The sequence below is a fragment of the Cyprinodon tularosa genome, unplaced genomic scaffold, assembly GCF_016077235.1.
Source record: "Cyprinodon tularosa strain WSP-4 unplaced genomic scaffold, ASM1607723v1 ctg710, whole genome shotgun sequence".
Classification (NCBI taxonomy): Eukaryota; Metazoa; Chordata; class Actinopteri; order Cyprinodontiformes; family Cyprinodontidae; genus Cyprinodon; species Cyprinodon tularosa.
The window spans coordinates 286738-350492 of NW_024039464.1; the positions used below are offsets into that span (position 1 = coordinate 286738).

A 63755-nucleotide genomic window follows, 5' to 3' on the forward strand; every position below is an offset into this window, starting at 1 on the left:
TCTCTACATGATGTAAAGATCTTAGAAGTTGGGTAAAATATGAAAAGTTCCTAAAAGAAATGTGCTAAATGTGACAGAAATATGACAGTGACTCATAGGTGTCTGACATCAGCTGATTTCCGAATCTGCTGACTTTCTCAAGGCCTCGTTTTTCCTGTAATGAAAGTCTTTATACATCATCCATACTATATTTTTCTCACACTGAGCTCTTAGGTCACGTACAACAGGCCTTGGCTGGCATGTCTGCAATATAACAATAAAACAGCTTTAATTTTAAGACCAAAATAACTTTTTTATTTTCGCACCCTGAGGCAAAACAGCAGGCTTGTTTTTTTATACTATCAAGATTCTGTCTGACATTAGTTTATGGCAGGATGTGTAATGTTTCTTTATCACAGGGTTCTGGGCTATTTGAACACAAGAACTCAATGAACTCAAGTGTGATTTTTATGAACCTTGGACATGGTATAAGGACAAAGTTAAAAGAAGAGCCATGATATCTAACTGCAGACATATTTTGATTAATAATAATTTAGATACAAAGCTTATAACTTGAAAATCTTTTAAAATGTTTTTTTTTTTTTTTAATGGAAGTTACTTTTGCCTTCTGACTGACACACTTAGAGAACTGGAAATTTCAAACAAATAAATTATTTTTGTGATAGTTAATCTTTCTTAATCTTATGGAGGGATTTTCACCTGGTGGCTTTTTTTTTAAATGTCAGGGCTCAAGTTTAACTGTTAAATGTGTGACAAATATTTTGGGCTAGATGCATGTTTTAAAAAATCTGAGCTTTCTTTTAAATACTTTCTCTTTAGTCTAAACAGAAACTTGATGCAGACAACAAATTTTTGCTCTTAAAACTGCTATTGCATTTAAAAACTCAGTGATATTAAAAAACTTACAAATTCTGAGTTAGTTTTGTCCTGAAAAAGGTAGAAAAGTACTCTTTCCCCTATATAATTACATTTTCCAAATCAAAATAATTTGTCTAACCAATTTAAACAATGCAATGTTCCTCTTCAAGAAAATATTAATTCTATTAAAGCAAGTCAGATGAAAAACAATGTTAAATCATGTGAAGACAACATTGATATACATCCACATTTACTGTTTGGCTACTTACCTGAATTAGTGTCTGATTTATTATTTTTGATGGCTATAGCACAAGAATAGAATTAAATTTTTATGTTTTAAACTAAGCTGAAGGCTGCCCCTTTGAAAAAAACCTATGAATATTTTATTAATCCTCAGAAGGATCACTATTTAATGACATTAGCGTGAGCAGCACTTATCTTCATGTACTTCATATATAAGAAACAGTAATAATCAGTGAGCTCATAAATATGGACATTCAAAAGGCTGATCTGATCCTTGCATTATAACACTACATTTTAAAACATATGTAGCCTATATGTTAGTGAATGTGGAATAAACAACACACTGGACCTTCAAGGACATCAGCCCCATTAGCACCTGGCTAAGAACCGCTCCTGCCAGCTAATGACAGGGTTATAGTTTACACAAGTTATAGTTTACACAAGCTTACCAAATGAAAAAAATAAGTGACTTTAAAACAGACGTATCAACAGTTCCACAACTTCCAAGTCACTGCTAAAAGACATACCGGTAGATCTCAGTGAATATTGAGATGAGTCAGAGAATCCACTAGCAACACCTGGTAATATGATGGAATAAGGGCATCCTGTGAGTCGGCAAAATCCTTAGGGGTTTGGCCACGATGTGCCTTACAGGTTGAAACCAGTGTCCTAAGCTGGATACTGAAATAAACATGGAGTCCAAGTCCAACAAGTCCATCATGGCAAATATTGAAGTTATGGTTTCTTTCGTTAAATCCCTAATTATCACCAGCTTTCTGTGCTGTAAAAAAAATCAATATGGAAGATATAAGACAGACAATATTAAAGTTGTAAAGATTTTATACAGGATTAAATATTTGTAAATGTGTTTTTCACTAATGAATGAATTTTTACATTAGTACTATGACTTTGGCAACAATATAAAGTTTCACAACAGCTTTTTATCAGTAACCCAGTACTAATCTATTTAGATAAAGCTTTACCAAATTCAAGCTTTCAAGGGTTGCTGATGATTATGAATGGCCAGTTTTGTAGTTCAGGGTAACATTCAAATGTGCTAAAAGAACAAATGTTTTGTACTGTAAGATAACAAGTTATGAGCTAATCTCAGCCCCATTAGCACCTGGCTAAGAACCGCTCCTGCCAGCTAATGACAGGGTTATAGTTTACACAAGTTATAGTTTACACAAGCTTACCAAATGAAAAAAATAAGTGACTTTAAAACAGACGTATCAACAGTTCAATTCAGGCTTTTTTTTTATGTGCTGTTTTTATATACTGTGGCTCCTGAGTAAAAACTCAGCATCCTTTAAAAGGCAAAATCAGCCTTAGTGTTGATTCCAGCCATGTCTAGACCCTTCCAACCACAACCAATTTTCTGATGGACTGGTTTCCTAAGCATGACAAAGGACTCATCCCAATCCAATAGGACACATTTAGGATATGAAGGAAGAGGAGATCATATTATGAAAGTTAAAATCTGGGGAAACGCAGGGATAACTGATTCCTAAAGTTGGGGCTGTGGCACCACCTGGGGTATAGATCAACAAGTGTGGGGTCTTGAGGACCTCTACAGAAATTCAACTAAATTATAAACATGATAATGATTAAATATATTTATGTGTTAAAAATATGGAAACACCACTTAGAAGTAGACTAAATAAAAACATTGTTTTTTGACTGTGTTTTTATTACTGTTATACCAATGGTTAATAGATTTTTTGAAATAATTTGTAATCCAGCCGATGGTTTGGATAATGAGACCATTCTGGTACCATTTTATGAGTCAGAGACCAAAAAGTTTAGGAAACACTGTGTCAGATGCTGTATATATAAAAACCAAAAATCCATTCCTCTTTGGATCGGTATCATAACGAATGAAGGTTCCAGGAAAAGTGTTCCTCTTTAAGTGGCTGATGAGTGTAGTTTAACTATTGGCACATTTTAATTAAATTGCTGTTAATAGAACTCCCATTATTCATCAGCATACAACAATAAATGCATGGTAGATTGGAAAACTGAAGAAAAATAAGTCAGAAAAATAAAATATTAATAATCCCATGAAGGGGTGACACAATTAATTGGATGAATTGTGATTAATCAAATATTTAATAACTTATTTAATAACTTATTTAAAAAAATATTTTTTTAACTGGGGCATAGAGACTAAAACATGCTCTTTGCAACATATTTTACATTTAATAAAAAAAAAAAAAAAACTTCTTCAGGTATAAATGTGCTTTATCTATAACTTACCCATTGGCATTTCTGAGCATTTCCTTTTTTTCTTTTAAATCATGTTTTAGCCATGCATAATTTATTTAAAATGTGCTGTGATTGTTTTCTTTTTTTAAATCCAAACATTATTTTAAGTTTGTTAAATTGTTTAGAGTATTTCTTTGTATATTAATTGATTATTCAGACAGAAATGCTACATTAATAAAGCATTCATTAATCAATGCTACATTAATTCATTAATCAATTGAAATAATTAACATCAGCATTCAACACAGTAAAGGAAAGAATAGTCACCTCTTGTCACAGGTAAAGGGACTGCAGTAAAGCTCAATAAAGCCTTTTATTTTTTCGTACCAAAATAGGCAGTTAGAGCAGGGATAAATATTATAATATGTCAGATATAGATACATCTCTTTAATAGATTCTTTGCATCGGTGCTTTACTCTAACAAACAGTGGCATAGTCCCCTGGAAGAAACACACAGCCAGAGTCATACAGAGGTTTCCGTTCTCTCAGCTGATGAATAAAAATTATTTTCTGGGATTAATGGGAAAATGTAAATGAGAAATCATGAGTTCAGCAGAACATTCTTTGAGAAAGTGTTAAAATTTCAAAACATTTGGTCAAAATAATTTTTTTTACTATTTAAGGGCTCCTCTGCTGACAGAACGGCTCCATTGTACATCTCTGTCCTCCAGTCAGCTTGGAAGTGTTGCCCCAGGGGTTTACAGTGGAATGGGGGAGTGGGTGGCTGACGAGGTCCATACAAGCATACAAGGGCTGTGTCATCAAGAGCAAGAGAGTTTTTATACTCCACAACAAATTATCATCACATTTCAGGTGATTTTAATTCCTGACCTCAACACTCAGCAAAAGTGTTTCTCACACATTCTGTCACATGGACTCGAAAGTTTAGTTTCTGTGACAAGGAGAAACTAGTGAAGCCAAAGCTTTAGTTGGTATTTATGGAGGTGAAAAAAACCCCACAGCATATTGAGCTGAGTGCTGAGGTCACACATGGGACTAGCTCAGAGATTTTTATGGGCATAAGGACAACAAACTTAAAAAGAAAAATAAACTCTCAGCAGAAAAAATAAAACAAACATAAAAGATGCTGAGTATTAACTGAGTAACAAACTTTTACCTATAGGGCACATGTGATGTCTTTATATACTACAAATATGTAAAAACCTTCCCAAAAACTGCCCTTTTGCATCCTTCATAATCAATAAACAAAACAATTTAAAGCAAGATGCTTTTAGGAAATCAGCCCTCATTAGTGCAACTATCATTAGGAGGGGAAGCTGTTACAAAGACTGTGACGATGATAATGGATGGGATGACAATGGGGATGAAGAAGCCGATACACTGTTTAAGCTGGTGTTACGACGAGAAACACAGATATGAGAGTGGGACATCAAGTCAGAATAAGTAAAGAAAAGGAAAATTAAGTCTGGAAGACTTGGAAGGGAGCACATCCAAGTCCCTTAAATTAAATATAAAAATGACACTTTTCAATTAGATGAATGAAAAAAAACAACATATTTTCCTCTTTTAAAGTCAGATTGTGATATTTTATTAATTTACTTGAATTTGATTTATTAGCTTTAATATATTTCATACAAATCTTCTCTCAACTTTATATGGTTATTGAACAAGCACAAATCTCTCAACTCTGTATATTTAGTTAAGCAGAAAATATAAAAGTTTTTAACCTTTATTATTTTAATTATTTGGATAGACCAATTTCCCATTGCTTTATTCCTGTTTTTAAACCCCACAAATACGGAATATCTTTGGTTCTGATCTTTTTAGTGTACTTACTATCCATTAGAGATGCAAGACCAGTTTTCAAAATGTTTTCATGTTTTGTATAGTTAAAAACAGATTAGAGGGTAAATTAGTAAAAAAAAGGTTGGCCGTAAATCCTGTGCTGCGCTGGAAACACAAGAACTATGATTGTTTATGTTTTACAAAAAAAAAATTATTAGTGCTTTTGCTCATCTGGCCACTGCTTATATTGGGAGAGGCCTGACAAACGAAATAAATATGGGTCAGATTGAAGACATAAAGTCTTTTTTTTTGGTAGTTAGATGGTACAGTAATTGATTATAAAAAAACAAAACTAAAAGCTTCAGATAGCTTTTAAATGTTGATGTCATTCTCTAAATTCTATGTTGAAAAACTAATATGCTTACATAAGCTATGGTAACAGATGATACATATAAATTGAAGGTTATTAGTCCCCAAATCTCTAAAGTGATTAGACATTTTTTTTATACTTCAACCAGCAATGGTAGCTTTCAATGCCAGAATTACGGGGCAAGGTAGAATTACAATAGATATTATCATCTCATATATAATGGTATAAGAGTGTAAGGAGAGAAAAGGAGGGGACAAAGGGATGAGAAATGAACTAAAGAGAAAACAAAATCTAAAAATATTTGCAATGTCACCTGGAACAATAGACAGACAGAGAGACATACAGGGATCAGACCAAGATTTTTGTCCCAAAAACATGCTCGTAAAGCTACAGCGTGCAAAAGTCTGCCTCTTGGTGACAATATTATCATTACAAACCAATACATGAATGCATTACTCTTTGTTAATATGAAAACAACAACAACAACAACAATAAGAAGAACAGTAGTGAAATAAATCAGCTCATGGTACAGGCTGCCTTGATTTGAACCAACTCCTTAAACATTAAGGAACCAAGCTGAAGGAAGATCCACCAGAACGCTGCTGGACAGACCTGAGGTCCCCCACTTCAGGAAGGTGAAGTCCCAGATAGTCCCAGCCACTCCAATATTGTGTGCTTGTGTAAATACATGTGTGTGCAGTAATGCAAAACAGAGGAAGCAGGCTGATAATAGAAAAAAAAATTATGTTGATACAGTGATGTGTGCATGGATATTTCATATGTGTGTGTTTATTCAAAGTCGCTCCCTGGTGGTCACCCAGATGTAAGGACCAGACTGCTCCTCAATGATTTGCTTGACCTGGGAGTAAATTTCCTCTAAAGATGAGCCATGGACTATTGCTGCAAGAGGTACAAACATAAGGAAATCAGTGGTCTGCCAATTAAATACAACAGATGTTATAATTTAAGCTCTAAAGTGGAAGTTATTTTGTCTTGAACAGAAAGAGGCAGAAAATAAGTTTGTGAGACATTGATCCTTAGCTTTTTCTTTAACTTTCCAAATATCTTTTAAGTGCCTGCAGTGATTCTTAAACAGAGAACTCAAAAATTGCTCATGAATGTGCTTGCATTGACTAACCAGTGAAGTACTCTGCAAACTCATGCTCCAGTTTGATGCCTCTGTCGAAGGCTTTCCTCGCCTGATCCTCTGTCAAACGTTTGTTCATCTCTCTGTAGGGAGTAGAAGTGAAGGTTAAACAGAAATAATGAAAATATCTTTTCATTTTCTACTTAGTCTTAAGCTTAGGTGTAAAAACAGTTGTATTTGTTCTGGGGCTGCATTCCTATTTTCAGTGAGGTTGTATTGCATCTTAAATCACAAAATTAGACAGTTAAAATGGAAAGAGTATTTAAACTACATCTTGATAAACTTGAAATAATAAGGAACTTTATATGACTTGGTAGTGTTGGCCTAGTGATTAAATTACAGGTGCTGGTCATAAAATTAGAATATCATGAAAAAGTAGATTGATTTCAGTAATTCCATTTAAAAAGTGAAACTTGTATATTATATTCATACATTACATACAAACTCATATATTTCAGATGTTTATTTTGTTTAATTTTGATGATTACAAATGACAACAAATGAAAATCTCAAATTCATCATATCAGAAAATTAGAATATTACTGAAGACCAATAAAAACAAAGGATTTATAGAAATGTTGGCCAACTGAAAAGTATGAACATGAAAAGTATGAGCATGTACAGCACTCAGTATTTAGTTGGGCCTCCTTTGGCCTGTATTACTGCAGCAATGCGGCGTGGCATGGAGTCGATCAGTCTGTGGCACTGCTCAGGTGTTATGATAGCCCAGGTTGCTCTAATAGTGGCTTTTAGCTCTTCTGAATTGTTGGGTCTGGTGTATTGCATCTTCTTCTTCACAATACCCCATAGATTTTCTATGGGGTTAAGGTCAGGAGAGTTTGCTGGCCAATTAAGAACAGGGATACCATGGTCCTTCAACCAGGTACTGGTAGCTTTGACACTGTGTGCAGGTGCCAAGTCCTGTTGGAAAATGAAATCTGCATCTCCAAAAAGTTGGTCAGCTGCAGGAAGCATGAAGTGCTCTAAAACTTCCTGGTATGTGGCTGCGTTGACCCTGGACCTCAGAAAACACAATGGACCAACACCAGCAGATGACATGGCACCCCAAACCATCACTGACTGTGGAAACTTTACACTGGACTTCAAGCAACGTGGATGAAGTGCCTCTCTTCTTTTCCTCCAGACTCTGGGACCTTGATTTCCAAAGGAAATGCAAAATTTACTTTCATCAGAGAACATGACTTTGGACCACTCACCAGCAGTCCAGTCCTGTTTCTCTTTAGCCCAGGCAAGACGCTTCTGACGCTGTCTGTGGTTCAAGAGTGGCTTGACACAAGGAATGCGACAGCAGAAACCCATGTCTTTCATACGTCTGTGTGTGGTGGTTCTTGAAGCACTCACTCCAGCTGCAGTCCACTCTTTGTGAATCTCCCCCACATTTTTGAATGGGTTTTGTTTCACAATCCTCTCCAGGGTGCGGTTATCTCTCTTGCTTGTACACTTTTTTCGACCACATCTTTTCCTTCCCTTCGCCTCTCTATTAATGTGCTTGGACACTGAGCTCTGTGAACAGCCAGCCTCTTTAGCGATGACCTTTTGTGTCTTGCCCTCCTTGTGCAAGGTGTCGATGGTCGTCTTTTGGACAACTGTCAAGTCAGCAGTCTTCCCCATGATTGTGTAGCCTATAGAACTAGACTGAAAGACCATTTAAAGGCTTTTGCAGGTGGTTTGAGTTCATTAGCTGATTAGAGTGTGGCACCAGGGGCCATCAATTTTGAACCTTTTCACAATATTCTAATTTTCTGATATGATGAATTTGAGATTTTCATTTGTTGTCATTTGTAATCATCAAAATTAAACAAAATAAACATCTGAAATATATGAGTTTGTATGTAATGTATGAATATAATATACAAGTTTCACTTTTTAAATGGAATTACTGAAATCAATCTACTTTTTCATGATATTCTAATTTTATGACCAGCACCTGTAGTGCGCTTGTACTCTGAGAAGTTTGCATGTAACCGGTTTGATCCCCACAGCCTGCACTCTGGGTCTCTGAGCAAGACCCCATACTGCTCCCTGGGCACCGCACAGTGGCAGCCCGCTGCTCCCCAAGGGGATGGGTTAAATGCAGAGGTAAGTTTCTCCAATGTTAGATAAATACAGTTCAATTATTCTTATGCCAACTATTTTGATATCAGTCGTAGGATATTTGCTGTTGATGTTTTGGAGCCAATTCTGAAGAGGATATTCCTCTTTCTTCCTCCATTTGCATGATAAAATGACACATTGATAACAAATGTTACATATGTCACAATTGTAATTTTCCAAAAGCATTCTAGTTTAAATGCAGCATTTATCTTACTAACTTGTTCTTTGATTCTGTTACTTACAGGATGTTTTCAACATTACGTGGTCTAATGAGGATAGCGATGGGATAGAGGCCTGCCATCTGGAGACGCTTTATCGCATTCCCAGATACATCCAGGATGCAGTGCTTCCCCTGCAAGAGACATCAAATCTGACCATCACTCACAGACTGCACACAATATGCTAACCCTCTCAGCTGGTCAGCTGGGGTCTTACCTTATCGGCGACCTCTCTGACAGACTGTATGCTGGTTCCATAGAGGTGGTTATTATACTGTCCAGCCTCAATGAACTTGTGTTCCTGAATCTCTTGCTCCATCAGCTCTCTGGAGGACATGAAGTGATAATCTCTGCCATCCACCTCGTAGTCTCTTCGTGGCCGTGTTGTGTCTGAGAAGTAGAGGTTTCACACAGATTCAAATGATGGAAAAGAATATCTTCACATATATTTACATGTCAGATCGAAACCTGTTACAGATATTTAGGCGGTGTGAATTAGAGAATAAAAAAAATCTTAATAAGTTTTTAAAAGTGTATTACATTTGCATTAAGAAAAAATAGCTGAAATAATAGGAATCAATAGCAATAACCACATCTCACTATATTTTAATATTTTTTTCACAAAATTAACACAGGCGGTTATAGTAATTCTGCACTCCCTGCTTACACTCAAAGCTGTTTTTGATTTTGATTTTTTTAGATTTTTAAATAAGAAATCAGCTTTTAATAGCAAATTACAAAGAAACACATCACAATGAAAGAAAAAAACCCTGATGCATAAGAATTGTTTTTCTGTTAGATAGATTTTTCTGTTTTCTGAGTTGCCTCTGAAATTAATCATAAACTAGAAAAACTCACGTGGAACGCAGGATCCAAATTTTTCTGGAAACTCAGAGATCAGATCATCATTGACCCGGTCTTTCATTGGTCCAAGTACAATGACTGGCCGTGTGTAATTAACTTGGGAAAGATAAGCAGAAGTAGGTTTAAGAACTTGTTAAGACATTTGTTAAAATAAACGCAGCATAGATTTAAAATGCAAACTGCATTCTAATGTATTGACCAAGAAATAAATAAATAAAATGATTGAAAACAATGTAAGTGTGAAAATACAAAGAATTTTAGCATAAGGCACCCCTCTACACCCTAGTTTTACTGACATCCTCAAAGCAAATTCTCTTGAAAACAAGTCTATATTCAGGAAATACATTTAAATGTAGGACAGGGATAAAACTACCTTTCAAACAAGGCTCATCAACTTAATACTATTATTAAATGCTATTTCCTCAATGAAAGAATATGAGGAAAATGTCATTCAGTTTTGGATTACCAACCCCCACCCCGGACAAATGTCGAAGGCGGCCTAAACAATAGTGAGAAAAAAATCATCCCTGCTCAACATCGACAAAATCTAAAAACGATAATACTACCAGAGAAGTTAGGCTTAGAAATCTGAGAATCTCAAAGGTTTTCTTGTACAATTAGCCTTTATCACTTATAATGACTGAAATTTGTGGATTAAAAACGTAGGAATTAGGTACATACCTTCCTGCTGCACAACAGGCTGGTAAGTGAGGAGGACCTCTTCCTGGCCAGCTGTTCAAACAGAGATATATCATAAATCCTACACCACATTAGTCCTCTAACCATCTCTATTTTTGATAAAGAATTCTCCAGCAGCTCTGGAAAAGTAGTAAGATGTGTCTTACACTCAAAACCTGCATGCACATAATCACAGCACAAGAAAACACATGGGCATGTCACACAGCAGGCACACGCACAAAACACACACAAACAGATAAAATTAACAGAAGGAGAGGATGTAGACTGAGCTGCAATAGAGAAAAGGTAAAAGAGAGAAGAGACGGATTACAGAGGAGGGTCTACACTTACAGGAACTACTCTCACTATCACTGGTGCCAGAGGTTACCAGCGCTGGAAGGACAAGACAGGTCAGAGTCAACAAACACATCCACACACCGAACATACACACACAAAAACAGCTTTCACAAAATGTCCCACATTCAACCAGTCAACATTTTTTCTTCCGTTGACACATTTGTAAGGCCCAGAATTACAGATGGGATTAGATGACTTTCAGTGGGTGACCAGCAGATGCATAACATAAAATATATTTTTCTGATTAGTATATTTAGCACATTAAGGTACATAAGAGCAAGAGAAAATGGTCCTCCCAGCAAATAATAGGAAGGTTGGTAAAAAAAAAACCCTCAAAGCGTTCAGGTTCTGTTATAAAATATGCTGCAAAAGGTAGGTTTTGCATATTTTTGGAAGTGTCAGATACAATAAGAGATGGATCTACTTTTGTGAAGAGTAAGTAGTTTTAGTCATTCTTAACAGGTACAAATAGCTTATATATAACATCAAAAGTCATTTTAGAATGTTTACCTTGTGATTCATTCTCTCTAGTAAAAAAATTGCATTTAGTTTTTTCCTTAATTATTGCACTTATTCAAAAAAACAAATGAATCAGCAGATGTTTTAGGATTAACTGACAAATAAAATCTGGTTGGATGAAAAGTTTGCTATTTTTTGATGACTAAAAAACAAACCATAACATAAAAGGTTATAGTTTTTGTAAAGGTTTGATTAACTGCAATTGTTTCAGTTGTCATTATCAATTTCTCTCAATAGAATTGTATAAAAATTATATAACTGAATAATAAATATTAGATTAGAAAACCATCCAGACAAAGCTTCTGGAAAAGCAGTTACATTTAAAGACCAGCAGGTGTCAGCAATAGTTAGGTTACTCACCTTTATCTTCCTGATCCTGCAGGAGACAGAAAGAGAGGGGAGTATTAATCACCACCCACAACAATCAAAATCTGTGTGTATTTGTGTGTATGTTTGGAACTCTGTCATACTAACAAATGAGAGAACAAGTGTGTTCAAGAGTGTGATCAGTTTTAATTATCATTGCTTCATCACGTGGAGTTGCTTGTTCCCACAGTGTGAAGAAAACAGAAGGAGGGTGAGACCCAGCTGACAATGCAGTGATATCAATAGCATGTGTTAATCTTGTGTCAGTGCTCAGCATCATACTGATGTCATGTTGTTGCTTTAGATTTGTACAAGCTCCAACCTTGTAGTCTCTCAGTAGTAAAATGCTACTTGTCCTAAATAAATATTTTAACCATGAAAAGATGTTCTCACTGTAAAGTGTGCAACTGTCTATTTTCAAAATGGTGTGTATCTTTATATCATATTTAAAAACAAAAGTTAATATTAAACCAGATTCAATAATAAAACTCTTAAAGTTTCTATTTAAAATCTCACATTTTTCTCAAGTCCAATGCAAAGGAAAAGTGATCAGTCTTAACGAGCCTCAAAAGGGAACCTGTAGTTTGATTGGTTTAAAAATGTGGAAATAAGCTGATCTAAACTTCTTGCTAGAGCCACAGTGATAGCTGTATCACCTCTACATTTTAGTTAAGATCTTCCAGCATCAAAAAATTGAGTGTTTGGCCAGTTTACATCAGTACAATAACATAAAAGTCTATACAAAACTGTCAGGTTTTGATACACCCCATATTTTTTAGCAGCTTTAAAAAGCTGCTGTGTGCCTGCTAGGCATAATAGGATAAAGGAATGTTCAATAAAAATTAACTTAAAACTTCGTTACACAAGCACTGATAAAGCACAGAAAAACTTTCTAAAGCTTTTCTATTTAAAATTGGGCTATAAATTTGACTTACAATAGCTGGATTTATATCAGTACTAATGTATTTATCTAACTCAGGATAAATGTTCAGATGTATGGCCTGAATCCCCGCAGAGGCTTTATAATGAGGAGCTAAGGAGCCAAACATTGATGAAAATGACAAGAGCGATAAACTTGTAGTTTTATCATTCACTACCGCAACAACTGTTTTCTATAAATGTTTTCTGAAAATGTTGTGTTCATTCAATTAATAATTAGTTGGTAATAAATACTAATTAATTAGCAATAATTAGTGATGTGGTGTAACAGTGATGTGGTGTATGGCGTAACAGTTTTATTTTTTGTGCAATTTATGTTTGTGTTGTTTCCAAGAACCTTTAGACTAAGTTTAGGTTATGAGAAATGTGCAAAAAGTTTTTTTTGGGTAATTTGGTAGAAGCTTAAGCCCTAATGTTCCTCTGACGAGACTATAAAATTATTGTTTACTTAAATGTATCAAAAATAAATCAGCAAAATCTGCAAAACATAAACTGAAAAAAATGCTATCCCTACACAGGGTCAGTACTAAAGGGATGCATAAAGATCTAACAACTGTTGAGTTATTATGATTTATTTTGTTTTTTATTTTCAGATGGAAATTTGTGCTAAAATCATTTGGCCCTATCAATTCAACAGATCAACATCTCCTTCAAATCTCAGATGATCATTGCAAAGAAAGTTTTATACATTAATGAACTAAACCCATTAACATTATAAGGTTCCAGAGGTTTGGTGAGGGTGAAAACCTTTTCAGGAGAAAGTGTTACTTTTAAAAAATGAAATTAAAAGCTCTAGCAAATGCAACTTTGAGGGTAATCAAAAAAGGCATCTACTTACCGATCTGTCCTGAGACCTCGACACTCTGACCATCTTTAGCCTCGATCTCTCCTTCTTCTCTGCTCTGTTAAATGAAAAATAGAAAAAAAAGAGAGATTTTTATGCTCTTTGATAATTTATTAGGAAACAGATTCTAATAAAAAACAAAACACTGGAGACATTTTAAAATGAAATGCAAAATTACTTTGACTAATTAAAAGCAGTTTTCTAGATTAAGATTTCCTTAAACCTGTCAGTAGGTTGAAGGCAGTCAGTCTATGACAGCAGTTACTCAGTTAGCTCTAATGTAGCAACCAGAGCTTCTCCAGCAAACCTCTAGCTGACGTGTCCTCTGCTCCTTGTTACCTTTAATCCTCACTTCACTAGCCTGTAACACATCCTCCTTTTCCCCCTTCCAGTCCATAACACTTTACATCCTTGCCTCCCTGTCACCTCCCTATGTGTCACACTTGGATACGTCCCTTTTTTTAAAATGTCTTCTCACACCTCAGAGACCTGTCAGCATCTGTCTGTCACATACGACATGAGGAGGTGATGTTAGGAAAGAAAATATATATATATATATTTTTTATCAATCTTAATTAATAGTTCTTATTATAAACTGTAATGAAACTGAATGACGCATCAGAAAAGAAGCTTCAATTTATAAAAACCAAACGTATTTCAATTTTTTTGTGAAAGTACTGAAGTTAAACAGCAACACTAAACAGCTCAGCATTCAGTTTTAAGCACAGAGGCAGTCATGTGTGAGGAAGGTTATTTATTCAGTTAACCACAACAAAGCTGGTGTCTGCGTGACCAGATTATAAACGGACACACAAAAACCCTTCACTTGCATAAAAATATAATGCAACAAGAAGTACCTCTAGGAGCAGTAAGTTGTACCATCAGAAACTAAATTTGACTTTCCCTGACTAAGCGTGTATTCATGTTATTTGAAATTAAATGCATGACTTTGAAAGTGTATTTCACCATGCTGATAACTGAATGTTTTGAAACTGAATTAATTTGCTTTGAAAATGTATGTCTCTATGTATGTCCTCTGCATCTTTTTTCCTTTACACCATCTACCTTCAATCCCTCTTTAATTTCAATCAATAAATCTCATCCTTGCTTTTCCTCTAAGCATCCTGCCTGGCAGTTTCAGCCTCGACATCCTGCCAATGTACTCACTATCCCTCCTTTGTACGTGTCCACCCCATCTCAGTCTAGCCTCTCTGGCTTTATCTCTTAACTCATCAAACATGAGCTGACTCTCTGATGTACTTATTCCTAATCCCTCCTAAAGAGAACCTCAGCATCCTCATCTCTGCTACCTCCAGTTCTGCCTCCTGTATCTTCCTTAGTACCACTCTTTCTAAACCAACAAAACTGAGCTTGATTCTTTCAAACTATTGCATTTCGTTTTGAAATACAGGGTTAAAAATTCATTCAAGGAAATCTAAATTCAGTTTCTGATGCCAAGAGTATCAATAGCAGTCTGATAAATTATTTATCTAGAACAACATCAACAAAATAAAAGTAAAAGTAAAAAATTCCTAGTAAATAGCTTTAAGGCTGTAAAAACTGAATTTCTGGTATATTACTCAGGAACAGGTCCAAACTAAGCTGTTTTGCTGTTTTTTTTCTAATTAGCACGTTTAAGTAGTAAAATGATGTAGGAAAATGTAGTATGGCTGAATCTAATGAAAATCATTCATAATCATTCATAAAAAAATAAAAAACATAAGTTACATTAATGCAATTTTTTGCTGTTGAAAATTAAATGCAATAATTGAAACCATTTCAGTCCAGATGCTTTCTACAATAAGTGGTCATAGATAAATATGACTTTGCAATAGAGGTGGGATTTCTGTAGTCCAAAAGACCTCAATTACACGTTCCTTTCACTAAAAAACATGATTGAACAATTTTTTTTCTACAGTATATACTTTATCAGCCTTGTTGAATGCTTTTGGTTTCAACACACATCTTATTGCACTGCACCTGCTCCAAGTCTCAAAACTGAAGGGATGCAGTGATTCATTTTCATCCACATTTTGTAGCAACACATTTCTTCACATTTAAGGTACAAACTTCTTCATCATTGGTCCTTATTCAAATACTTTGGTCATAGCACTCATTTGAAGGGGTGGGAGTACTTTGCTTCTTTTATAGATCTCTTGCACTGCTCTGGTTATTTTCAACCGTCTTTTATGTATTATTTAAATTTCCCCTTTTACAGGTAAAAGCCTCTCTGGAACCAGGCATTTTGAGCTTTCACACATCTGCAAGTCCTACAGTTGAAAGGAGGGGGACATAAATTCTCCATAACTATCTCTTAGGTCTTTGGCCTTTTTATATCTTTGCCTTAAGAGGTAAGACTTATTTTTATATGGAATTTTATGCCAAAACACCTATGTAATATTTAGCTGCCTAATTCTACTGCTGCCCTGTATTTTTTCCAACCTTTTTCATCAGAAATGTTTTAAACTCTAAGCTTACAAAAACATAACATACATTTCTATCTAACCCTATATACATACAGAAACTTTTACAGTACTCCATGTTATTATCCAAAGGTCAATGTTAATAAGATAAAAAACATACATACAGAAACATGTACAGTACTCCATGTTATCATCCAAAGGTCAATGTTAATAAGATAAAAAGATGATACCTTCAGGTAATATGGATACCAGCAACTACGCAGAGAGAAAAGCAGTGAATTCCCCAAACCTATCTAAACCATGAGAGCTCTAACCTCCTTCGGCTGGGGATGAGTCCAACTTCAGGACAGTTTGGGGGTGGGGGGCTAAGGTGACGGGCGGGCCACCACTCCTCTTCACCAGCGCTGCTCACATGGAGGATGTCTCCAAAATTAAATGGCAGAGCCTGATTGGGTGCACTCAGATCTGCAGCACTTCCATCATAGTCGAACAAAGCCCTTTAAAAAAAAAAAAAAAAAAAATTCAGTGAGAACCATTATTATTTTATTGTGCATAATAAATAACAATCTTCCCTGAATTTCCAGGAAATCTGTCTTCATTCTGAACACCTCTTTATATAGATTTAAGTAATAATAATAAAAAAAAATCTACAATTGTTTTATAATTACATTTTATTAAATCTATGCTTGCCTACCTCTGAATATTAATAAGTGTCTGTGACCATAGCACTCTTCCAGAGGGAAGAGACCTGGGAAAATAGGCCAGCAATATGTTTGTGCAACTGTGTGAATGCAAAGCATCTAGAGCTGAAATAAACTGAACTCCCAACAGTCCTTCTTGGGTTCATCAATAAAACAAGACAGAGACACAGGAGCAAGTGAGAAGAAAAAAAAATAGATGTAGAAAACTGTGAGTAAAAGAACCTATAAATAGTCAAACTAAAGGTCAAAAACCCTTGACCCTAAGATCTAACAGGGCTGTAATAGTTGAATGAAAGCTGTTTAAACATGTTAGAAAAGGCTGTTTTTTCTACAGTCTTTCAAGGTTAATTACCCTGAGAATATATTGAATATAAAGTTTAAAATGACCATAATGAAAAGATAAAACAAGGGTGATCAAATGCTATCTTCTAAAACTAAGTGACGTGAAGAAAACAAATATTCTTTCTTTCAACTATAGTTACAAAATATAGGGGGAAAAAAACAAGAAACAGCTTTTTCTTTCCATTTACAGGGTCAAATAAAATCTCTGTTGTGAACAGATAAGACATCAGCTAAAAAAGAAATGCTAATTACTCAGGTTCATCCAGAGTATGTACATTGTCTGGCAAAAGTATTCACAACCCTCAGACAATTTTCAGTTATGAATCCGTAACATAAGACTTTTTCCTTGCAGGATAGAACAAACTGGTTCACAGTAGTACCGCACTGCAAAAAATATAAATCTCAATAAGTTATTTTTTCTTAAAATAAGTGTGTTTTTCCTTGATTTGAGGAGGTAAGTAAGACACTTTGCCAATGGAACAAGACAATTTCCTTTTAAAATAAGAAAAAACTATTTTATCGTCTTATTTCAAGTAAATATTATCTAACTATCTTATTTTAAGAGTGAAAATACTCATTCCATTGGCAAATCATCTTATTTACCTGCTCAAATTAAGGCTAAATATACTTAATTTAAGCCATTTTTTACTTATTTCTGGATTGTTTTTGCAGTGCAGGAGCCACAATTTTTAAATGAAATGTAAACCTTGGGCATCAGCTGATCCCTAAGTCAAATCCTAAAATTAAAGTGTGACAGCTTACACTCTACTATAATAAAAAATAGAATGATAGGATTCAATACATTTAAACATTTTCTTTCACTTCTTCTGTAGCTGAGACAAACAAGCATTGTAAATAGTGTGACATGCTCTATTATATTAAGTAGCATAATAGGCATTACTTTATAATGAGCTAAAGTAAAATATGTCAAATGTATGCAGATTCTATGATTGAGAATGTGATTTAGGTGCTTTCTTGTTGAAATATTAATGACAAAGGAAATAAGCTGTACATCATTAAAACTAATTTGACAACATGTCTTATTGGGGTTTTTTTCTTACCTACATTCACTTCAGCTATTTAATAAAATTATATTTTATTAAAACTGAAGTATTTCATGTGTTAAATTAAATACTTATTTTTTGTTACCTATAAAAAATATATATTTTTTAGATATTCAAGCCCAATTGGTTGGAAATGGGTATTTAATAACATATTTGAACATATGCCCTACAAAATATATTTAAAAAGTACAATATAAAAAAAATATATATTTTTTTAGTATATGCAGTAGACCACATTCAAAATATGGCAAGAGATGAAAATTTTTATTACTCTTTCATTTTATGGAATAAAAGTGTTTTACACATCAGTACAAGAATACAACTGGCAGGTTTTTGTCAGGTTGTGTGGAGGTTTGAAGAGGACCCAAATGCAGAAGTAGAAGTTGTTTCTAGCAGGTTTGATAAACCAAAAGGTGACAACAGAAGCAAAAATCCAAAATAACAAAATAAAGAAAACTAAAATCCAGGAGACATTAGGGAAATCACACATGAGGGTCAAAGAAACGACGAGGAACCATCAAACAGTAACTGAAGAGGAGGAGTATAAATGGGAGATTGTACAAAGACTGGGCTAATCAAATTAAACAGTTTAGAAAATTATTACGTTTTTTTTTTGTTTATTTATTTTTATTACTTTTATTTGTTTATTTTTTTTTGGGGGTGAGTCTTGTTTCCTGTTTGCTTGTTTAACTCCTTATCAGTTGGTGGTGGTAATGTACTTTAACTGGTTTGCCAACCGCGATAAAACCTTACAAGAAGAAGGGGAAGACTGGGGCAAATCAACAGAAGAGGAACAACGTGGATGGAAGCAGTTAGACGGGAGCTAGGAGAAGGACACTGACACAAGGGAGGGGACAGAGGGTAAACAACGAATACATAGGAACTCAAATACAACCAAAAACAAGTAGAATAAAAAACATGGAAATTAAACCAATGAAAATTCAAAAAGAAAACATAAACAGAACCAAAACCCTGTCAGTTTTAATAGACTTAGACATCTTATATTTTCATTTTGTATACACAGAGTGTATACAATAAGAAATTTTGCTTTGTACAACTTTCACGACATTTCCATCTTTTAAAGGGCAGATGCAGATACTAATAAATGATGGGGAAATTTTAGATGGTTACATTTAAAGTATTTAGATTTTCTTTCCTACATAGGCAGTAAATTCAGTTCTAATTCCTATGTTGAAACCAATTAAATTCCTAAATAAAGTAACATGGATTAATTACTGCTGTGTGTAATGGTGTGAACCAACAGGCAGTAGAAAATAGAGCTCTGCAAATATGTGCAAATGCTAAGTATGTACACCTCTATGAGTATGAGGAATCGTCTGTGGGCTGTACACAGCAAAAGAAAGGTTGGAAGGATGAAGTATAAATCTAAAATTCAGGGTTAGAGCTGTCAGTTGTATGAAGGAAAAACCTTTAAGGTTGTATGTCACCACCAGCAAAGAAAATATTAAATCAAGCAAAGCATTTGCAAACATCACCAGTGATTTTTAAGTAAGAAAGTATCGTTGAATGGTGTTTTGTAAATTTATTAAGGCTGCAGTTGAAAAACATATTTCTAATTCAATTACATGTTCTCATTTTAACATTAGCTTTAGTTGAAATCCCTGATGTATTCCTCTAGATGACAAGCCCACATTAATTACAATAATGTGTGACAAAACAGTTTTAAATAGGCTCTGTAACAGACCGACTAAATTTTCTGTGGAGCTAAAGATTACTCAAGTGCAGTTAAGCTTTCCAATGAATGCCCACAATAAATTTCTGCTTATTTAACTTTTTCAGTTTAGTAAATAAAAGGAAAAAGTAATATATAGCACTTCTGTGCCAGACTAAACAATAAAGCCATACAAAAAAATAAAATCATAGACCTTTGTCTCTTTAGTTTACCAATATTTGTTTAATAAATATTGTATGAAGAAATACAACCCCTGCTTTACAAATAAAAAAGAGAACAGTATTTCAGAGAAATGCCTCATTAAATGAACTCTAATTATGAATAATCTAATTCATTTCTACATCTATATTTTACATTAAACAGATACATATACAGAATTAGGAGTAGAAGTAAGGAAAACAAATTTAAGTGACCTCTACTATTACGTTTCAGAACATGAATAATTAATGATAACCAGAGAGGTTAGAATTACAATGTCACCCAGCCATTTATACAGAATAGCCATCACTAATATTAAATTGTGTATTTTAATTAGTCTTTAATGAACACATTTTAACTTTTTTTACAGGATGGTGTGACATAATAGTTTTTTTTTTTTTTTTAAAGAGGTCTATGTCTACTCACGTTAAAATAAAACAACCTATATTTATCCTCATAGTGTTTACTTAATCCTTTTTGAGCATCAAAACAATATTTGCGCTATTCACAATTGGTGGACATTAAAATTGTTGTAAGTGATTGCCAGCTGCCAGCAGTACAAATGAACAAACAAATGCAGACCAACCAAATTAAAACTTGTTTAAAAAAACATATAATAAGGTAAGGGAATCTATCCATCTTTTTTCTCCTGCTTAGTCCTTTTCAGGGTCGCGTGGGGCCAGTGCCTAATTTCTGCAGTGTATTGGTGGGGCACTCCCTGGAAAGGTCGCCAGTCTGTTGCAGGCCAACAGGGCACTATAATTTTAATCCTAAATCCTTTGCATGTAACCACAGCAAATTTCTGCCATGGAAATTCAAAAGGTCATAGTACATGACTAGGCACCTTCAAAACATTAATTTGGTCCAGATATTTAACTTTATTGTGGATATAAGGTACAGAGAAAAGCACACACTACTTTTTTTAGCCATAAAAAGGCAGAAGTATAATACTGTTTGAATATTTGACCATTATCCTTTGAATATTTGACCATTAGAGGAATATAAGTTTGCCTTATTTTCTGGTCAAGCTTCATGCATCTCAACCAAACTATCAGATAAAGGGGAATTGTTTAGGATGTATACCAGAAAGTAACCATGATACAGCAACTTTGTAGTGAATTGGAAATTGTTATTAGTGTCCAATGTCAAGCTGGTGTTACATCCTGATCCAAATTTCAGCTGCTCACAAGAAAACCATGCAAATGTTAAGCCATTTAGTCATGATGACTACAAAGATAAAAAAAAAGAACCAATTGCTAGAAATGTCCTTTTATCCTATGTTTCAATAGAATTGTCAGTCATCATAATGGGCTTTATGCTGGTGAAGATTTAAAGTCATCCAGATCACAATCATTCCAAAAAAGTAAAAAAAAAAAAAACACTGGACCTCCTTTCCAAGTTTGAAGATGTTTTGCTTCCCATCCAGGAAGTTTTTTCAATTCAAAATGTCAGGAATAGCGTTTAGTTCGAGGCATTATAGAGTTGAACAAAACAAAGCTTTGTTTTGGGTTAGAAAATGCAAATTGAACTGGACGAACGAGTCCACCCCTTAGGAATGGGCACTCATTTTGGTTCTTTGTTAGCCTGCAATACTCAATACTGGTCTATGTCTCTGAAAGGGGGTAATTAGGGATAATTGTTTTGCCTGGCTGAACAGACAAGATATGTTTGTCCCCTTTAGGGGGGGTGGGGGTTGCGATGAGAGTGGGAAGGAATCGCTTGTTTTTTTTTGAAAAGCTGAAAGTTTTTGAAAAGCTGAAACCTGAGTTTACACACTCTGTTAAGGGTTAGGTTTTCTTTCTTAACATAAATGGCTTCCTTAACATTGTTAGGGTTCCAGTTTGTGGGGGTTGTTTTTGTTCTTTTTCAGTGTCTCCATGCATCCACCAGATGGTGCCATTGTTCCTTCGTTGATCTGGAGGGCCTCTTCCTGCTCTCAACTATTCACATCTGCAGCTTGTTTGTCATCACCGTCTGAGGAGTATATGAGCAGCAGACTGTCACCATCGCCTCACCAGTATTGGGTACTCTAGCCCCTCTGAGTTTTGCTGAGTCAATACTTTGAGTTTTTGTTTTTTTCTGAGACCTCAAGTTTTTACCCAGTTATTCTCTGTGAATCTTTGGCAGCATATCTACAGTTCCACTGGAAAAAGCTGGTCCTTCAAGCCCTGGAAGGAATCCTCTCGTCTCGCTGAGAAAGAAACGTTTCACCTTGTCAGAACGGCACCCACTTCAGGAAAACTAGTGATATTCTGCTCCGCTGCTCCTCAGGACCACCATACAGTAAGTCTGCCTGTCTGTCCTCCAGCTAAGTAATCTCAAAAAAATATTAACCAATAATTATGCTGGGACCTTGATGATAACAGCACAGTTTATCTGCAGCCTGGTATTGGTCACTTAACCAAATACTGCAATACTGTATATTTGAGGTTGCATTTAAAAAAGAGCACTTTGAAGTTAAGCTGGAGACTGGAGTTGAATCAGTCATTTATACTCTTTGAGCCAATAATCTGATGCTGTCTAAATCCATGATGTTAGACAACATTTTCCCACTTCATTTCCCACGGATTTAATAATAATAATATGTTTGGCACTGTATATGACAATAAACCAACATCCAAAACTTTGCATTTATTTCTATAGGATGCACATATTCAGCATATATAAGCTTTGAACCTTGATTTAACAAAAATATAAAGATGTGAAATATTAAGTAAAAGTTAGTCTCATATATGTTTAATAACTGTTCAGGATATCTAAGAAATTTCTTAAATAAAATTTTATAAATTGCTTCTCTTCTGTCATTTTAAAGGGGTTTAAACTTAATATGTCTTGAGGGAATGGGTTCTGCCAATAAAAATGACTTTTTTTGAGTGTAAAGGGAGTCACAAAATATTCAACCATATCACAAACCCCAGTTTAAAATCTATGCATTATTAATTCCAAATTCATAGGTTCCTTAGGCCTTTGTAGGTTAGTATTGATTGTGAAACATTTCAGTCAAGACTTATAAATATCTATATTTTCTGCAGCCAAATACTGAAAAAACACTGAATTTTAAGTGTCCTGTTATTGTCACCAACGGTTGCCTCCTCAGGGTAGGGTATATTTGCACTATGAAACTAAGAAGCCCTACAGTATCTTTAAAATGGATCATAATGGTGTGAATTTAAGATGAGTCAGGGGAGAAGAGAGGAGTAACACAAATATACACCTTTCACTCAGAGGACAGCTCCACAGTATACACAGTATGTCACTCTGCGTCAGTGACATTTCCACTGAGGCAAGAGAAAAGGTTAAGCTGTCTTGTATACACAATGTACCAGTGTTTGCTGCAAATACCCCATCTGTTCAGAGTTTAACTACATCCATGAGCACACAAAAGCCAAAACACACACACATAGACATATAACACACACACATACATACATATATATATATATATATATATATATATATATATATATATATATATATATATATATATATATATATATATATATATATATATATATATATATATATATATATATATATATATATAAAAAGAAACGTATATGTATACTGGACAGTTAGCCAAAAATCTTTTTAAGGATAAACCCCAACATGTGACAGCTCAGCTAAGGTGACAAGCAAACCCAAACAAACTCTTCAAAAGCTCACTTGACTTTTCCACACCTTTACTGAATTTCTACAATAGCCAGAAGGAAAATTGAAAATAAAAATAATAAGATGTTTTTCAGAAAGCTTGCATTCATTCAGAATAACTCTCAGTGGCCTCTATTTTTCATAATAAGTCATCATAGGTAAATTCAAAATGAGAAAATTAAATGACTTTAATTTTTTCAACTAAAAAGCTTCTAAAATCTGTTAGGTTGACTTTTAAGTCTCCCAAGATCTGATTTTCTGTGTGATTTATCTTTGGTTCTGATGTGACATATTTGTTGACCTAGTAAAGTAGTTTGAAAAGAAAAAATCACATAGGTAATAGAGTGAAAAAAGGAACATAAAAGACTTTGTTTTAAATCTCACTTTGCATCTTAGACTACCCTGCAGAGCCACACAAGGGACAGAAGTGGTGATTCAGAGAAGGCTGAATAACGAGGAGAGGCAAGGATAAGATAGATACAGACAGAGGACACATACTGTAGGCAACTGGCAGCACATTAAACGTATTGGTGTGACACTGTATTCACCCAAAAATCTATTAGGGATTTTATAGGAGATAACCCTTTTCTCGACATTTCATGCTCAGTAACAAGTAGACAGCTGTGATAAGAATTTTCATTAGTGGTTGGGCCAAGAAGGGTTAGTTTTACTGTACCTGACGTAAAGTGTGCGTTTCTGTGTGGAGCGGAGAGAGGTTGAGCTGGAGCTGACACTGCTGGTCATCATTTGTTCCCTCAGGTCATGGATTTTGGCCTCAAAACAACTGTACTCTAAATAGAGAGGAAAAAATAAATAAAAAATAGAAAACAGGTTGTTTCAGAACAAACAACAACAGAAAAAACAAAAGCACACTATTTTGTGTCATTATTAATTACCAATTAATTACCTGCTGCACAATATTGAAAGCAGCAACTTATGCACTTCAATCATTTTTGCTCAGAACACGAGAAGGATGACAAAACAAAGCCTAAAGATAACTTCAAATGATAATCACTTTTTCATAAATGAGTTCAGTTCAACAAGTAGTTTAAAATCCATTAGAATTGCAAGACGATTTCTGCCCATTTTCAGAGGCACAAAAGATGCCATAATATTCACTTGCACAAATACTGATTATCTGCAGATATGATCAAAGCGAGGTATATTACATGGTGATGGACTTCTAAATTTAAATTGATTCTTAAATTACATAAAATGCATGAGGGCAATTTTAAGGCCACTAGGAGAATATGAAAAAAAGAATATGAAAAAAATACTATAACACAGATATTTGGTCCAACTGAAAGGTAAGTCAGCGTATTGTGAAGGACTCAATAACTGGTCTGGGCTCCCTTTGTATGAATCACTACACTGTGTGGCGGGGAGACAATCATTCCATACTCTATGTATGCCTTTGAAACACAAACTCCTTCTGAAGTTCATAGTATGTAAATATCATCCAAATATTAAATGGAATTTGCCTTAAAAACCATTCAAAGTTGCTACTATACCTGCACAAATATTAGCCCACTCCAATGATTTTCCTGACTAAAGTCCTCTGTAAACATCTTTTTGTTTTATTAATCTGAATGTTTATAGCTTGCCATTCCTACTGAGGGTGACAGTAAGCCTCTAAAAACATACAGTATCATATATGTTTTAGAACTCCTATTTCATAGATATTATGTAATATTTATTTATGATCTATAAACCTATATTTAGGATTTTTATCATCTGTAAGTCATAGTAATGAAAATTAATGAACAGGTTGTTATGATATATTACAGAAATTAGTTGCCGATACATTTTAACTGTTTGATTATATCCTACTATGCTGAGTTGCACCAGACAATCTTTAGTAAAATGTAAAGCAGTGGCTCACTAAGCATCACGTCTATTGTACAATAAACATGATCTATAGTTTCTAATGAGTAACTAATTTTGGTTTCCTGGCATATAATAATTTTTTTACCTAACAATAATTTCATAGTAACTTCTAAAAAGCTATGCAAAAAAACAAGTTCTAATTCTTTACCATTTTCTCATTCTGTAACTGTGATTAGCCATTGTATAATCAACCTGGGGTAACAGCTTGTACTGTAGGCATCTACAAGAGACTTTTGGGAATCAATGGCACTTCTGAGATGTGGTAAGTCTAGAACAAAGGCAATGTATGCTTCCTGCTATTTCATTCCTTTTTCAACATGCCCTCAACTACTTTATCCTACTGTATGGAAAAATTGGATTAAAGCTAACTAAATAAAATTTATAGAACTCCTTATTGCAAAAGAGTTCTGTCACAGAAGGTAGTTGATCGGGGTTGGAATGGTTTGATTATCTGACTTTATAAAAGAGGCAGGGTAACTGAAAGATCCTATAAAAAATGTGTGATGACTTCCCAAAGTGACATGAAAGTGGCTCAGCATTGGTCTGATGTAGCCTCACTGGTGCAGTGCTTGCACACTCATTAAGCTTTAATTTGCTCTTTGGCTGAAACATTGAAACATGAGAAGAAATAAAATCACATACTTGAAAAGATATTTAATTTTAAATGTTGGACTTGTATCTTTATTCATTCTTGATTATAACACATTTCAGCACTAATTCAATGTATTACCTAGGTTTAAGGATAGTTGGTGATTAAAAACGATATTCCAAAGCAGAGAGATCATGGAAGGTTTATAGGGTATCAATAGAAGCATTTTAAAATTTCTTCTTTATTCTTCAGATTCATAAACTAGTTTTCATATTTTAAAAATGTTTTAATGACGTTAATGATTAAAACTTCATGATTTAGCATTATTATTCTTTGATATGACCAGAACTGGATTTAGGAAGATCTGGGTCCCTGGAATGGGGATGTTTTTGATGTCCTACTCAGACCAAACTTTTTCTTTTTCTTTAGGTTACAGATCTATTTAAAATGCCTGGTTCTTTGCTGACGGAACAAGTATGTAGTCGTGTTTTGGGCTTTAAAAGAAACAAGAAAGTCTTTTCAAAACTGTTTATCAATTCCATGCAGAGAGAAACAATAATAGTTAGCCAATCAGTGCAAAGTGCAATCATTGGCTCAAGGTCTCCACCCAGCCTCCCTGTGTTTCAGTGCCCTTCTGCTGCGTGCTGCAAAAACACTCAGGTTTCTGACCCAATTTTTCTAGTGGCAATAAAAATGTCATTGTGCCTCTTCAATTATAAATGCACATCAATTATGGAAATGCTCAAGGTAGAAAGCCTAATTACATGAAATTTCTTAAGATAATGCAGAATGATTCCTGTTTTAATGCTGGGATTCTTTAGCAGAAAAAAAACAAGATCTGATGCAGTGGGCTCTGTTGTACTGAGTGCAGTATTAGCTTCTGAACAAAACACAGATATGTGTCATAAATCCATGCTGACTGTCTCCCATTCTGCTAAGCACCACACAGCTTCCTAGGATCCACACTGTGACATCCCTAGCAGTAATAAGCCCAAAAAAGCCCCCTTCTTAAGGATGTCCTTGTGTGAGTGTGTCTGACCTATTATTGTGAACTACACAATCTAATTAACCCAGAGTAATTCAATCACACTCAAGGTACAGGCGGTCATGCATTTGCACACTTGCTCACTGACATGCACACCGCTAGACTAATCTGGAAGCTGCAGATCTTGATAAAAAAATAAAAAATTCTATTCAGTTTCAATTGCATCTCAAGTAAATATGCTTTTTATCAGTTTTTTTTTTTTTTTAACAAAACTTATTTTGATTGTATGTAGTACAAAAAAACAGTATCATGAATGGGAAAAGGACAGTAATAGATCTCTATGAACAATAACATTCAGCCATTGATTTTTTTTTTTTTTTGCTGTTTTGCTTAAAAATGAGGTATAAAATACTCCAAATACTCCAAAATGACCCTGTGCAAATATTTTTTTGTCTTAAACATTTTATATTTGCACTGCAGACAAAGACAACTATTTTTTAAATTTATACCAGCAACTACTGTATTCAGTGTAAAAACTGATACATTTTTCCACTTTGGTTTTATAGGCTTTAAAATAAATCTCCATGTCAGAATAACTAAACCGAAAGACTGGAACTTTCATATCATCAGCATTTAACCGATAAAAAAACAACAGGAGAAAGGGATGCAGAAAAATGATGCAAAAAATGAGGAGAAAAAGTGGAAACAAGTACAATTTTGATGGAGAGCAGCTAGAGTATATCTGATTGACAAAAAAAAGTTAGAATATGAACAGAGTGAAAATCTGTTCTTTTATTTTTTGTTCGGGGAATAATTACAGAGCAGATTTTATTACTCAGGATTCCTTAGAAACAAAATGCACTGAAAAGGATGAACTCATGAGAGCAGAATTTGAGATGTTATGTATTTTTGTATCCATTTCTTTTGTTTTATGAATCCTTAAACAACAAGGCTCTGCTGATAGAGCTAAAGTTTATAGTCACTCATCAATTTTTTTTTCTTTTCCTTTAGCATATCTCGCATGTCACCAAACACCTAAAGTTGAAAAAGTCACATCCATCAAAACAGACATTACTAGAGGCAAGGCATCAAACTGTAAATCAGTCTAACTCTGTCTTGGCTGTACTCACACACCGGTGGGAGATAGACAACCTCAACGTCCACAAAGTGATGCCGGTACCGTAGCTTTCAGATCAGAGTTTGACTAAGCTAAAAAAAAGAGGTTTGATTCTCAGAATCCAGGGATGTGCATGAAGAAAAAGAGCGGCGATGCTGAAAAAAAACCAGCTCCACGTTGGAGAGAGAGTGCCAGAGTGCAGTATTCAGAGTGTGCATGAATAAAAGTGTGTGTGTGTGTGTGGGAGGGGGGATGGGGGGTGGGGGTGGTTGGGGTATGCAGTATTTGTCTACTACAGAGAGGAAATGAGGGAAAAAATATTTTTTGTGCATTAAAATGAGTCCAGTGCAGCTCAGCTGCCAGAAACAACAGATGCTAACTCCCTATTCTTACTCCTCTGCTCTTTCCCAATCGCTCGTTCACTAGCGTGTTTATTTTGCTCCTCCCCCTCTATGGTTGCTCTATGGTTGCTCTAGGGCGGGGAGACTCACACACACACAGACATACGCACACACACACAGACAAACAGACACACACAGTGTTTCCTCAGGTCACTCATGCAGGAAGCTGACTTGGTGCCAGGCTCTCCTGCCCTACTTTGACCTGGGGAATCGCTTGAAACACCATCACACAGCCACAAAAAAAAAAAAAATAACCTTGACCAAGGATATTAAATACTGATTTTGAAAACTAAAAATAGAATCAAATCCAACAAATTTGAAAAGATACAGCCTTCATCATATGCACCCTTCATCATATGAGGCTATGACTTTTAAATTTCAATTTCAACATAGCCCATGACAATACCAGATATCAAATTTCACATGATCAGCAATTAACTCTGATTGTCAACATGCATCACCATGATGCAGCCTCATCAGATTGAGAGCAACTGAGACACATGGAAAGGAGGGAGAAAACAAGACATTATGGAAAGAAAGAGTGATAGAGATGGGAAAAGTGAGGAGGAGGACACAGAGAAAAGGAGAAGCGGGAGGGGGTGGTGACAGAGACAAATGGCTCTGGTGCTCATGTTCCCTGCTTCCTACATCTACCTTTCCTCTCCTCTCCTCTCCCTTTTCCCAAGAGGAGCATTGTTTCTCTATTGAACAGCTGGCATTTTCTGCATTGTGTGCACCTTCAGCTCTATCAGGCAGGAAACCTCTAGAGATAGGCAAATCCTACATCAGGTTTATGAGCAATGCACCAATATTGCTGTTCTATGATGATTGTTTAAGCAGATTTAATTATGAGGAAAAACCTGTCTTGGGTACATATTTCAAAAACAGAAAAATCTAAATTGAAAACGGTTACATTTTTAAGTTTAAGCTTGCATATAGACACAATTAATCTAATTTATAACTATTAATCATTGAAAATAAAAGAAATGATGTGTTGCTTACTATTTTTTCAAAGAATTTAACCCTGCCCATTTTTCAGCTTATTTAAAAAAGTTTCTTAAATATAAAAATAAACAACTTATTCATGCAAAAAAGGATGGTGTTTCCCATCTGTGAGGTAGTAGTGGATGCACCAATGCTTTATATTATTATTAAGGGTGTAAAATGAACAATGTGTGATTCTGTAGGGGGGTGTAATCATATCTTCTATACTCATACACCTATGCATATGTTTTTATTTACAGTTGTCTCACTACCTGCCGTACATTGTCTGGGCAGAACTTTTTGTCTAACAGCATGCTCAAGAACAGCTTGGCGATTGGCCAGAATTAGGATGGCTTTTGTTAAATAGGAAAAATATTTTTCTCTGCAGACAGTGAACTGTTACTTAATAGTTTCAAAGATTTAGTTTTAAGACTGTGTTGTCTTTCTGTGGGTTTAATGTAAGGGAGAGAAAGGGATTTTTTATAAGTTGGGCAGGCCGAGTTTCTTGCAAAGTTTGAAAACATCCTATTCTAAACAATTTATCTTATTTTTTCCACAATGTGAACAATACCCATCTTTTAGTTCTTACTCACTATGTAACAAAGTCTAAGGCTATGGTTCGCTTGAAAGAATACACTGCCCTCTTTTGGGAATTAGTCCTTGCTTCAAGCAATGAGGATGGATGGATGGATGGATGGATGGATGGACTGGATGGATGGACTCGATGCAATCATCTGGGTTTCCTTGATCTATTTAACCTATGTCTCTGTATGATATAACCAAACTGTCTAAAAAGTGCCTGAGATGAGATATGCTGTGAATTGGCACAATAACAATAAACTGAAACTGAATACAATTGCTTGATGAATGTATCCCCATAGTGAGAGTTTCATAGTTTATCAAAATTATTACATACTGTAAACCTTTCAATTAAATTTTCTGAATATAGTTTCTATGTTGGCCTTTAAATGGTATTGTTATATGGTATTAAATGCAATTTAATGGTATTAAAAAAAGGAAAAAAAAAACTATCAAATGTTTCTCTACCTGGTAAATTTCTCCTGTGTATTCTAATATGCGTCTGGGACTATAAGGTCTTGGCTCTAAAAATACCAGTGCTGGCAAGTAGGCTCATCAATAATTAAAGAGTAAAGGACAGCATTCTATACAGCCATTGATCAGGATAATCAGGTTGTAAAGGAGATAAGAAAAGAACGAAAAAAAAAATGCAAAGACACAACCCTTATATATGTGCAGAGCTGAGTTTCAAAATCAAAGCTGTGAAATGAGGTTTAAAACTCATGATAACTGTTACACAGCGTCATACAGGAAATCTCAAGTCAGTCATCTACCCACTACAACTGAAGCTTGAAATCCCTGAGATCACATTTATGTAGGTGGTGAGTCAGACCATTACCACAGACAGCAGAAAACCTGGGAAGAGAACGCACTGACAGGTGGAGGGGTGGAACACATTGAAGAGAAGAGCGAAGAAAACAGGGAAACATGGGGGGCAGACATTTACTTCATGTATTTAGTTAACAGTTTTTCTATGACTTTAAATTTAAAAGCCACGACATGGAGCAGCTACTAATCCGCAGAATATCAACTAATGTACAACACACACATCACACTCTGGCACACATGCAAAGTTTAATAAGCAGGCTAACAGAAGAGAAAATAATCCCCTCTGCATCACCTCAGTATTACTGCTGACAGAAACTGCTTCTGTGTGTATCATTGGTGGGTGTGTGCCGTGTGTGTGCATAAAGTGTATGCCAGTGACAGCAGAGTGTAATCCCAATAAATAAAAACTTCTGTGCAACAGGAAGTATTATAGATCAACATCAGGAAACCTGATGTTGGAGAGTGTGAAATGTAAACGACTTTACACGTAAACATAAAAAGGTACCTTTGGAAAATCTATCCCTTAATTTGCAATCAAGATCAACAGCCAACAGAAACTAGATTGGTACCAGAAACCTTAAAATAGGGACATGAGGCAAGAAAAAAAAGTCATAAATAGTATTGTTTCGAAAATAAAATTGAGGCAGTAGCATTTTATTTGGTTGCATTCTTCTTTATCATTTCTCTTATTCAATAAGCTCTTACAAATCTCTCTGAGATAAATGAGAAGAAACATAAGACTATTGCAAAAGTGGAAAGAGTTTAAAAGATATTTTTTACAACAGCAAGATTTAGATGTTTTGTGTCTTAAAAGTAGAGACTTAAGCTCAGTACTAACACTCGGTTGTCTTTAGCCTTGCTGTGATGTACAGTATAATAGCAAAATTCCATTGTGCTGTCCATGGTGCTGATGTAGTTGGCAATATCCTCCTCTACCATACTGGATCTCTTATCATATATAGGGGCTTTTTTGGTCCTCAAAGTGTTTCATTAAAGAATGATGGGAATCCTGGCAGTATTCCTGACCTTTAGTTGATACTTATCTATAAAAAACTATATTAAGTTCATCGCTAATTCTTAAGGGCCATTGCATCATGCCAAACGGGCGCTGTTAATATTACAAGAAAAACGATGGTCAGAGCCTTAAACCATGGATAAAATGCTAAAATCTCAGACAAATCTAACAGCTTGGAGTTAAATATAAATGATACAAAGGATTCTTCAAGTAAACATGTCAGAAGCTACATTCAATAAATGTTGTATTTGACACAATCCCATTTATGTATCTGTTAGGCATATATTTAGTGAAAACTGCAGTCATGAAAAAAAGAAACACTTAACTTTAAGTAATTGGGCTTAATTAATAGCTACATTACAAACTGCTTTTCTCTACTGCATAGAGTGATAGGCTGACATGAGCATCATATTCAAACTCATAATTGTAGCAACAAGATGAGGTGCACTTAATATTTTATACTTTAAATTTAAGTTTTAGCTAATAAAAATTGTTTTTTTTTTTTTCTTTTAAGAGCAATGTTCAGTGAATGTTGTTAAATTAATTATGTGATGTTGTTCTTTTTTAATACATATTATGTACTTATAAGTGTCAGTATGCCTAAAAGAAGAGAAACAGCAATCTGTTTGTGAAAAGACATTATTTTAAATAAACATGCATTTAAATGTGCTAATTGCTGAACTACACAAAATCGAGAATGGCTGCAGTGCTAACTCAGTATGAAGGGATTTTACACACAAACTGCATTGGTTGTCTTTAAATCTGCATCTGCTGCACTAGCTGAAATAATTTCTCTCTCTCTCTCTCTCTCTCTCTCTCTCTCTCTCTCTCTATACAATACACACACACTATATACCACTTTCAGTGCAGTGTTGTGCTGTCTTGTGTTTGGCTACAGTTCCATATTTAAAACAAACAACAGGGGGAGACCAAAACCCACAGACACTTTTCCTCTCCTGCAGCTCAAGGTTGTTATGAGCTCCTCTCTCTTTGGCAACTGCTACTTGTGAAACAGAGGGAGAGCTGCATGGGACCACCATGGGAATGGGACAAACATGGAACAAATGCAAGTCAGGCACTGACCAAAGCCCAGCATGGACAGAAGGTTTGATGCAGAGTTCATTGGACAGTCACTAACAAAGTCTGTAGGAGTGTCACGACGCAGACATACTGTCGCTTAATATAAACATTGTTGCATGTCTTCTTATTTAATTCTTTGTAAATCTAATAAAATCCAACAACTTTATTTATCCCCGTAGGACAATTCAGTTTTAGACTACAAGCCATAATAAACAGGACAGAAGACAACAATCGATCAAGCATCCAGAAACACTGTCAACAACATCATATTACATTTGGGGACCAGGACAAAGAAGCATGCACAGAGACTGTGACACATGGAAAAAGGCAGGGGCAGAGGTTTACAGATAATTTAAATCACATGCAGATGACGAAGGTGGCTGCAGCGGGCAGTATACCCTCAGCTCCCTTGAGCATCCTATCGTGATTTACTGTGACTCATCGATTAGTAATGGTCATCAGTAGTGAATGAATTTTCAGAAATCCCTTTCAGAGATACAAAAGACATTTTTGGAGTGATTGTAGGCAAAAATATAGCCATGAAAAGCTAATATATTTGCTCTGTTTATCCGTTATGGCTTAATTTTTTTTAAATATATGGCTTCTGACAATCATTTGGCCACCTCAATTATATTTCACTGAATGGTTGAACCACATGCACTACAACAAGTCCAAAACAATGTAACTAATGTTATGACACCAGAACTATGCATCTTCTGATGCAAAATGGCTAGCAGTATATCCGGTGCTCGAAGCCAGAGTGGGTAATAAAGAATGTGTTATATGCATGCACAGGGTGACAGATTTAAAATCAGATCTAAGCCTTATGAATCCTGAATCAGTTTGCATAAGGAGTTTTACCCAATGTAGTTTCCTATTCCTACACAGATATACTGTATATTCATTTAATCATTTAGTAATTTAGTAGTTGCATAAATACTATAAATACTAAATGCATTTAGTATCACATAATAAAGAAATTTACATTTTATTGATTTTGATTCATGTTTTGGAATATGTTTTTGTCACTGATCAAACTGAAAGACTTTCAAGTTCCCTTGTGAGCACAGAACTCTGGGCAATTTGTATGTTTCGTAGAGGCTTTCTTTTTTACTGTTTAAGAGCTTAAAGCACTCTCCGTGGTGCTGATCCTCTTTAACACACCACAGCAGTTGCTAGTGACTCAGATGAAATTCTGAGGGTTGCACTTGTATTCCTTTCAAAAGCAATATTGCGTTGTTATAAAAGTCATGGTTACCATCATGTTCACCATTGCTGCCTTGTAACTGGGTTTAACGAACAACAGCTATGAACCAACTTTAAGATTTCTGGAGGGAGGGGAAGCATTATAATGAACAGTATGCCTATTGTAAATATCATCCAAGTTCTCCCTTTTAGATGTTATCCATCACAATTTTTTATAGGAAATCTCTACTCCTGTGCAGGATAAGGCTTAGAACCAGTGTTACAGTTTGTGACTATTCCTTTAATATGGAACATTTGGAGCAGATTTTACACTAAAAGCAAATAATATTCTCCCTGTAATCAGCAATTGAGCCATCTGTTTAGACTACTGTTCACATCTCTATTTTTACTCTACAGCTATGCAGAAATATAATGATTGCAGTGTCACTGACTATAAACTGCAAAACTCATACATAATATTAATGCAATTATCAGATATTTATAGATTCCATTTTTTCAATATATAACAAATTATCAAAGAAACTCACTGTGCCTTAACTAAGTCAAACAGCAGAAAACTACATATAATAAAGGGGGTTCAAAGTTAACATTAAGGTATTTTCAATAATGGGATTGTCTCCATTTATGTTTGATTTTATTTTGATACATTTTTTTGTTTGTTATTAACTTAAAACAGAAATGAAAGGCTTGTTTTGCTTATTTTTTGATACCAGATTTTGTACCTTCATAAGAGTACAGACTTTCACATCATGCCATTGCTGCTTTATTTCAGTGATACCTACACTCTGTCAAATATGGTGCTCACGTAAAATAAGAGACTGCATCTGGTCTTAGAAAAACAAAAAAGAACACCAAAACGAAAGAAAACTGTCCCCTGTTTGTATCTCTTTCAAACTAATTAAATTTTTCTGTTAATCGAAACAGAAAACAAAACTCAAATAATTTTTTTAATTTCACTTATTCCTTTTTGACTCTTAAAATAGAAATTCCTTTGTATTTCAATTTTAATTTTCATATTTTAAATTAACAACGTAAAAAGACTTGTTCCTTGTTACATGTTTCTAAAGGATAATAAAATATACAAAATATAAATTGACTGATCATGATAACAAATATAATAATCATCTATATAACTTCAGAAAAAAAAAGAACCAGTAAAACCCAAGATTGTTAAGATGGCTGTTTTCTGCAACAATTAACAACTAATCTTGCTTAATATCTCAATATTATGTCAAAAATAAATCACAAATTTCCCTCCAAAAGAAACATTCTAGCAGGGGGTAGCGGTGCAGTAATAATGTACAAAATCAAAGTTAAACGTTCTTATTTTCAACATCAAAAGAGATTGTTTCACCACAGTTAGATTCATTACCTCATCAATATTCATTTTTGACACAGCAACTGGAAAAAGAAATGCAGTTCAATTCAATGCCCCGGTGCTCATGGGAAATGCTGTAGTCCTTCAGCCTGAGCAGTACAGCTTTTTTCCACTAAGGGGAGGAAAAATCTACCAAAACATAATGTGTTTAGAACTGCTTTAATGGTCTCTACTGAAGGTAAATTTAGATCTTACAATTGATCAGATTGTGAGATTCACCTTGTGAGCTGTGCTCAGAGTTACCGTTCTGCTCTGGTTCATACAGGGTTAAATATTCACATCCCAAATAAAATATGCATTACTGGTTCTCAGCTGCACCTCCACCACATATTTTCTTAGGCATATACAAGCTTATGGCACACCTGGCATGCTAAGATTAGTGAAGTTAATTTAAATGTCAAAAAGATTGAGGTAGAGAATTTAGAAGGGTTCCTTCAGAAGCCAAAATGAGTCCTACTGGAACACCATCTTATGTTCAGGTTTCAGACATCTAAACCAAACCATATAAGCTTGGAAAGGAAATTGTTTTAGGTGCTATTAGTGATATTAGTGAAGTAAATGGAAATTTCAAAGTCCCACTTTGAAAGGGGTCAGAGAATGATTATATAGGGTATTTGGTGCTGTTCTTAAGGTCTCTGAATAGGGTCTATAATGTTGGTTGGGCTAAAAATGGCATATTTGCTGTTCTATGAGCCCTAATGTAAGCCTGGTTAAAAGCCCTAGAATGAAACAACAGGTTTTCTTCCTTTCATGGTATGCTCATGAATATTTAGATGAGCTGTGTGCTGATTGGTTGGTTTACGTGTGAAGCTGCTGAGCTAAGACGCATCATAGAAACAAGCAGTCACTCACTGAAACATCAAATTGTTGATTTGGTAGGGTGACCAGATGTCCTCTTTTACATGTCCTACTTTTCATACCTAAAAAAATGTCCGGGGAATTTCACAATCGTCCGGGATTTTGGTTGACTACAGTGCAGAAGAACCAAGCCAGTAAGGCAGGCGGGGGGAAGCATGGGGCCGCGGCTACCATCACCGGGTCGAGTTCGGTCGCTCCGACCCCAGCTGGCTCTGTCCCGGGACCAGCCCCGGAGAAGTTTGAATGCCCGGTCCGGTCCAATGAAAAAAGGCTGCCCAAAAAAGTGTTCTCCTTTTCGGAAACCCAGATCTGGTCACCCTAGATATGCTAGCACTGCTATCAACAGCTTATCGACAAAATATTACTTAGAGCTTCCGGTTGTGATGGACTTACGGTCAGAACAGCCCCTCTTTTCAAAAAAAGAAATTTAGCAAATCCTGCTTTGAACTGTCCAGATTTTGAAAGCTGTCTTCGGTAAAATGCTTAGAGCAAATGAAAAGCTGAGCATCAAACTTTGCAGGGATCTTCTGATATGCAAGAATAATCCATGCCTATCGAGTCTTTTAATAATTGGGAAGACTGTTGAAAATGTTCCCCTTTCTCCGTGCAGCCTGGCATACTGCATTTACCCCCATGGTTCTGGCTAATTTTCAATAGAGAAACTGCCTGCTTTGTAATTCTTGTAGAAGTAAACCCAGCTGTAGGCTAAACAGCTAAACTGGTGTCTTACATCTACCTGTATTCATGTCAATTTCAGGGCGTGACAAAAGTACAGGCCAGAAACAAATAAGGCAACATCCCTGAATTTACGTCAATTCCGTGGTTCTTTTGGATTCACCTGTTTTATGGCGGAAGTTTAGAATTGTGAGATTTGCAGAGAAGGAGGTGTCGATGGGGTTTGAACTTCTATGTACGTCCATTTCACCCACCGAACTATCGCTATTCATCTATGACACTGTAAACTCGGTTTTGCATTCTATGACCCCTTTAAATTTCAAAAATTAGATCTTACATGATTTTCACATCTTAATTTGTGTTTAATGGAAAGTAAAATGATCAACTATTTTCTTTACTTTTACTCTGTAAAACATACCTCATTTTCAACTAAATGTTTTGCTAAGGAATTTTCACAATAAAATGCAACTTGTCAAGTTTATACTTCAAGATAACCTGAGGGAAAAAACAAGAGGAGACACAACTATGACATTACTATGAGGTGTTTGACTCTCCTTTGCCAAAAACTAACCCAAAAGCCCAGTTTTTTCTACTTACCATCAGGTCTATACTGAGCTACGATAGTAACCGTTTGTCCAGCATTCTTTAGAGCTGCAGCTGCCTGCTCATGTGTTGCAATGGAAAGGTCCACGCCGTTCACCTGCACATACAAATATATATAGTTTTAGCCCTCATCCTAACAGATCCTAATCTTCAAAGTGCATCCTAGTGGGTCAGCAGCTCTTACTAATATAACATGCATGTTTTTTGTTAAGCCCTGTTTAATGCATCAAAATCATTCTCTTGACTGCACTTGCTTGAATAAATAATACCATAATTCTGCAGGGATATTAAGCACCTCTGCAGCCTGGGGATTATACTCATCTTGAATCCCTTCTTAAGGAAATTAAAACCATTTTTCATTTGAGTCTAGCACAACATGCAGCTTTAACACCCACACATCATGAAATATGGCTTCAACAAACAAGCAAGGCAGCCTCTCACCACACACACAACCATTGTCAGCCAAACAAGCTGCTGGGTAACTGTAACAAGCAGCACATAACTAAAATCATTAACTGAAATTTTCAGATTTCTGTAGATATTGAGAGTAAATTCAATAAGAAATCCTTTAAGTTTAAAATGGTCATATTAACTAGACATTTTAAGAAGTTTTATGACAAATTATTACTATAAACATGCAGTATAACAATATAAAAGAGGTATTAAGAAGGATAAATTGTCAAAACAAGTCCCTTTAGAGATGCTGCATGTGAACTCAAATATAATAAAAGTAAAATTGTACAATTAATAATTATAATTGTGGCAATAAGAATCCACAGAGAGCTCTTAGCTCATACCGACAGGATGCGGTCTCCTTTTCTTAGCTCTCCACAGAGATCAGCTGGACCTCCAGCCAGTATGAAAGAGATGAAGATCCCCTCTCCATCTTCCCCTCCAACAATGTTAAAGCCAAGACCCGTAGAACCCCTTTGTAGAACAACTCGCCTGGGTTCCCTGTAAGCAACACAAATCATACAGCGAAGATGTAAGAGATGTTAGATGATATATTTCAAAGGGTCATTGAAAAACCCCCACTGGAATTCTTCTACATTACTAAGCAGTAGCAGCATTCCAGAGGACTAAAAATATGTCAAGGTGATATATTTTTCTTTTAGGTGGAGGAAGTATTTCTTTTTGACGTTATTCATTATGTTCACCAGTAGATGTCAGGGTAACACTTCCTCAGTTTTGTAGCAACAACATTTGAGTGAACTCCAACAGATAACCATTGCACTCAACACACACTTTTAGTCTAGTCTTCCATTGTTTATGTTTTTATGATTATTCTTTAAGCAATCAGTGTAAATGACACATTAAATAATAAAAAAATACAGAAAGTAAATATACTGTAATTGAATTAATATAGTTGATATTATACCAGATGTTAAAGAATATTTTTGGTAAATATCTTGTACCGTTTGTTTCTTAACCCTTTTGGTTTCGCTGATTGAACTTATTCATGTCTACCTGAGTCAGGTGCTTTACTTCCCCAGTATCAGTGTTAGTCCAACCTTTAACTTGGATTTCAACCACAGCATCTTTGCAAAGACAAAGGCAAATATCTAACATGGAAAGTGAAAGTATTTTAGGGGTTTTAGTGGACATCAAATGATAGAGTAGTTAGAATTCTTTATTCTAGAAAATATTATATCAAAATAAATACTAGGTATGCAGGTGAAAAAAAGATTTGATGAAAAAAAGCAAATAAAGAGAGGCCTTATTTTTCTAATATCAGTCAATACTGGAAAAACATAGTATCTGGAGAAAAAAGAAGGCCAGACGTCAAAATGACCATCCTGCGTCCAGCCTGGGTCTTATCAGATTTATTATTGTCAAAGCTCACTCATTGGCCTAAAGGTTTGTGACGAAATGAGTCCTTTTCTGGTAACCACGGTGATGCCAGGCGAGTGACGGGGGCTGCAATGGGCTTTAATCCCTCCATTAAAATGGATTAAAGACAGCGAAGCAGTGCTGGGAGGATATCTGAATGTGTTTGTGGGTAAGAGACTGGATGTGCATTAGCACATATGTGACCCAAGTTTACACGCTAGACAAAAATTCACTGATCCATCTGCCTTTCAGTGAGAACAACATACACAAGCAGCTGCAGAGTGGCAAAAGGACCAAAGAAGTCACTCAGTTTAAATCAAAAATAATACCTTGATAAAAAAAAAGTCATTGGGTCAACATCGGTCTCTGAGAAGAACAATACACAAACCAGAAACAAAAAGATATAAAGGAAAACCTGAATTGATGTGATTCTGAATATATGCTCTCTCTCACCTGGGAACATCTTCGTCTGCCGTCAGGCTCCTGGTCAGAGGTGAGTATCTTGGTGTGGTCAGTGGGGCTGGACTTACAGACTGGCTCCCACTCATGTAAGGACTTACATGGTTGTCCTGATGTGGGGAATATGCTGCTGGGACACAAATACAGGTTTAGTGTGATAGAACTGTACATTTATTAACATAATGACTGTATCATAATTTCAGAGCTTAGCAAAAATTTTAAGTTAAAAAATACAAAATATAAAATTGCTTTGAAAATTAACATTTCAAAAATGAAAAGTATAAGACAAGCAGAAGTAGTTACGTCACATTAAAATTGAACTGACTGTTAGATGTGATCTTTGTTTAAAAACAAAATGTATACTCAGGTTTTTGTAAACTAAACAGGTTTACGAAAACATAATATTATTATTTAGGAAAGCATGTTTCAGACCCTTTTAAATGGATTGTCCTACTTATTTCTTAGGTTTCTTAATTTTGTAAGATTTTAGGTTGAGCGTTATCTTTATTCTACGGTCCCCATTAGCATTGAAAGGGAATAAAAGTTGCATAAAGGTACTAAAAACAAATTGAAAGATATAATTTGTGTTTGGAGATTTTAACTGTAATAATGCTATTTGTACATTAAAATCAAAAAGGATTATAGCATTGGTATAAATAGTAGCAATTCTTAAAGTTACAAAATAAATGGTAGTGAAAGATATCTTCATTTATACTTCCCTATTTTCTGTACATCTAAAACAAAAAAGGGGCCATGGTTTAGATAACGGAGAAAACTGTAGTGGAGGTGAAGGGTGCCAAATAATGTTTTTTTTTTTTATCTTTCCCTATGGATAAATATAATGTAACACAGACACAGATTTCATTGAGATCTTCTTTAAAATGAAAACATATGAGAGCATGCCTTGCAAATATGTCATAAAGCTAGATGAACCTGCTCAAAGCCATCAATGAGTTCAACAAACCCTTTCATCTTTAAAGACACTGTTTGACACAGTATAAGTGTCAAACAGTGTACTGACAGTATACTGTTCATCAATTTAAAAAAAGATTGAACACTTAGTAATACATTTTAGCATATTCTCAAATCCGAAGAATTAAATTATGAGGTCTAAACAAAATGGCTTTATTCAATATCTTGACCAACTGGGTAGATATTTGGATGTGTGTATATGTCATGTAAAACTGTAACTAGAGCGTGTAACAAAAGTAATTTCCCTCTGGGATTATTAAAGTATTTCTGATTCTGAGATATTTAAGTGACCAAAGCTACAATTTCTGCCTAAAATCCTCAAATGTATTTCTGTTATTAGAAACAACAACAGAACAAATTTTAATCCCAGTTTTTTCAACTTTTTTTACTCCTAAGAACTCATAGCTGTTTTTCCTGAGACCTGAGGATGTCCTAAAATGTATACTGTAATGCAATAAGATAAATGAGTCATAATAGTCAGACATTGATTAAATTTACTGGGATTTTGAGTAAAGAATTATTCTTAAAAGTTTACATTATATAAGATTTGAGGTGATAGTTAGCTCTCATCATAAGAAAGGCACATTTGACAGGTTGTAAAACATATCTGACCCGTCATGAAAGATTTCTAGAAAGTATCCATCTGTGATCAGTTTTAATTTATTTGGGTCAAAGATTTTTTTTTTATGTATTCTAGAAAGGTAGTCCTAATAATTTTGGTCCAAAATGTTATTTCTTTTTTTTTCTTTTTTCTTTTTACATACAGTAAGCTTATTAACTACTTTTAAGAGATCAGAAATCCTATTTGAATAGCACAGTGTTCAGATTTTAAAGCTATTTTAACCGCATCCTTCTCTAATGATTACACTCTGTATACTGTTGATAGACAATTATTGAGTGAATTCAAATCCTAAAATATTATATAAAAATTTTCTTCATATGTAGGAGTAAATATCTGCAGTACTTTTGGCCCTTCTTCTCTTTAATTGTTTTACTTTTCCATAACTTGGTCTGAATTCTTCTTAATTGTGTGTTTTCTTTTAAACATGTGTACTCTGGCACACAGTAAATCATAAGGAGCTTCGGCTTCTTTGCGAAACATTCCACACACAACAAACTTCAACAAAAATCTAATATGAGAATATGAGAATCACAAATCTAAATTCATTGGGATTGTCACTTGACATTTCGATAGACATACAGCCAAAATATTTAGAATTATATAATTTGGAATGTTGCAGATAATCTAGATAGTTTTTGTAAAAAATCAAAAAACATCTTGTATAATTCTTGATAGATATCCAACTAAACCTTTTTAGAGCATATGCTGGTGTGGTTGGCCCTGGGTTCCTGCTAAAGGACAATGCTAGACTTGATGTGGTTGGAGTGTGTCAGCAGTTCTTGCAAGATGAAGGCATTGAAGCTATGTACTGGCCTGCTTGTTCCCCAGACCTGTATCCAATTTAGCACATCTGGTACATCATGTCTCAATACATCCGCCAAGTTCATGATAAACCACAGACTGTCTCAGAGTTGGTGGATGCTTTCTGGGAGGAGATCACAATCAGGAGCATGACCAGGCATGAGGCAGGAGCCCATACAAGCATACGGAGGGCACACACAATACTGAGCCTCACTTTGACCAGTTTTAAGGACATTAAATCAAAGATGGATCAGCCTGTAGTTTGTTTTTCCACTTAAATTTTGTTAATGACTCTGAATCCAGGCCTCCACTGGTTAATACACTGCAAAAAATGTAAATCTCAATAAGTCATTTTTTCATAAATTAAGTGCATTTTTTCTTGAATTTAGTAGGTAAGTGAGACACTTTGCCAATGGAACAAGACAATTTACATTTAAAATAAGAAAAAAACTATTGTATTGTCTTATTTCAAGTGTATAATATCTATTTATCTTATTTTAAGAGTTAAAATACTCATTCCATTGGCAAATTATCTTATTTACCTACTCAAATTAAGGGTAAATACACTTACTTTTAGACTTTTTTATTCATTTTTAGATCATTTTTGCAGTGTACATTTGATTGGTTGAACTGTAAAGTGCCTTGAGATGACATGTGTTGTGAATTTGGTGCTATATGAATAAACTGAGTTGAATTTTCCATTGATGATTTTTGTGGGATTTTGTTGTCAACAAATTAATCTTGGTACAGAGCAAAATATTCAATGAGAATATTTCATTCAATCAGATCAAAGATGTATTAGTTTTGTGTTCCCTTTACTTTTTTGAGCAGTATATTTACGATGGGGTTTTGGTAGGAACCATTAAGTTCAATGTTAGCATGCCTAATTTATTGCAGAAATTAGCTTTAATGTATGTTAGTGATTTTTTTGAAACCTGTAAAGGTATTTTTTACATTCACTTAATCCTTACAGGAGTTTTGGTGAAACTGAGTCTATTCCTAGTGGTGAAGCAGTGGGAGACATGGTACATCCTGGAAACCATCACTGGGCTACACAGAGTGAATCATAAGAAGTATAAAGGCAGAAACATACACACACACACACCCAAAGGCCATTTGAAATCACCAATTATCCATGAACATATGCTTTTTAACCATGGGATGGGACTGCAACACACACACAAAAAAAACTACAAATGCACACAAAGAACATGCAAACCCATTACCCTCTTGCTGCAAGGCAGCAGTGGTAAAAACTGTGCCACTGTGCACCCAAAGGTTTTAACTAGAGTTACATGATATATTGCAACATGTCATTGGAGCAATGGTTGATCTAAAATTCGGCTTCTGAAATGGCCTTGACTAAAATCTGTAAACCAAGCTGAATAGCATAGTCTGTGTTCAGAGACAAGCTAAACACAAGACAAAATCAGTTATGGATGGATGAATGGATGGATGGATTGATGGATGGATGGATGGATGGATGGATGGATGGATGGATGGATGGATGGATGGATGGATGGATGGATGGATGGATGGATGGATGGATGGATGGATGGATGGATGGATGGATGGATGGATAGATAGATAGATAGATAGATAGATAGATAGATAGATAGATTGATTTAAACTATAAACAACATTTAAGTTTATTTAAATCTTAACATTATATTGATGCCAAAGATATCAGTGATACTGTTAAACCTGCATTCAAAAACTGGTTTTCTGCTGACAGATAACTTTACTGTAGTAAACTTCATAAAAACTATGTTAAGTTTGTACTCACAGTTAGTGACATCAGGTGGAGGGAAGTTGTCATTGATGAAAAGGGAGCTGTGTTTAGCAACGCGGAGGTACACTACATCCGGAGTGGACTTTAGTGCTGCAACTGCATCTTCATGAGTTACCTCCTCCAAACAAGAAGCATTTACCTTGATAAAAAAGAAAAGATTTGGTTGTAGAAATATCAAGTTTTGTATTTTTACTTCAGAAACAGTGCAGAGGTGCTACATTTAAAAAGTGTAAAAAATGTCGGGATGGATATGGCCTCTGCAAAACCAAATATATGAGCCAGAATCAGAGATATCATAAAGAACACATAAAAGGGTTTCTTACAGCAATAAGTTTATCTCCTATTTGTAACCGTCCATCTTTGTGTGCAGCTCCTCCCTCAATGATTTTAGTCACATAGATGCTGTTGTCACCTGGAACGTGTTGGTTTCCAACACCCCCTGCTATGCTGAATCCTAAACCTAAAATAAAATAAAATAAAATAAAATAAAACAACATATAAAGGTAATATTTATGACATTTTAAATCTTTTTTTATAATTGACAAATGTATTAATCTTGCAGAAACTTTTAACAAATTTTAAGAACTAGCACATTCATAAATCTATGTTAAATTATTGTTTTAAGGTGTTTCATGAATTGTTTTAACTTATCGGTTAGTTTTCTGCTTCCCAAGCTGAATAATTTCAACAAATGATTTCAAGTTTCAACTCATATGATTTAAGAGAAAACTTTGTTTCAGAACTAAAAAAAAACCAAACAGATTTATTTGTATTTATCTCATGCTTAACCTATCTTTTTGTCGTTATTTTCAAATCAAAAACTGTATGTTTAAGTTAAAATGATGTACAGCACTTCAGTGATAATTGTGTTTATGGCAAAGTCTCACCTTTGGGTCCTTTGACCAGTTTAATATCCATGATTCTTTCAGCGAGGCTCCTCCTGCGTCGTATACACAATCGGACCAGTCCTCCTGCCTCCTTGAGTGCCTCCACTGCTCCGCTGTGTGTCACCTCCCTGACATCCGTGTCATTCACTCGGACTATACAGTCATTCACCCTGCACAGCAGTAATATAGACTATGTAAGGCAAAGCACTGAAATCATTTTTCTCAGCATTATCTCACAATTATTGGAAAGCTTTGATACAATAATTGCTATATGAGCATCACAACTGATATCCTGCATTATGAGCTATTTCTTTATTTAATAAAATTCTCTGGCTTCAGTTAGCAATAATTTAAGAGGAACTGAAGATCCTTTGTTTTAATTCATACCTTACATTTTCAAATTAATATTTATTGATACAAAAAAAAATTCTTAGGGGATACAAGTGATGTAACACAGGTGTCTATATCTATTAGCCATCTTTCAAAATGGGAAGGAGAGGAAGATCTGTCATTAAAGTAAGGCAGATATGTGTCAACCTTTAAAAAGGCTAAAAGGGATATAAATAAAAAGCCATCTACAGCCACTTACCCTGATCTAAAAAAGGTAAGTAAGTGCATATAACAACAAAAACATGTAACTATTATGCAACTGATGAAAATGTATTTAAGGTGAAAGACACCTTAAAGGGTAATTCAGTACAGCTGCAAATGTTGGTATTGCATATTAATATTCATTATAAAATGTGCTAGACGTTAAGAATTTCAATTGAAGTAAAAGAAGTGTGCATCTGGGGTATATCTGCTTTTACTTCTCCACATATCTTCTCCTAATTGTAGTTTTAGTATTTATTTAACCGATAGTTTTTTTTTTTAAAGATTCTAAATTTTCTTTGGCTTTTTTTTCAGCTTCAAATTACAAAAAATAATAGCTGTTTATCTTAATTCTTGTTCTTGTTATAAAATATATATATATATATCTATGTAAATGATGGTGCTACATAATCACACATCCTTGAGGAAATATTCTAAAATCAAAAGCAACATATATGATTTCAAACACTATTCAAAGTACATCAGCTTTGTGTGAACAGAAATCTGAATTTAAGACATTGTAAAAAAAAAAAAAAAAATTGCTTATACCTGAGTCGTCCATTCTGCGCTGCAGCTCCTCCTGGGATTATCTTGGTTATGAAGATTGAAGGGTCTTCTCCAATGTGGGGGTTATCTGTGCCACCAGCAATACTGAAGCCCAGGCCTGAGTTACCCTGCTCATACAAACAGAAAGAAAGTATGTGAAAAAAATGCCGGTAATTCCTAACAAAAATAATTTTCCAATGAAAAATGAAAGATAATCAAACTAAAGTTCTGGTAAGGTTTTTTTTTCAAGTCTAATATAAATTTGAAAACATTTCATTTTCATATGGATTATCATGTTATGCCAGTTACATCCATCAATGTATAGCAGAGTTTAAAAAACACCTTTAAACACCACTTTGGTTTAAAATACTTTCTTATTTGATGGTATCCATATGGTGGCTGCCAAAATATTTCTCTCTGCTGTTCAGTTACCTGAATAATAGGCAAACAAATCTTTCCAAAGAATCACAAGAAAAAGATATGTTTACCTGTTTTAAAAAGTTTCAATTTAGAAAAAGTTATCTTGTGGTAGCTAAAGGGCCAAAAATGCTGGATTAAGTTTACCCCGTTCAAAAATGTCAATATTTGTTAAGAATCAGATTAACTGTTGGCTTATACAGCAGGTAGCCTAACTAATTACCTAAATAATATACATATTTTGGCTTAAGTCTACAGTATGTTTTAAAGTTAAAACAATGTAACTATATAAATGTAAAAGATAGCATTATATGTAGGAAATATTGATATGATAATCTGTAACACTATTTAAATTATTGTTGATTTTAGATAGGCTGAATATTCATGTTTCACTGAGAGAAAAGTTTTTACTATAGCCTTATGTGAGTAATAATGCACAGTTTTATACTTTCTCTACAGGGGAGAAAAAATACATTAAAAAGAAAGAATAAAGCCATTTCTTTTTGTGAAATACCGGTCTTGCATATATTTTGTACATAAAAGACACATTATCCACTCCGAGAACACAGCAGGGCTCTCCCTACTAACATTCATTAAAAGAAGCCTTGTAGTTCTATTTCTCTCTTCCCGTCAGTCGTTTTTATTTCTCTTCCTAATCCGACTTGTAATTTACTTTATCACACGTCACAAAACCTTGGATATTTACAAGATTGCTGGTATTGCTGGTAAACCCTCTTGGTAGATTCGTGTGATGATTGCTTTAGCATAGGCTTGTGGTCGAGAAGAATAGTGGAAAAAAATCAAGCCTATCCTGCCTAAGAAACATTTAATGAAAGAACATTAGAAGACAACTGAATATAATATCAACAGGGCAGGTCACCTTCATAATAGTCATGCTTAAAGCCACATTACAACATAAAAGATGGCAGCTAAAACAGTACTGAGGAGAGATGGAAACAGGCGAGCTGCAATGCATCGAATAAATATTGGTTTGCATTTAAATTGGAAAGAAAAAAATCAGAAATTATAATGTTTTAAACAGGACCTTTTTAAATATAATATACTCATGATGTTTATTATTATAAAAGACATCACAGTACACCTATGATGTTGTTATAATGAAATAATTTGTATACGGATTATAACGTCTTGCTGCCAAAACCTCATACTCTCATTGGAACCTGAATAAAACTATAATCAACATGAATCTTAATATAACTTGAAAACATCTACTGTGTAAATAAATATATAACTAGGTGTAATATTTTGATTTTTCTTATTAATTTAATAATGTAACAAAACCAGAACATTTAAGTTATTTTAAATTATATTACATGCTTGAAACCTTAGCTGCTGGCAGGCATTCTTTTACCCATGCCCTGTCATGGATTTAGATCTAGTTTAATATCTGCTGCTGCTGTGTTTGCATCTTTGTCCGTGGTGACTTTAAAGCAGCTTCAGTCAAGCAGACAGAACCAGGTCACAAGAGAATAGAACGGCAAAGTGAGACACAGAAAGACCGCCTTGGGGATGAGAGAAAGGGAATATAATCAGGGAAGGGGAATCGTAGAGGACTGTGAAAGGAAAGTGGGTGATTAGAAAAAAAGAAATGGAGAGGACAGGGGAGCAAGTTGTGGACATGGACTAACACTAAAGCTAAAAAAACAGGAAAAACAAATGATGAGATTGAATAGAAGGGAGATTTGGCAGAAGCAAGATCTACCAAATTTTGACTGACTAAACAGGAGTCCTTGCAAAAGTTTGTATTACCAATTGACTTCTTAATTATTTCAAATGTTACAAACAGAGAGATCACTTTAGATTTTACAAAACAATCATAAAAGAAAAAAAAGGAGTTATTGATAGTTTTCTACACATATAGATTACTGTATATGTCCTTCAGTCCACAGCAGGTTCCCCCAAATGTTTTTTTACAACAATAATCTTCTGCTTCAAATTCTTCAAACTGAGCTATGTATCTTCAGAGATACCAACTATCTCTGCTGGAAGTCTTATTAATGCTCTGCTTGGACAGCCTGTGTCTGGGTGGAAGGTCATGATTACATATGTTTAAGTTGTTTGCTTTCCTCTGTTTTTTGGGTTTTGAATTGAACAGTGATACGTTTAAAGCTTTGGATATTTTCATCTAGTCGTGATTAGTCAAGCGTTCTTTGACCTTTATGATCATTTTTTTTGGCTGATGCTTTACAACAAATTTTTGAGATCTCCCCAAAAACGGTAATATATTTTGGAACCTACACACAGGTGCTAAAGGGTTTTGCACTAGATCTTATTTAAGCGGCATACGATTAAGGAGGACTTGATACAAATGCATGCAACATTACTGAGATTTCTAAATAGAAAAAAACTGAAAGCCATGTAGCCTTCTCACACACTTTAAAGGTACATGCGTTCACTCGTGTTGCTCTTTCACACAAAAAGGGAAACACATTAAAGCATCTGGATGATATGCAACAAACTTTGAAAAAGTCCAAGGGTTATGATACATGTTCAATGTTTTGTGCATCATTATGTCAGACACATTAGGAACTGATGTGTTAGGTCTGCTACTCATTACAATTTGAAAGACAGCAGCATTTTATAAAATTCAAAGTAAAATTTCTTTGGTGCATGAAGTGCATGGAACATTTTTTTACCCTTTCCAGCGTGATTTCCTCATACTCATAGTCTGCTTCTGTTCCATTGACCTGTCAGAGAGGAAAAAAAAGAGACAATATTTTTGTGTAATGAAATGTGGTAAGCATCTTTAGGGAACAGTGAGCTGTTAGTATTTTTAAACCACTGCTGATATTCAGGAATTAATAGTTTAAGTAATATCCAAAATAAGGGAGTAAGGCATAAAAGATAAGACTTTTAAGCAAATGTAAATTAACAGTCAGAAATGTTTTGCTAGGAATTTCGAATGTAAATAAAAATATTGTATCTAAAGTTTTTCACATGGCATTTCTTGTATTTAATCAATTTCTTAATGTTTTAGCCATTTAAAATGTATCTCAAATGTCTTGCTTTTTAAGTTCAAACACTTGCTTATTGCTCAGGGTATTTCTTTCTAGACTAGTCAGTCATTAAAAAACAAAATATTTATTATTCAATTCCAGAAATAATTGATAGCTGATGCCCCATTTGTTTTAAAGCAAAAAGACGTTTTAATGTCCCTTTTACAGTGGATTTTTGAATTGTTATCTAAATGTCATAGGTGTTGTAATTTATTGCAAATGTTAAAAAAAGGATAATTTTGCCAGTGTTTGCTTTGTCGGCTTGGACTGCAAGCTCGTTCACAAAGGAAACAGTGCTTTGCATCTAGAAAACTGGGTCGACCTTTCTGGTACTTCACTGGACTGGTTTGAATCCTGCCTGAAGGACAGGGACTTTTATGTGTAAGTAGGGAACTTTAAATCAGAGACCAGAAGAATGACATCCAAGGTTCCTAAAGGCTCCATTCTGGGCCCCCTACTATTCAACATCTACATGCTCCTCTTAGCTCAGTAAATAGCAAGCGTCAAGACTAACTAACTTCTTGCACTAACTAACTATGCAAACAACACAGAGCTTTACAGCTCAATGCCACCAGGTGACAGACATGGGCAATGTGGAGTCAACAAGTCATCTCCATGTCATGTATTTAATCTACCCAGCCAATTAACCAGGTGAGTCCAATCTGCACAGGTTAATTCACGGTGAAGATTGGACTCACCTGCTTTAGTGGCTGGGTAGAACAAATACATGACATGGAGATGACTTGTTGACTCCACATTGCCCATGTCTGCCAGGTGACTATGAATCCATCAGGGCATTGGCTGGATGCTTAGTACAGATATGTGGATGCTCCATAATTTTTTCAATTGAATAAAAACAAAACTGATGTAATAATTTCCAACCAAAAAAGGAGAGATCCATTGTTAGCCCACAGTTTCAGCTACTACAGATAGAAAGCACTGATAATGGCAAAAATATTGGTGTCACAATGGACTAAGTAAAGAACTAATGTCCAAGCAAGAACTAGAAAAACTCAATCATGCATTTATCTTCATAGGTTTGCCTAAAATGTCCATGAGACACCTGCAGCTGATCCAAAACACTGCTGCAACTGTCCTCACTAGAACTAAGAAAGTAGAGCACATCAGCCCAGTTCTGCAATCCATTCACTGGCTCCCTGTAGCTCAGAGAATAGACTTTAAAATCCTTCTGATAGTCTATAAATCACTTAATGGATCTGCACCTCAATACATGTCAGATTTGTTGTCAGTGTATCAACCTCCCAGACCACTCAGGTCTTCTAGTTCAAGCCTACACTGGAACTAGAACCAAACACAGAAAAGGAGCATTCCATTTCTGTGATGTTGTCTGGAACAAACTTGCAGAATATTTTTAAAAGTGGTGAAAGCCTACATTATTTGGAGTCAATGTTAAAAACGCATTTGTTTAGAGCTCCCTTTGACTGTTGAAGTTAACTGTTAACTGAGGTATTATTTGCTTAAGGTTGTGGTCAAACTGTTTTGTTTTACCTGCTTTTATCATGTTTTTATCATCATCTGCGTTTACTCTGGTTTTATTTATCTTCTATTTTATTGTTTAGTTCATGTAAAGCACTTTGAATTGCCCATGTACTGAATTGTGTTATATAAATAAACTTGCTCTGCTTTTGTTTTATATCTATACAATAAGTATATTGATTCTATATAGGTAAACTAAAATGAAACACTAACATTAAAATAGTGTACTATTACTTAATCAACCTGTTTATATAACGACAAAAATCACACAACATATAATACAAAATCAAAGTGGATAATATTTATGAATGACATATCCAGAAGATTAAAATCCTAATGCGCAGCTTCTGATGATGCATCTCTGATGTCACATTCAAAAGTGTTGTCTTTAAAATCTGTTGTGTCTATTTGTCAATGACCATCATGATAGGCCCCAGCCCCCATGGCCATGCACAGATAAGGAACTATAGACAATGAGGAAGGGGTGCACAGACTTTTGAACTGAATTAGAAGCACACAGATATTTCTTCTCAGACACTCTCTAGGTGGTACTACATTTTTGTAGATGCAGTTGCTGCATGCACTAGATCAAACAGCCACACAGAGATACAGTGGTCGACTGGCGCCCCAGGGGCCAATGTAATCCGCCTGTCTGTAATCTGTGTCTTTGTGCAGTCAGATTACTTTAGATTTTGAATATTTGCTATTTTAAACAGTCTCCCTTAAAATGCCATGTGTTGTGAGTCTATTCTCATCCACAGAAATGCTCCTCCTCCCTTTTGACTGAGCATTGCAGCATAAAAAGTGTAACTCAATTATTTGAACAAACAACGGTTACATGATCCTGCTTTACTCCTAAACCAGCACTGAAATTGCTTAGATATTCAATTTTTTTTTTTTGGAACTAGGTAATGAACTTTATCAGAAACAATAAAAAAGCAAGCAACGGACAGTCCTTAATATCATTCAGTGATTAAGGGAGTTATCTGAATGTCAAGGGAATCCGTCCCTAATTGAAATTTCTTACAGATTCAGTCCAGCAGGGAGCAGTTCCACAGTAATTACATAATAAAATTATCTAACAAAACCACATTGATTCCCTGCAGCAGCTGGTCAACATTATGAGGACATCTGGATTTATCTAATTCTGGATTGAGAGTTCTGTTTAAATAGGATGCTGCAGCCTTTAAAGCACACATTTACTGGACATATATGCTAACATTCATTATAGATATTTAATTGCAGGAGCAGAAGCTTTAAACTCTGTGTTTGATACAACAGTGGGGCTGACATTTTTATTGTTTTCCTGTCATGGGCATCTTTATATGGATGGTTTTTAAAGCTTGCAAGTCCTTCTCTTTCTGAAGGGTAGAATATTGTGTTAAAAATAAGACTTTTCTTTTTTATCCAATGCTTCTGAATTCAGGCTTGCGTTTGCCATAAAACAAGCTCTAATGACATTTAAACTGTATTTCCACATCAAAAGGCAGCACATAAATGTAGGAAAACCACTCTTGCATATTCTATATCCTTAAAAAGATTTTTCAGGCTCAGAAAACATTCTCTTCGAACCTTTGGAACTAGACTTTCGAAGTGGTGCTAAAAGATTTTTTTTTACTTTGTTTTTCATTCTTTGGGAAATAGACTGAGTAATCCCAGATTATATAGAAAACAAGTATAAGGGCAAATTAATCTTAATGTGGAGAAAGTTGTTCCTTTAAAAGATTAACTGAATTCTTAAAAATTAAAGACAATAAATAATCTTTCAGACATTTTAAAATTAATTATTATACTATGACAGTAATTATTCGTGGGAAATACAGGTTTTGCATTTTTTTTCCTTTTTATTACTACATGCCTTTAAAATTGAGTGTCGAAAAACAAGCAAAAATTTCAACATGAGATTTTATTTTTTAAACAGAGATGAAGTGGAAGTAAAAGGTTTTTAAGATAAAATTGTATATGTACATGCTGTATAGCAACCTACATGTAGATCTTAATCTTAAACAGGCTGATTTTTAATCAATAAACAAATTTAAGCTGCATATAGGTTTATTCTTATGTCCAAAACCAATAATTAACTACACAAACAACATAAAAAACACTAGTATCTTTAAAATGATTCATCAGTTCTTGGCTTTTCTCAATAATTACCCAAAAAGAGACATAATTCTTATCTAGAACTAACCACTAAAAGGACGCTGTTCACTAATCAGTGTAGTTTAAGCAATACTTACATATGGGGGGGTGTCTACGCTGTCGGTATTGACCACCACTGGAGGGGGGTTGGCCTGCAAAAACAGGAAAGAGTCATTTATTAATTACATTCTCAGTGATTTTAAAATAAAACCCTGTTACAACTAGTGAGAAACCCAAAGATAAAGCAACAATAACAACTTACTCGTCTCAGGTTTTGGTACAGCATGTTGAGTACATCTGCTATGGATTACCACCATGGAGCGACTGCGTACACCGCATGACATACTGCACAGCCCTTATAGTGGACAGTACTACGTACCACACTGGAAAACCACACTATGTACTTAAAAAAATATTGCCATAAACTGCTTTTTAGCAACTTAGAGCTGCAATACAAACATTTTAACACTATACCTTATATGTCTACATTGTACAGCGAAGGTAGTATTTCTAAGGTATGTTTTTAAGTAAGGTGAAATTCTAGAAATGTTTTAAAATGTATATGTACATCTTTTTTCCACGCTGCACACAATTCTTGGTCTCATCTTAGCTCCTGATTCCCTAGTTTTACAATCCTAGTTTTGCCAGACTCGCAAAGGAAAGAATAAAACAAATGATTTTAGCAACGGCCTGAGCTCTGTACGCACATAAAAAAAAAATAATAATAATAATAAAACACACAAGCTTTTAAAGTTCAGAATGTTGCCTTTTCACTTCATATTTGCAAAAGACGTGTCAATCCTATTATTCCACTGCTTTACTTCAAGTCCTCCTGCTTTCTGTCCTCTTAGGTTCATCGGTTGCAGCTCTAGTCCTCCGCTACATACCACAATAAAAATAGCCAGTATGACTAAGAACTAAACCTCTTTCATTGCAGTCAAAAATAAAAAAGGCTACAAAATAAACCACTAAAACTGCACCAAACAGGGTTATTAACTAAATGGACAGTTCAGACTAACGTCAAAGTATAAATGTGTATCATAGCGACAGCAGCATCAGCCCCTTTCCATTAATCTGTTCCACACATCACCCGGTTCTGCTCCCTGATCTCTCCTCTGTTTGATCTCTCTCTCCCAAACATACACACATCATCTCAATCCATGTGTATCTCCCCCTCTGTCCAAAGTGTGTGACAAACAGACTGGATGCTTGATCACACATGGCAACAGAGGGGGGTGGGTGTGGTGGGTTTGTAGGGATTATAGTTATGGTGGGAGGAGCAAGTTGCCAGTTGAAAAAAACAATAATGAATTCAAAAGATGGAAGCAAACAAGCAAAATACACAGAAATAAATAAAAAAAGAAAAGACAAATGTACAGATTTGACTGCAGAAGTAGGGGGGAAGTTCAGGGGGGCATGGCTAAGTAGTAGAGTTCACTCACACAGAGTGGGAGTAGTACAAGTTGGCAGCTGCTATTATCTCTATGTGTTTGCCAAAAAACTGAGTAAGAAAAACATATATTTTAACTCATTTGGACACATGTTACAATGATTCATTGGGATTAGGGTTCTGTAATGAAATAATAATTTAAAAAATAAGGCCTACATTTTCTGAAATAAAATATGGAGCCCTGAAGGTGAAAAAAAAAAAAACCGATAAAAACAAATATTCAGCAGCATTTTATTTTATGACATGAAAATGTTTTGCTTTTTGCTACAATAATACATCTTTTGATTTCCTTTCTGTGGGACACAAAACATTTTAACCCCTCACAAGTAAATGGGGACAAGAACAAACAAATACCAATGTAAGATTATAGTATAGGCCTAAAAAAACAAAATCTCTAAGATCTTCAAACACAGTTGAACTACATAAAATACTGAATACAAATGACTTTTTCAGGCCGTGTTTGATGTAAACAGCTAAAACAATAACACACACAAACAAATGGATCAAAAAGAACACAAAATAAAATGAAAAATAATAATTATATTTGAAAATAACAAAAAAAAGTAGTAAAAATTATGTTTTACAATCACAGGTAGTACAAGGCTTTTAGAAATACACAAAATATTTTGTACTTTTATTATTTATTAAGAATGTACTTTACATATATTTTTTAAGTTTTATGATTTCTTTTATTATATATATGCTTATTAGAAATGTTGCTATTAAATGTATGTTCCTCACTTTTAGTACAATAGTTCCCAAACATATGCGTCTGGCTATTGCTTTGTGACACCAATTCAAAACATTTTTTTCAGATTTTAATATTTATAGCAAACCATTGTTTCACCATTATCATTACGCCTATTTTTAAACAAAATCAAATACTCTGCATTTGTTGATTTGTGACCCACAGTGGGGTCCTGACCCCCAGCTTTAGGAACCTCTTCTTTATAGCGCTTCAAGCTTACATTGCAGGTGTATTGCAGTCACTTTAATGTGCTAACTGATTATTTGCTAGTAACTACCACATAATGACATTATAAATCAGCTGTTAAAATTTGTGCTAAGTCACCTTAGTTGGCAGTAATGCAGGTTAAAAATCCCTGACAGAAACCTACTTAACTTTTAATTCTCCATTGCATTTCAGAAACCTTATATGACCCCTTCACAACTGTAAAAATATTGTTTCAGTCTGTTTCTGTGAGTGTGTGTGCAGGTCACTTGTAAAACGACAAATCCAACCAGTCAGCTGTGTCCAGTCTGGTGTTTTCATTGACATGCCAAGTCAAGCCAAAATGCTTTATATAATCATCATGTGTGTGATTGTGCATGCTGGGGTGTGTATGTGTGTGTGGTGGGTCATGTGTTACACGAAAAGGCCATAAGAACAAATGCACAAACACACACAGCATCCATATCCAGATAGTGTTCAGCTGTCCTGTGCAAGAGATTGTTAGTTGTTATATAATTGTGGTTACACCAGCTGTGTTATTATGGCATTACTACCCCTTTCAGTCCAGCCAGAGCTTAGTAAGGGATTCAAACTAACCCTGGTTTGTCTCATCAGGCAGAGATCCATGGACAAACAAGTGATTAACTCCTTTAGTCAGAAGTCTTTACCATGAGACACAAAGGCAAAGTGATCAGACTGTTTAAATTGTGTGTTCGGATTGAAGCACAAATAACTTTTTTAGTTCCTCTGTCACTTTATCAAAATCTATCACTTCATTCAATTTAATGAAGGGTCAGAATAAATATAATTGTGCAGAGTAAATGCTGGTGAATATATAACAAAGTAGACAATACACACACACAGAATCTATGGAAACGTGCCATGAAAATCATTTTTAAAAAATCATGTCAAGTTGTTTCACGATATCAGATAATTTAATGACATTTTTTTTTGGCATTTTTCTCCTAATGTCCTTTTTTCCTGGATCTTCTATGATGTCATATTGTGCACCACTCTGGTTAAGATAACTGTTTATACAAAAGCACAAGCTTTCAACATAGTGGCTGGCTGTCTATCTTAATTTGCAATTAAACTCTATTTGAATAATGAGTTAATCAGAAAGAGCATGACTCTAATCAAATCAGACTGGCCCGGCTAATCATGCTAATCAAGCTAAGTGGCTTCTATCTCTGAACATTGTACCCAGAGCACACTTACTACCTAACTGTCATTAACAGACAGTTGCTATGCTGTTTTATCTTCCTCAGCTTACAGTGAAGAGTTTATTCAACACTTTTACAAATGGATGCTTTGGAAATTGCAATCTTGAACGTGACTCCACTGATTGAAACTGTCATTTTCATTATGTTCTGACATCCCACTGGTTTCTTGCAAATAGGTGAGATATTAAAAAATCTGCTTTGCAGGCCTTTCCAAGCCTTTCTTTGAAGGCAATGAAATAATTTACAACACAGGATATGGGTGTTAAAAACATTGGTTGCCAGCAGAGTGCAGCCTTGTGTGCTTTACTGACAGTTTGATAAATAAATTGGAAATGCTGCAGGGTATAAAATGTCCCCAACACTAAAACACACACAGCTTTGTTGTCATGACATATGGAGACATTTCATTGACTTGCATTAATTCTATATGGCCGAACCCAGATCCATACCTTAACCCTAACTATTACTCGAACATACCTAACCCTAACCCAAACTGAATTCATACCTTAGTCATAAACCTAACCCCAACTCAAAGAACAGAACTTTACCATATGGTGACCAGTACAATGTGCCTGTAAGGTCTGTAAATATAGTAAGAAAAAAAAGGCAATTGATCCCATTAAGTCCCATTACAACTTTAGTGAGTGCAGCACTTTGAAAAAAAAAACAAAAAAAAAAAAAACAACAACAAATATGGTCAACCATGTTTTGATTGGAATGTTATAGACCACAGTCTGAGTTGGGTTTTCTCCCAGAAAATTTATGGTTTTAGCTTAGTACACCTTGCAGTTTTATTTCAGAAGGGGAGAAAAAGAAACAATGTTTGCTAAAGTTTGCACAAAAGCAAATAAGTGCTTGATATATGGCCTTATCCAGGTTCTATCCTTCCATCAGTAATCTACTCTCTTGTCAAGAGCGAAGCACAGTAACTCTCCAAACTATCATGCTGGTTAGCATTTCCTTGCTTGGTCAGTTCTTGTATTTACAAATCAAAAGCACAACAAAAACACTCTGAAACGACATTTGAATATGTCATTTCAGTGTTTTTATAGGTTTTGCCAAAAAAGTTCATCAGACGGCTGCAGCTGATCAAAAACACTACTGCTCGTGTTCCCACTAGATCTAAAACAGTAGAACCCATCAGCCTGCTGAAGTCAATCCACTGGCTGCCTGTAGCTCAGATAATAGACTTTAAAATCCCTCTGTTGTCAATAAATCATTGAGACTTATTGACAACAGATTTATTGTCATCAACCTCCCAGACCACTTGGGTCTTCTAGGTCAAGCCTACTCTTTACATCCAGAACTAGAACCAAACATGGAGAAGCAGCATTTAGTTTGTATGCTCCACTTATCTTGAACAATCTATTTAAAGTCAAAGTTAAAAACCCATTTGTTTAAAACTGCCTTTGACTGCTGTTAACTCAGGTATAATTAGTTTGTTTGTGGTCCAACTGCTTTTTTTTTTTTGCTTTACAGCCTTCTTTAATCATGTTTTTATCTTTACTTTCTTTTACTCTGCTTTTACTTTCATTGTATTTAATTGTTTTATTCATTTGATTCATGCACTTTGAATTGTTTTGTATTAAGTTGTGCTATATAAATATACTTGTCTCACCTTGTCTGCTTTCATTAAATCCGTATGCAAATCTTAAGCAAAGTTTTGAAATTTCACAGCAATAAAAAAGCGAAAAAAATTAATCATATTTCAGATTGATTTAACAAAGCTACCTAAACCATAATTCCATCAGAGCTTGAGGTAGCGCAGCCATGTAAAAAACATTAAGTATTTGGCATACTAGCATGGACCACAAAATCTGATTAAAAAAGCAAAGAGGGTCAAAATGTATTTTCTTAAAATCCATGTTTTTTAAAATATTGTAAATTCCATTAACCTTGTCTTATACAACACTACAAAATGTGCATAAAATAATTAATGGGAAAACAAATAATGAAATATACATTTAAAAAACTTATATCAAAGGATAATTTAGGTTGGCCAATTACCCTAACAACGAACCAACTTCTTTTCAACTTCATTTTTTTTGTGTATGATTAGAAAATTTTGCAGTATGGTAGTCTCTAAAATGTATTTTTTTTTTTTCTAATGCATCTGAATTGGGGGATTAGGCCTAGACTAAATTTCTATCAAAATATATTTCTTTTTTTATAAAATATAATTATATAATGATATGCAATGATATTGAATTATTGTCCACCCCTAAGGGAGATTATAGCCATAAATACCTATACTTTATTTTATCAGCAATTTTTAACTATAATGTCTGATCTATATTAATTTTTTTTGAAGGGATAGCTCCTTGGGATGAAAAAAACTAGTTTTCAAGGGGATCTTTGACACAAAAAACAAACACACAAAGGACAGAAACAGGATAAAAAAAAATGGATGATTGCTGTCTACAGGGTTTGCTTTCTACAATGTATACAGCCTTAAAAAATATAGGAATAAACCACTACCGATTAAAAAAAAAAAATGTAAGCATACAAGATTCAGGTTACTGCTTACTTTCTTTCTCAAAATATATGTTAAATAAGGTAAAAATTTGATTTTAATTTCCATTTTCTAAAAAGCATAAAGAAGAATAAGTTACTGATGATATTTCTCAGATAAATGTACCTTCAAACGTCTGCTTAAGTTCATTTCTATATCTTTTTCTAGCAAGAAGTAACTGCTAATCTCTAAGTAAAAAATCAAACATACATGCCCCTGATCACTGTAAACCTACCTGTATATGGGTGTGCACTGGTCGACAGTGGTGACGAAGTGGCACATGTGGATGTGCAGCTGCTGAGTGTGCAGTCCAGATATATGTGTCATTAGGCCATGGATTGCTAGCAAGTTTGCCTTTGCTCTTGGTGGGACTCTTTTTTACACTATCTCTAAGGTTGGGAAACTTCCCTCTTGAAGCCCTGGTGGTCAAGTTGGTGGGCAGCGTGCTCCATCCATTTCCTCCCAGCCCAGAACACAAGGGTAGCTGTGGTGAGTGAAATGGGTGGATGGATAGTGACTGGGAGGCATGAGGAAGCAGAGCACAGCAGTTCTGCTGCTGTTGATACTGCTGAAACAAGGAGTTGTGACTAGATGAATGGCAGTGGTGTTGCTGGTAGATTTGATGAGATGAAGGCGACGTAAAAATATGACTGGGCGAAACTGGTGGGCAGCAATGCTGAAGGTTCTGGGCCGGATGCTGGAACTGATGATGACTTGCTGACAGGTGAAGCTGGTGGTGACTCGGGGATAAATGAAGCTGGTGCTGACTTGGAGATAGACGAAGTTGATTTTGGCTTGGCGAGTGCATAAGGTTATTTGATGACTGTTGCACCAGGTGGCATGTAGTTGATGACGGATCTAGCTGATGACATGGAGATACTGGTGCTATGTGGTAATAGCTAGGAGAAGGAGAAGGAAGCAGTTGTTTCTGAGAATGGCAACTTTGCTTTCCTGATTGGGGTAAATGCTTGAGTGAGTGGAGCTGTGAAGATTGCATTTGATGATTTGGCAGCTGCAACAATCTCTGGTTCTGCTTGGAATGGCTTTTTCCTGACTTGGTTTTCCCTTTGCCACACTTTCCCTTGGTAGAACTTGGCTTTTTGGGGCTACAACAAAATTCATGATTGTGAAAATAGGTGGTCATTGTGTCAAAGATTTTTAAAAAGAACAAAAAAATGACTTTCTCTCCGTTTTTTGTAGATTTATTTTATGACAAAGTTATAAAGCAGTGAGAAATGAAAGCAACTCTTTGGACTATTTCAGTCATAATTTCAAGATCAGGCGAATCTTTCATATATCCAGTAATGCTGATAGTTGGGTATATGAGTATTTCTCTTTATCTGAACCTGCTGAATATCTGAAAGCTGAGAAACAGTCACCAGAAATCTTGTAATTGCTTTGTCTTTTCTTTCTCTCAGATAGATCACTGAAAAGCAAACCATTCTTCTTTAGAAAAATGTAAAATTTTAAAAGCACACGAGCCTCAAATGTCCACAGGACCATCAAGACGATTTGAAACCAGAGGAAAGCAGCAGAACCACTTCAATGAGTCCAATCTCCAGCTAGTTCCATCCCTCAGTTCAGGGATCATTTCAAACGTTCCACAAAGAAAATTTAGCCACTCCCTTGGCAATATTTCTCCTCCAGCCTTCAGATAGTCAACTCATTTTAGCCACCTACCTTTCTGCACATCATGCCTTCACCCAGATGTGTTGGCAGGTCTGGTCATGCTATAGTTCTGATATTCCATAAAGAAAAAACTAAAAGCAGTAAGTTCAATTAGTCTCAAAATGATTTTCCTTTTCTTGCATCCAGAAGAAATACAGGTAAAAAAAAAGTTTTTTTTCCTTGTCTGCCCTCTTTAATAATATCTTTTTTTTTCTCTTATATAAAATGGTATGTCTATCTCTAAGCTTTCCTCATCTTTCTGTGCTACCTTCCTCTGACAGTGTCTGCCCCGCTCTGCCTCTCTGTCTCTTTCATTCCCGGACTGGCCAATTAGGGACTTCCCTGGACTCCTGCACATGACAGCACCCAGGCATGACTAATCGATAGGCAACCAGGGACAGTGATACAGAGCTTGGAGCTCAGAAACAGTTTATTTGATTGTACAATAGTAGGAGAGCTGAGAGCTGAGGAGAGCTGATTGGCTAAGGGTGGCCAACTCCATCAACCTTTGTCTTGTTCTTTTAAAGCTATACAAGGCAAAGTGTTAAAGTGTAAAAGTGTCTCTGTGCATTGGCTTACTTCCCTGAGAGATGTTTGAGAGTTTCAGAGTGAATGAGTTTTTACAATTTCACAGGCTTGCTCATATTGATTTTCCAGATACACAGACAAAACTGCCCAGGTATATACCATAAAGAGTTGATATAGCAACACATTTTAAACCAAAAACAAAACCTTAACTACAAATTAAAATTGAGAAGTAGGTTTGTTTCATTAAAACAACTTCTTTTGCAACCCTGGTCCTAAATAAATAGCTAGTGTTTAACTTTTTTGTCATCTTTATAAATATGTCTCTGTAGCTCTATCTAAAATAACTAAAAAATTTGATCTTCAGAATGGGAGATATACAGTCACAAAAATTATTGTAAAAGCCTGTCATGTCAAAATAGCAGAAGCTGAGAAGGAATAACAACAAACATATGTTTTCTTTTTCTTCTGATGCTCCAAAAAAAGCTTACATGGCATCTCAAATCAATTAAATACCCCTAAATCCTCTGCATGACGCAGTAGAGGATGGATGAATGAATGGATAGATGGATGCATGGATGAATGCACGATTGGAAGGATGCATGGATGGATGATACAACCCGTTAAAAGTGGGATGTTTGATCAGATTGACCCAAAATATAAATTAAAAAGTTTCAATTTCATCTAGGTCGTTTGTGTATTTGAAAAAGGTCCCATTTTCAAGGTATACATGACTGTATCACAAAAAAAAGGAACAAAAAAAAACATAGCAACTTAAATTTCCATCTAGTTGGAAAGTATCCTGCAGATATGATCAGTGTGTGGCGTTATATCATATGCTCTGCAGCATTTTGGACTGTTTGAACACTCTAGGCAGCTGTATTTGGAATTGAGCTTATTTATCTTCACTGATGTTTACATTCAGCTTGATGTTGTTTCAGGTGAATAATTCAGTTACGTGCAAAGTCGGCTAAATATCCTTTTGCTTTCGCCTATGCTGACATAGTTTAGGTTCAGTCCACATTTTTGTCCTCCAGAACAGCTGCATCAGAAACCCTATTTTTTCCTATTAGCAGAGTTAGATGATAGCTGAAAGCCTCTCTATTTAGTTTTGGTCTCACTTCTTCGTCAGAATCAGGATCATAATATTACATTTGACAAAATTCTGCATTCTTCTTCAAATATGTGTAATGTTACATCCAAAAGAGGGACTGTTGTTAAGGGGAGATTGTGAATTGATTGATTGACTTTAATGATCTTGCAGTGGATAAATGGTTACATCAGCTCAAATAGTCAAAGGAGAAGAAGAAGGTGCCAAAGGAATAAAGAGTTACATGGGATATATATATAGTATGAAATCTTTTTCTTTTTTATGGTAGGATTATTACACAGGATTATCGCACAGGGTGTTTACATCAGAATCGGCATGAAGATAACTGTCAAACAATCATAAGGTTGTGTCTTTAATTCCAGTTTTACCCTATCATGTGCCATTGTGTCCCTTGTAAGGAACAAGTCAGTCACTTTAAAGAATGTCAGAAAATATCATTCAGCATAAATAGCTCCAAAATAAAAATATAAATTAAAGCCACAAGTGGCATTGGGCGGCCCTCGCAGCTCGCACCGCCTGGTATGTTGCGATCGCGGGAACCAAGCGACCTCCACCTCCACGCTCCTTCCCAGCCTATGCTCCTGCTCTTCAGCCTATGCCTGCTGCTGCTTCTCTTCATCCTCCCCCTCCTTCTTGTTCTGCTGCTGCCACTGTTTCTTATCCTCCTCCTCCTGAAGCTTCTCCTCATCTTCCTCATCTTCCTGCTAATGCAGCTTCTCCTCATCATCATCCTGCTTCTGCTTATCTTCCTGTGTCTCCTTCTGCTCCTCCTGCTGTCGCTCTTGCTGTATCTCCTTCTCTTCATCCTGCTGTCGCTCTTGCTGCATCTCCTCCTCATCCTGCTGATGCTCTTTCTCTTCATCCCCTGGCTACTGCTGCTTCTCCTGATCCTCTTCATCCTCCTTATCCTGCTTCATTTAATCCTCCTCCATTCTCCTTCTGCTGATTATCTTCCTATCAT

General features: G+C 35.1%; 1 protein-coding gene across 4 annotated transcripts; it reads right to left on the reverse strand.

Moving 5' to 3' along the window:
* Nucleotides 1–3646: 3646 nt before the first annotated feature.
* LOC119772509 (discs large homolog 1-like protein) lies at nucleotides 3647–60622 on the reverse strand. 4 transcript variants are annotated; one of them, XM_038268950.1, is made up of 21 exons: nucleotides 59726–60622; nucleotides 53452–53505; nucleotides 49358–49408; nucleotides 46287–46411; nucleotides 45147–45316; nucleotides 44583–44719; nucleotides 44254–44398; nucleotides 40067–40202; nucleotides 38581–38737; nucleotides 37778–37880; nucleotides 24275–24389; nucleotides 16267–16449; nucleotides 13524–13587; nucleotides 11741–11756; nucleotides 10856–10897; nucleotides 10508–10558; nucleotides 9821–9922; nucleotides 9180–9352; nucleotides 8987–9096; nucleotides 6621–6712; nucleotides 3647–6382 (listed from the first exon to the last, which is right to left on the reverse strand). In XM_038268950.1, the coding sequence occupies exons 1-21, from the start codon at nucleotides 60485–60487 to the stop codon at nucleotides 6276–6278; spliced, it is 2895 nt and encodes a 964-aa protein (XP_038124878.1). In that variant the 5' UTR covers nucleotides 60488–60622; the 3' UTR covers nucleotides 3647–6275. The 4 variants fall into 4 exon arrangements, with proteins under 4 accessions (XP_038124878.1, XP_038124879.1, XP_038124881.1 ...); XM_038268951.1 differs by having other exon boundaries at nucleotides 40067–40199; nucleotides 59726–60617; XM_038268953.1 differs by lacking the exon at nucleotides 59726–60622 and adding an exon at nucleotides 53616–54536.
* Nucleotides 60623–63755: the final 3133 nt, after the last annotated feature.

What these genes read in the sequence shown, in the direction of transcription:
- LOC119772509 (XM_038268950.1), bottom strand. Translation starts at nt 60,487, where the DNA reads ATGCAATCTTCACAGCTCCACTCACTCAAGCATTTACCCCAATCAGGA. An exon ending in AAGGAGACCGCATCCTGTCG is followed by an intron (nt 37,881 to 38,580) that starts GTATGAGCTAAG and finishes TTGTATGTGCAG; the next exon opens with GTGAACGGCGTGGACCTTTC. An exon ending in CTCATCCCCAGCCGAAGGAG is followed by an intron (nt 13,588 to 16,266) that starts GTTAGAGCTCTC and finishes TTCATTTAACAG; the next exon opens with AGCAGAGAAGAAGGAGAGAT.